The sequence below is a fragment of the Convolutriloba macropyga genome, chromosome 10 (genome assembly GCF_964194025.1).
Source record: "Convolutriloba macropyga chromosome 10, txConMacr16.3, whole genome shotgun sequence".
NCBI classification, from domain to species: domain Eukaryota; kingdom Metazoa; phylum Xenacoelomorpha; order Acoela; family Convolutidae; genus Convolutriloba; species Convolutriloba macropyga.
In genome coordinates this window covers 19,283,084-19,355,172 of record NC_134477.1, presented here as the reverse complement: position 1 = coordinate 19,355,172, position 72,089 = coordinate 19,283,084, and the positions used below count along the sequence as shown (strand labels likewise).

At 35.7% G+C, this 72,089-nt stretch overlaps 3 protein-coding genes across 3 annotated transcripts in view; all 3 read right to left on the bottom strand.

Moving 5' to 3' along the window:
• Nucleotides 1–1,115, bottom strand: part of LOC142347951 (von Willebrand factor A domain-containing protein 3A-like) — a 708,547-nt gene extending 707,432 nt beyond the window's left edge. The window contains exon 1 of the mRNA XM_075399116.1: nt 1,100–1,115. The gene's annotated coding sequence lies outside the window, so the exon portion shown is untranslated. The remainder of the gene's footprint in view (nt 1–1,099) is intronic.
• Nucleotides 1–2,429, bottom strand: part of LOC142348810 (ribonucleoside-diphosphate reductase subunit M2 B-like) — a 42,544-nt gene extending 40,115 nt beyond the window's left edge. Inside the window, exons 1-2 of the mRNA XM_075400331.1 lie at nt 1,862–2,429; nt 1,344–1,402 (exon numbers count right to left, since the gene is read on the bottom strand). Of these exons, the coding sequence (XP_075256446.1) occupies nt 1,344–1,402; nt 1,862–2,042 (240 nt within the window). The 5' untranslated portion in view covers nt 2,043–2,429. The remainder of the gene's footprint in view (nt 1–1,343; nt 1,403–1,861) is intronic.
• Nucleotides 2,430–20,581: 18,152 nt separating this feature from the next.
• On the bottom strand, nt 20,582–61,596 carry LOC142348805 (RNA-binding protein 26-like). Its single transcript, XM_075400317.1, has 7 exons — nt 61,356–61,596; nt 53,952–55,135; nt 53,441–53,591; nt 45,828–46,343; nt 45,220–45,404; nt 36,595–36,829; nt 20,582–21,630 (listed from the first exon to the last, which is right to left on the bottom strand). Exons 1-7 carry the CDS (start codon nt 61,594–61,596, stop codon nt 21,371–21,373), a joined length of 2,772 nt encoding a protein of 923 aa, XP_075256432.1. The 3' UTR covers nt 20,582–21,370.
• Between the last annotated feature and the right edge of the window lie 10,493 nt (nt 61,597–72,089).

The window sequence follows — 72,089 nt, the reverse complement described above, 5'->3', positions numbered from 1 at the left end:
ATGTTTTTTAATGGATCTAATATTTAAGTGCAAAAATTTTGTAGTGATACCGATCTAATTCTATCACTTTATTTAATCTATTGGGTGAACTCTTATGTTCCAGACTCCTCGCAGCACTTTTCGCTCCGGAAAAACTGTTCCTCAATATCAGCAAGAACCGTCTATTTGGCAGTCGGTGAATCACTAATGAGACCCACAACAAAATTTAGCAATTCGTCTTTGTCATCTCTCATGCTTTTTAGTTCCTCCAGTAGATTGCTATAGTCGCTGTTTTCAAAGTATTCACACTTTGGTTGATAAAGGCATTTTAGTTGATAAAGGTGTACGCGGAGCAAAATTTGGTTGCTTTGAGAGCATCGGAACAGGCGTGTTCTAAATAATTTTACTGATTTCCTTCGAACACTGTTATGGTGTGTCGTTGGCTTTGCTTTCGCTGTGCATTCTTTGGATAACTGATCTTGGGATCAATTTTAATAGCTATGGGTTGCAATTCAATGATATCTTGATTAACGTTCAGTTCTAAGTATCGCGTCATCCAATCTGGCTCGATCTGCACATGTGGTGTTCCATTCTTAGTGAATTTTAATTGTTTTGCTTGAACCTCCTATTTCAATCATTTATCGTACTTGCTCATTCGCTCTAGAATAAAAACCGCTTTCCCGTTATTTGGATTCCTATAATTCTGTAGCTAACCCTTCCTGGTCCAGATTTTCCTTTTGGTCAAAATAGACGAACTTTGCGATTACTGGTGGTGGATTGAATGGCGATCCTCTGCCCAACGGATGGCACGCTTAAAATAGCGCGGTCCAATGTTGACATTCAACACCTTTTGGATAAGGTCAGTAACATCTGAAAGAAAGGTTCAATTTGAACTAAACGGTAGATTACGGAAAAAAAACTATTGATTGACATCTTTCCAGTTGATTAAACTTAATCTTCATCTGTGACACCTCAGATTCCAATTCGGCCATTCGTGTTTTTTTTGCAAAATTCTCTTTGATTAGGTTTTTCAAAATCTCCTTAGATGGTTCATCCAGACTTTCACTCTCATGCAATTTTTTCATCAAATCTCTCGTGCCTCGGTGGCTCATCTCAAACTATTTAATAAGTTTATCACAACAATGAGGCTAAATTAGGCTGAGATCAATCAAACGCAATTTAACTTTTCGACAAACTAGAGTGCCCATAACGGTATTCCGTTCTTCTTTATTTTAGTTAGCAGGCACTAACGTTCGTAGATAATTTTTCAGGACCCATAACTTTATTGACAGGTTGTGGGCCATGCACAAAATTGCACGAACAGTTTTGTTATTCAGAGCAGCAAACCATGAACACGCAAGTACCTTGAGCAGTTCGAAGAAATCTTTTCCCAGATCAACCTCCTCTGCCGTCCAGAAACAGGCTAAAACCAATACAAATGCCATTTATCATGAAAAGTGTAGAAATTGGAGTTGGATAAAATTCTTTAAGGATCATTAACTTAGATTAATAACGACAGTTCTCAGTTTGGCGCAGTTCACATTTTTGGTGCACTGAATACTGTTTGGTTATGAAAAACGTGCATAGTAAATAAGCCACACTTCAGCACAATCTGTAGAAGATGGACCGGCCATTTCATCGATCTACTTAACTGCTGGTTTTGGTTTTTAGACACAAACAGACAGATGAAAAACGATCTGATAATAACTCTGCTTACTCCCCTTTTAAGATTAGCTCAAAATAAAATCTTGCTATCGTAAAGCGTATGAATTACAGAACACTTGAACTTAATTTTTTGTATTTCAAGCAGATAAGCACATAAAACATACTATTTACATTTTTTCGATAAAATGTGAACTAACTGCAACCTCTCAAATCTTACCTTGTGCCTTCTTGTACAGTAGCCAAAGATCAGGATACTCAATTGGGTAAACAACCAATCTTTTAGTTGAGGGTGCCAAAATAGGTTCATAACTTCCATTAACACTTTCACTCCCATTTGGAAGATGTTCATCGGAATCACAATTACTATCAGAAGATACGCCGGTGAGGATAGAATCCATAACAAGACCACTAACTAATAATTACCCAAATTAGATTTATAATATACGAAATTCATAATTGCACTGGTTTGTGTGAGTTCGGGCTTAAGATCATCATACCAGATCTGAATGAAAATACCAATTTTTCAGCGGGGTTGTAACTAAATGATTTGAAATTAAAAGGTTTTAACTTATATGGTTTTACAAATGGGCTAACAAAAGAATTGAGCAGTAAAACTATCTTTTATGTTTAAAAAAGTAATATAGGAACCTATATAAGCCAACACCGGCGTCAGATTGCCAGAAAGTAGATACCGATAGAAAAAAAAACAACTAAAAGCGAGAAAAAAATTTTTCCCTACAAACTGCTGCGATGTTAGCGTGATTTAGTACAAATTGTAGAGATTATGTATTGCTTCTAAATACTGCCCTCAAATATGCCTAAACTAGAATGAGATATCATAAGCCGACATTATCTCAAGCAATAAGACAAAAAAGTCATTGCAAGAGTTAAGCATCTAAAAATTATTCATGTGAATGAGTGAGCAAAAACGAGAGTAAAAAGAAGTCACGCAGAAAACTAAAAAAATTCATGAAGAATTGATCAAAATGCTGATTTGAAGTAAAAGACTTTTCGCATCCAAAGAAATATCCTAACGGTTAAAACGAAAAAAGCCAATAGCCCCTTCTACGAGTCAAACCCGGAATCTTGAATACACAGGAGCCCTCGTAGAATCTCCACTTTCTCTATTTTCCAACAGCATCCACCCCAACAATTTAATAAAGCGATAGTTATACGTATTTGCCCCGTCCCTTTTATTATGCCAAATTATTATAATAAAATACTTTTATTATAATAAAATACTTTTATTATGCCAACTCTGAAATAAACTAACGACTATCTGAAGAACAATAAATAAAACCCACAAACGTCGGAAAAAGTGCTCTCAAACGACTAGTGAGAGGGGAAATCTATTGTCGCCTGTTTCAGTCGGGTGGAAGGGTTACTAAAATTGCTAATGGGGTTTCAAATTATATACCATTATAACCACTAATAAAATTTAGAGTGAAAAAATGACAGTCATTTTGGCGCAATTTTCATTTGACTTTTAGTAGTGACCTGCCGCCATTTGAGTTCAACTACTGACACTTGTGAACCAGAAAAACAAGATCACGCAAAATGAAAAAGTCAAGGGCGCAAAAGTCACTCGAAAAGCCAAATCGGTCAAGCAAAAATCTGCATTAAAATCCGCACGTTTACAATGATTGCTTCAAAAATCGATAGGGAGCAATTAAACATAGCCAACAACTTGAAAGAAAATAGCCGCAGTTGCTGCGTTCGACGAACATCAGGAATGAAACAGAAAAAGCAAAAAGAAAAAATTGCGACAGTTAAAATGACAGAATGACAGCACTATGATTTAATTATCGGTCTTTAACGGTTCAGTTCGTTTCTGTTATTTTTTTTGACAATGACCGTATTCACTATAATGCGTAATTCAGTGCGTGAAAGATTGAATAATCCATTCACATGAAAACGTGGTTGAGGTAAGTCACGAACCAAACGTGAAAACCGCGACTTATGTAAAAAGAAAAAACGTTAACAAAATGTAAAGCCAAATAAAAAAGGAGAGCGCCCACATAAAAGATATTGAGAGGCTATTAAAAACTTAAGACGTAGTCGACTAAAAAGTGAAGTGGCGTGGGGGTGATGTGGTGGAGGCTATGAAGTGTGTGGGGGGATAACTAACAACCGCCTCCTCACTCATGTCTCCGAAACAGTTTCAGTCAATCGCATAATTAGAGTATAGTAAGCTGAAAGGCTGTAAGGGAACTCAATGCTCTCCAGGAGTTACCTGTTATCCAATTTTTGAGGACAAAAAGTCAGAAAAAGAATTGCTCAAGCAAAAACAAATAAAAGAGCAAAGGATTAATATAATTGGTACAAACTTTGGTTGAGAGCAATTAATAACAGTCGACCTGGATTTCAAGACCAAAACTCAACCTCAAACGCACTGATTTTACGTGACTCTGAATTTTTTTGCTTACCAGATGAAAAAATAGGACAATTACTATGCCAATACCGGAAATAACGTCAGTACAGCCCTAGTAGACTTGATTTTGATACTATCAGCCATCAAAATATTCGTGAATTTTGAAGACATTGGTTTTAGCCAAAGCGCTTTTTTTTCAATCGATATGTATATCCAAAAAAACTTGTTGATCAAACCGAGTCGGAGTTGATTAAACTAACTGATTGATTCTCATCATTGCTAACACGGAAAACATCTTTTAACTTAAAAAAACAAATCCACTCATGTAAGTGAAATACTGAAATATTTAGGGGTCTATATTAGGGGAAATATTAAAAGAGAAGCCTTTTCAACAACTTTGAAATCAAATTGTACTCGGAAAAATGAATTGTGGAATCAAAACAAAAAAAAACTAAACTACTTCCAGCAAAAATAAACTTGTTAATAAATGTTCTAGTCTAATGCTATTTGCACTATCCTGCTGAAATACTAAATGCCATTTCTATCCGTATGATATCAACCGAAGAACATTTAAAATCGCCATGAAACTTATCAGTGTCACATTTAAAAATCAGTCAAATCCACGCCACAAAAAGACTTGAGATAAAATTAAGCGACGATCAAAGGTACACATGCAAATTCGGCGTTCAGAAGAGGTATTAACTTTCTACTGCTATATCTGTAGCAATCGCTCCAATGAACTTTGTTAAACTAATGCAATATGAATTAAAACGTAGTCGACTAAAAAGTGAAGTGCGTGGGGTGATGTGGTGGAGGCTATGAAGTGTGTGGGGGGATAACTAACAACCGCCTCCTCACTCATGTCTCCGAAACAGTTTCAGTCAATCGCTTAATTAGATTCTAGTAAGCTGAAAGGCTGTAAGAGAGCTCAATGCTCTCCAGGAGTTACCTGTTATCCAATTTTTGAGGACAAAAAGTCAGAAAAAGAATTGCTCAAGCAAAAACAAATAAAAGAGCAAAGGATTAATATAATTGGTACAAACTTTGGTTGAGAGCAATTAATAACAGTCGACCTGGATTTCAAGACCAAAACTCAACCTCAAACGCACTGATTTTACGTGACTCTGAATTTTTTGCTTACCAGATGAAAAAATAGGACAATTACTATGCCAATACCGGAAATAACGTCAGTACAGCCCTAGTAGACTTGATTTTGATACTATCAGCCATCAAAATATTCGTGAATTTTGAAGACATTGGTTTTAGCCAAAGCGCTTTTTTCAATCGATATGTATATCCAAAAAAACTTATTGATCAAACCGAGTCGGAGTTGATTAAACTAACTGATTGATTCTCATCATTGCTAACACGAAAAACATCTTTTAACTTAAAAAAACAAATCCACTCATGTAAGTGAATTACTGAAATATTTAGGGGTCTATATTAGGGGAAATATTAAAACAGAAGCCTTTTCAACCACTTTGAAATCAAATTGTACTCGGAAAAATGAATTGTGGAATCAAAACAAAAAAAACTAAACTACTTCCAGCAAAAATAAACTTGTTAATAAATGTTCTAGTCTAATGCTATTTGCACTATCCTGCTGAAATACTAAATGCCATTTCTATCCGTATGATATCAACCGAAGAACATTTAAACTCGCCATGAAACTTATCAGTGTCACATTTAAAAATCAGTCAAATCCACGCCACAAAAAGACTTGAGATAAAATTAAGCGACGAGCAAAGGTACACATGCAAATTCGGCGTTCAGAAGAGCTATTAACTTTCTACTGCTATATCTGTAGCAATCGCTCCAATGAACTTTGTTAAAATAATGCAATATGAATTAATAGACGTAGTCGACTAAAAAGTGAAGTGCGTGGGGTGATGTGGTGGAGGCTATGTGGTGGAGGCTATGAAGTGTGTGGGGGGATAACTAACAACCGCCTCCTCACTCATGTCTCCGAAACAGTTTCAGTCAATCGCTTAATTAGATTCTAGTGAGCTGAAAGGCTGTAAGAGAACTCAATGCTCTCCAGAGTTACCTGTTATCCAATTTTTGAGGACAAAAAGTCAGAAAAAGAATTGCTCAAGCAAAAACAAATAAAAGAGCAAAGGATTAATATAATTGGTACAAACTTTGGTTGAGAGCAATTAATTACAGTCGACCTGGATTTCAACACCAAAACTCAACCTCAAACGCACTGATTTTACGTGACTCTGAATTTTTTGCTTACCAGATGAAAAAATAGGACAATTACTATGCCAATACCGGAAATAACGTCAGTACAGCCCTAGTAGACTTGATTTTGATACTATCAGCCATCAAAATATTCGTGAATTTTGAAGACATTGGTTTTAGCCAAAGCGCTTTTTTTTGAATCGATATGTATATCCAAAAAAACTTGTTGATCAAACCGAGTCGGAGTTGATTAAACTAACTGATTGATTCTCATCATTGCTAACACGGAAAACATCTTTTAACTTAAAAAAACAAATCCGCTCATGTAAGTGAACTACTGAAATATTTAGGGGTCTATATTAGGGGAAATATTAAAACAGAAGCCTTTTCAACCACTTTGAAATCAAATTGTACTCGGAAAAATGAATTGTGGAATCAAAACAAAAAAAACTAAACTACTTCCAGCAAAAATAAACTTGTTAATAAATGTTCTAGTCTAATGCTATTTGCACTATCCTGCTGAAATACTAAATGCCATTTCTATCCGTATGATATCAACCGAAGAACATTTAAACTCGCCATGAAACTTATCAGTGTCACATTTAAAAATCAGTCAAATCCACGCCACAAAAAGACTTGAGATAAAATTAAGCGACGAGCAAAGGTACACATGCAAATTCGGCGTTCAGAAGAGCTATTAACTTTCTACTGCTATATCTGTAGCAATCGCTCCAATGAACTTTGTTAAAATAATGCAATATGAATTAATAGACGTAGTCGACTAAAAAGTGAAGTGCGTGGGGTGATGTGGTGGAGGCTATGTGGTGGAGGCTATGAAGTGTGTGGGGGGATAACTAACAACCGCCTCCTCACTCATGTCTCCGAAACAGTTTCAGTCAATCGCTTAATTAGATTCTAGTGAGCTGAAAGGCTGTAAGAGAACTCAATGCTCTCCAGAGTTACCTGTTATCCAATTTTTGAGGACAAAAAGTCAGAAAAAGAATTGCTCAAGCAAAAACAAATAAAAGAGCAAAGGATTAATATAATTGGTACAAACTTTGGTTGAGAGCAATTAATTACAGTCGACCTGGATTTCAACACCAAAACTCAACCTCAAACGCACTGATTTTACGTGACTCTGAATTTTTTGCTTACCAGATGAAAAAATAGGACAATTACTATGCCAATACCGGAAATAACGTCAGTACAGCCCTAGTAGACTTGATTTTGATACTATCAGCCATCAAAATATTCGTGAATTTTGAAGACATTGGTTTTAGCCAAAGCGCTTTTTTTTTCAATCGATATGTATATCCAAAAAAACTTGTTGATCAAACCGAGTCGGAGTTGATTAAACTAACTGATTGATTCTCATCATTGCTAACACGGAAAACATCTTTTAACTTTAAAAAACAAATCCACTCATGTAAGTGAACTACTGAAATATTTAGGGGTCTATATTAGGGGAAATATTAAAACAGAAGCCTTTTCAACCACTTTGAAATCAAATTGTACTCGGAAAAATGAATTGTGGAATCAAAACAAAAAAAACTAAACTACTTCCAGCAAAAATAAACTTGTTAATAAATGTTCTAGTCTAATGCTATTTGCACTATCCTGCTGAAATACTAAATGCCATTTCTATCCGTATGATATCAACCGAAGAACATTTAAACTCGCCATGAAACTTATCAGTGTCACATTTAAAAATCAGTCAAATCCACGCCACAAAAAGACTTGAGATAAAATTAAGCGACGAGCAAAGGTACACATGCAAATTCGGCGTTCAGAAGAGCTATTAACTTTCTACTGCTATATCTGTAGCAATCGCTCCAATGAACTTTGTTAAAATATTGCAATATGAATTAATAGACGTAGTCGACTAAAAAGTGAAGTGCGTGGGGTGATGTGGTGGAGGCTATGTGGTGGAGGCTATGAAGTGTGTGGGGGGATAACTAACAACCGCCTCCTCACTCATGTCTCCGAAACAGTTTCAGTCAATCGCATAATTAGAGTATAGTAAGCTGAAAGGCTGTAAGGGAACTCAATGCTCTCCAGGAGTTACCTGTTATCCAATTTTTGAGGACAAAAAGTCAGAAAAAGAATTGCTCAAGCAAAAACAAATAAAAGAGCAAATGATTAATATAATTGGTACAAACTTTGGTTGAGAGCAATTAATAACAGTCGACCTGGATTTCAAGACCAAAACTCAACCTCAAACGCACTGATTTTACGTGACTCTGAATTTTTTTGCTTACCAGATGAAAAAATAGGACAATTACTATGCCAATACCGGAAATAACGTCAGTACAGCCCTAGTAGACTTGATTTTGATACTATCAGCCATCAAAATATTCGTGAATTTTGAAGACATTGGTTTTAGCCAAAGCGCTTTTTTTTCAATCGATATGTATATCCAAAAAAACTTGTTGATCAAACCGAGTCGGAGTTGATTAAACTAACTGATTGATTCTCATCATTGCTAACACGGAAAACATCTTTTAACTTAAAAAAACAAATCCACTCATGTAAGTGAAATACTGAAATATTTAGGGGTCTATATTAGGGGAAATATTAAAAGAGAAGCCTTTTCAACAACTTTGAAATCAAATTGTACTCGGAAAAATGAATTGTGGAATCAAAACAAAAAAAACTAAACTACTTCCAGCAAAAATAAACTTGTTAATAAATGTTCTAGTCTAATGCTATTTGCACTATCCTGCTGAAATACTAAATGCCATTTCTATCCGTATGATATCAACCGAAGAACATTTAAAATCGCCATGAAACTTATCAGTGTCACATTTAAAAATCAGTCAAATCCACGCCACAAAAAGACTTGAGATAAAATTAAGCGACGATCAAAGGTACACATGCAAATTCGGCGTTCAGAAGAGGTATTAACTTTCTACTGCTATATCTGTAGCAATCGCTCCAATGAACTTTGTTAAACTAATGCAATATGAATTAAGACGTAGTCGACTAAAAAGTGAAGTGCGTGGGGTGATGTGGTGGAGGCTATGAAGTGTGTGGGGGGATAACTAACAACCGCCTCCTCACTCATGTCACCGAAACAGTTTCAGTCAATCGCTTAATTAGATTCTAGTAAGCTGAAAGGCTGTAAGAGAACTCAATGCTCTCCAGGAGTTACCTGTTATCCAATTTTTGAGGACAAAAAGTCAGAAAAAGAATTGCTCAAGCAAAAACAAATAAAAGAGCAAAGGATTAATATAATTGGTACAAACTTTGGTTGAGAGCAATTAATTACAGTCGACCTGGATTTCAACACCAAAACTCAACCTCAAACGCACTGATTTTACGTGACTCTGAATTTTTTGCTTACCAGATGAAAAAATAGGACAATTACTATGCCAATACCGGAAATAACGTCAGTACAGCCCTAGTAGACTTGATTTTGATACTATCAGCCATCAAAATATTCGTGAATTTTGAAGACATTGGTTTTAGCCAAAGCGCTTTTTTCAATCGATATGTATATCCAAAAAAACTTGTTGATCAAACCGAGTCGGAGTTGATTAAACTAACTGATTGATTCTCATCATTGCTAACACGAAAAACATCTTTTAACTTAAAAAAACAAATCTACTCATGTAAGTGAACTACTGAAATATTTAGGGGTCTATATTAGGGGAAATATTAAAACAGAAGCCTTTTCAACCACTTTGAAATCAAATTGTACTCGGAAAAATGAATTGTGGAATCAAAACAAAAAAAACTAAACTACTTCCAGCAAAAATAAACTTGTTAATAAATGTTCTAGTCTAATGCTATTTGCACTATCCTGCTGAAATACTAAATGCCATTTCTATCCGTATGATATCAACCGAAGAACATTTAAACTCGCCATGAAACTTATCAGTGTCACATTTAAAAATCAGTCAAATCCACGCCACAAAAAGACTTGAGATAAAATTAAGCGACGAGCAAAGGTACACATGCAAATTCGGCGTTCAGAAGAGCTATTAACTTTCTACTGCTATATCTGTAGCAATCGCTCCAATGAACTTTGTTAAAATAATGCAATATGAATTAATAGACGTAGTCGACTAAAAAGTGAAGTGCGTGGGGTGATGTGGTGGAGGCTATGTGGTGGAGGCTATGAAGTGTGTGGGGGGATAACTAACAACCGCCTCCTCACTCATGTCTCCGAAACAGTTTCAGTCAATCGCTTAATTAGATTCTAGTGAGCTGAAAGGCTGTAAGAGAACTCAAGGCTCTCCAGGAGTTACCTGTTATCCAATTTTTGAGGACAAAAAGTCAGAAAAAGAATTGCTCAAGCAAAAACAAATAAAAGAGCAAAGGATTAATATAATTGGTAAAACTTTGGTTGAGAGCAATTAATTACAGTCGACCTGGATTTCAAGACCAAAACTCAACCTCAAACGCACTGATTTTACGTGACTCTGAATTTTTTGCTTACCAGATGAAAAAATAGGACAATTACTATGCCAATACCGGAAATAACATCAGTACAGCCCTAGTAGACTTGATTTTGATACTATCAGCCATCAAAATATTCGTGAATTTTGAAGACATTGGTCTTAGCCAAAGCGCTTTTTTTCAATCGATTTGTTTATCCAAAAAAACTTGTTGATCAAACCGAGTCGGAGTTGATTAAACTAACTGATTGATTCTCATCATTGCTAACACGGGAAACATCTTTTAACTTAAAAAAACAAATCCACTCATGTTGGTGAAATACTGAAAAATTTAGGGGTCTATATTAGGGGAAATATTAAAGCAAAAGCCTTCTCAACCACTTTGAAATCATATTGTACTCGGAAAAATGAATTGTGGAATCAAAATAAAAAACTAAACTATTTCCAGCAAAAACAAACTTGTTAGTAAATGTTCTAGTCTAATGCTATTTGCACTATCCTGCTGAAATACTAAATGCCATTTCTATCCGTATGATATCAACCGAAGAACATTTAAACTCGCCATGAAACTTATCAGTGTCACATTTAAAAGTCAGTCAAATCCACGCCACAAAAAGACTTGAGATAAAATTAAGCGACGAGCAAAGGTACACATGCAAATTCGGCGTTCAGAAGAGCTATTAACTTTCTACTGCTATATCTGTAGCAATCGCTCCAATGAACTTTGTTAACCTAATGCAATATCAATTAATAGATGTAGTCGACTAAAAAGTGAAGTGGCGTGATGTGGTGGAGGCTATGAAGTGTGTGGGGGGATAACTAACAACCGCCTCCTCACTCATGTCTCCGAAACAGTTTCAGTCAATCGCTTCATTAGATTCTAGTAAGCTGAAAGGCTGTAAGAGAACTCAATGCTCTCCAGAGTTACCTGTTATCCAATTTTTGACGACAAAAAGTCAGAAAAAGAATTGCTCAAGCAAAAACAAATAAAAGAGCAAAGGATTAATATAATTGGTACAAACTTTGGTTGAGAGCAATTAATTACAGTCGACCTGGATTTCAACACCAAAACTCAACCTCAAACGCACTGATTTTACGTGACTCTGAATTTTTTGCTTACCAGATGAAAAAATAGGACAATTACTATGCCAATACCGGAAATAACGTCAGTACAGCCCTAGTAGACTTGATTTTGATACTATCAGCCATCAAAATATTCGTGAATTTTGAAGACATTGGTTTTAGCCAAAGCGCTTTTTTTCAATCGATATGTACATTCAAAAAAAACTTGTTGATCAAACCGAGTCGGAGTTGATTAACCTAACTAATTGATTCTCATCATTGCTAACACGGAAAACATCTTTTAACTTAAAAACACAAATCCAGAATGTTGGTGAAATACTGAAATATTTAGGGGTCTATATTAGGGAAAATATTAAAACAAAAGCCTTTTCAACCACTTTGAAATCAAATTATACTATAAAAATGAATTGTGGAATCAAAATAAAAAAAACTAAACTACTTCCAGCAAAAATAAACTTGTTAATAAATGTTCTAGTCTAATGCTATTTGCACTATCCTGCTGAAATACTAAATGCCATTTCTATCCGTATGATATCAACCGAAGAACATTTAAACTCGCCATGAAACTTATCAGTGTCACATTTAAAAATCAGTCAAATCCACGCCACAAAAAGACTTGAGATAAAATTAAGCAAAGGTACACATGCAAATTCGGCGTTCAGAAGAGCTCCTAACTTTCAACTGCTCTATCTGTAAACATTTTTGGCTGTTTGCTGATTTATTTAATACGTTTCCAAGAGCAGCAAACATACGAACGATAAGAACTCATAAAGTGATTTCTAAACCATATTATAAAAAGCTTCGAAACGACTTGAGCATTACTTGTGCTCTATCTTTTCTCATGTTGAAACACAAAGAAGCAATTTTTAGCGCAAAGTCAAAACGTCGTCAAAAAGGCTTGAAAATTTTAGCAGGACAAGTATTGACACACAGTTCAGTGGAATGAAATTAATATTGACTGAACTATCAATTTTAACAGGGGCAATCAATTTCATCAATTTTAACTATCAATTTTAACAGGAGGTCTTTGATAGTTAGCAGCAGGACATGTGACCCATACAACTTTTTTTCCTGAAAACTACTGGTGTCACAATCATGAAAACCAACAGCAATAATTAAAAAAAAAACGTTCACGTTACGCATCTTTACAAAACATGCACCAACTTTTAATTTAAACATTTGCAATAACTGGCGACAAAGCAATTATTATTATACTGACTATCTATTAAACTCATTAATCATATCAAACATTTATCCAATACAAAGCCTACAAAATCTTTCATTGAAACCACTAAAGGAGAGACAAAGATATTTTTTTAAAAGAAAAAGGTGTCCCAGTCAAAGGAGAATAATCAGATACAAGTTGAGAACATTAAAAGAGATATTTCTTATTAAACAGCCAATGAAACCTGTCAGGACAGACGAAATGACAAAACAATACAGGACAACATAACCGACTAATTGATCGAGCAATTTCCGAAGGCTCAATTCAATTAATTTAGTCTACTTCAGTCATCGGAAAACAATTGAATTTCGGCGGAGTAAACTGTCTCCAGTCGCCTTAGCTGATCCAAATTCTGAATTCGTATAACCCAAAAATCCAGAATTCCAGCGGGTTATACTGAATAAAAGAGCAAAAACAACAAGATACACGACTAACATATTACCGTAAAACTCATATACACTTATATATAGGAAATCACTTCTATATTCTAGTAGCAAGGTGCCAAGGTTATCAACACCCAGCTGAGAACTTAAAGCATCAGATGGATTCTCTTATGCCAGTTCAGAAAGCTAATACTTATAGTTGAGAATAAGTGACAAGACATCAAGAGCAAGAGACGCGGGAAGAATGTATCCACTGAACGTTTTCGAAAAAAAAACTTAGTAAGAACCGTTAGTCAAAAACCGAAACCATGAATTAATCAACTTACGCTTCATTAAAAACCGAAGAGCTATTTCTTTAATGAGATTAAGTGATAAAAAAACCAAAGGTAGCAGGCAGAATGCCAGAAATTAACTGCGATAGCTTCGCAGACCTTTGTCCTTAAAAACCAGAAAAGAATCTCGAACGACTGGCGAGGCAAACAATGTAACTCTACCCAGGCTGAGATGCCAGACGGAAGCAAGTATGTCCAGACCGTCCCAGACGGAAAGTACCTATCTCCGGACCGTCCTAGACGGAAGTTTTCTATGTCCAGACTTTCGTGTGTTCGCCAGACTTTCGTGCGTTCATGTCGACTTTCGTGCGTTTTTTGATGTTTCCAGACTATGTAATTTTGAACGCACGACGCCCCCCTCGTGCCTTCATTTTCGGCCTGGACATACTTGCTCCCGTCTGGGACCTCAACCTGGGTACGCTTCAAGGGCGATGTAAGGTCCATCGCTCAGAATCAATTTTATTTTAGCACCGACCTAATTTCTTAATAAGCGCAATTCAAATTCCTAAAAAAATCAAGAAGTTTCTCAAAAAGTGATAGAATGTTCTAGAAGGAAACAGTCTAGCAAAAACTTTTCAAAAAAAGACACACGTTTACAATAATTGCTACAAACATCGTTCGAGAGCAAGGAACTTGTTCTGACGTCTTGAATTGATCTAGACGTATGTTCTGTTATGTACTCAGCTCCTCCAATGAAAGCAAACTTAAATGAATTTGCCGTAATATTGAGAGTCAAGTAAGTCTTCTTGGAAGTGATATAAGTCACGTGTGATGAAAAAATAATTCACGCAAGAAAATTTAAAAATGGCTTTACAAGAGGGAGCAATTCATAAGTCATTTCAATCGAAAACTGGCAAATGGGTATATTTCATTAACGAGTTCCAATCCAAAAAAATTGCCAACACTGGAAACGATGAAACTTGTATCTCAGGTTTGTATCCTCTCATGTCAATCAATGATGAATTTGAATAAAGACATGTCTAAGCTTAATGAAGATTGGCCAGAACATTTTAGATATTGGAAATTACGTTAGATATGAAAGAGTTTTTAATAACAGGAAATGTGAGGAAAGAAAGAATTCACCTATTAGTACATTTGCATTTAACGCATCTGCTAAACATAGCCGGCAGATTGCCGGAATAGCTGCGAAAGAATAGACCTGCGTGCCATATAATAGATCTAAATTGAAAAATCTAAATTGAAAAAGATACAGATCTAAATTGAAAAAAATCGACGCCGCTCCAAAAACTTTGTAAAAAACATTCAGCGATAAATTAATAAAGCTTGTTAAAATTCATTCCGCAGAAGCCTCTTATTAGGGACCTTTACTGCACATATGAGTTCATTTGACCTTAAACAAATTCAAACTAAGCTTAAGTTTTTAAAGTGCAAAAGTCATTTTTATTGAGGGAGGTAAGTCACGTATGATCAAAATCTAATCACGCAAATAACCTAAAAACTTTTGCTAGAGCGAGTGAGAAATGACGTCAAAGCGCGCAAATGCCGTTAGTGAGAGGAAGAAGTCATTCAGAAAATTTGACTTTTTCAGCTTTGTTTTGTGAACAAATGTAAAACGAAAAAAGAGCGTCAGACGACGAAACAAAAAAACATAGCAGGACAACTCCTGACACACAGTTCAAAGAATTTTCATTGACTAAACAGAAAACTAGACCGAGAACGGACTATGAATGGATTGGGAAAACCATTTCGAAAAAAAATCGATCCAAAAAATCGAAAAAACTGTAAAAATCAAAGTGAAATTGCCGCATGTGAACAAAAAACCACTAGAGAGAAAGCCAATTTTTGTTCAAACACCTATTTCTCACTCTACTTTAAATTTAGAGCGAAAAAAATTCACGCCGCAAAACCACTCCCTTTTTCGCTCCACTTCCTGTTTCGGCGTGACTAAAATCACTACTCCAATTTGACTTCAAAAATCATGAAAATGTGTGAACAGATCTTGACAAAAAGACAGCGCCCCAATACAATTCAAATTTTTTGAATTTAAAAAAAACATAGCCGGAAGAATTCCGGAAGCGACTCGAAGCGTCAGAACTTCACTAACAAAACCGTAAATGCAACGGAAGCCACTACCTTTTGTATTACACCATTAACTCACTACGTCCCCAGGTCTGCTCTAAAAATTGGTGAAACTTAAACCACTGTCAACAAGAGAAACAAAATGCAGCAAAATTTTATATTATTAAAACGTTTGGTAAAGTTAAAAAAATCCAAAACAATTAAGGCGGTAAAAAACAGATAGTTTGAAAAAGCTGACAAGGTTATCAACAGCCCTCAATTAATTCATGATTCTAATCTGTAAAAGATCGCGAAAGCAGACGGCAGATAATAATCTTAGAAACTAAGTTAAATCTTTTCAAAAAAGAAAGCTCAAATTTAAGAATCAGAAAACACCTTTAACTACACTTCTAATCACTGCGATTAAGACAAAAAACAACACACACCTGTTCCTTCTTGTACATAAGCTAGAAAACATGATTTCATACTAAATCAAAAATAAAATTGATCATAGAAAAGACATAAGCCGCAGAACTTTCAAAGGCAAAAAATCGTTTTAATTAATACCAAGGCCGGAAGAAAGCTGTAGAAATTATTCATAAGTGGAAATTTTGGAAAAAGCATGCTATCAAACTCTCAGTACTGCCTTATGTTGAACGAAATCAATTGCAAACCAAAGAAATGACGAAAGTCTAAGAAAAAGCTGAAATCATTTATTTTTTACAACTGAAAAAATCAATATACCGAAAATAAATGTAGGTGCCAGGAAAAAACTAGAATGATACTAACTAGAGTGTAAATATGGGCACAATATAAGGAGCACCGTAACAAAAAGACTTTCTTGATTTTTGAAAGTTGAAAATCAATTTTAAAAATTCAAGAAAAACGAATACATTTCATTAATCAGCATTCAAGACATAGAAAAGATAACTAGTCATCCAATACAAAGATCTATCCTCCTGAAGAGAACAAAAAATAGGAGAAAGCAGAATTCATAAATACGAAACATTGAAACATTATGCAAAAAAATGGTCAAAGAACTTTTAAGTTAAGACTGCATTTATGAAAAAGTTTTAACTGTTTTTTTCAAAACTTAACGCCAACAAATGATTGAATTTTTATTGAAACGAAATTGAAGTCCCTCATGTTGCACAAAAAAACTTTCTAGCAATTACAACCAAAATACAAACGAAAAATTGACGAAAATCGGAAAAAAAACTACCAAAATCGTATTAGCATATGTACAATTTTATGAAACAAAATTACATCGAGGTAGAAAGAGGCGTTGAGCATAGGAATTATCAAAGAGAAGTTGCCATATTAACTGATTTTTGACAAAAAGACGGTTAAAATATCCAAAAGACAAAAGTACATAATGTAACTATTTTTTTACCTTCTCGGTGCTCTGCATTTATTTAGAACTGTATTTTGTTTACATTTTCTTCGATAAAGAAAAGTTATAAAAGCAGTAACTGATATCTTCGGCAGTTAATATCGATTTTTTAAATGATCAATTTGGATGTGTTTACTGTTAAACTATAGAGCTATGCCGATACACCTTCCACTTGAAACTGACGAATGATTGAGATTTGTAATTCTTACAAACTGATTTTTGCAAACTGACAGATAAAAAAAATCCAAAAATTTCTCTAAAATCGTACGAATTAAAACATAACCCACTAGCGTCGGGTGAATTTCTCTCGAATGATTGGCTTTGGCAGTAGCCAGTTGCGGCTCACGGATTCTAGCACTAGGGCGCGCATAGAGGCAGCGGGGGCATGAGTGAATCGAATACTTAGCATCTACTTAAGGCGTAAGACTCTAAGAGATCTGCTCAGTCACTTAATTCCCTCCGAGCGTTTTGCCTGTTTATCACGTTCTTGAGGACGAAAAGTCAAAAGAGTAAGATATGCGGTTCCAGATACCAAATTATCTGCATGATAAGGTCCTTCTTTCTCACGAAGCCAAGTCAACGGTTAGTCGATTAGATATTTAAGAAGGATGTAGCAAATTTTGAGCGCTATGGTAGAAATTCAAGACCAATTGAGAACACAAAATTTAAAATATAAGGCATTTAACTTCATATCCAGTAATCTATCCCTTGTCAACTAACAAGGAGGCTCGGTAATGTGCGATCGCACATATGGTTCCAACCCCGCTCATCCACAATTTTGGCATAATTGTCTACCAAATGAGGAACAGATAGAAAACCCCCAAAACTCAACCCCCCCCCCAAAAAAAAAACATGGTGTATGAACAAAAAGATAGCCCCCCAAAGCAAATAACTCAGTGGAGCACAAAATGATGCATTAGATTCATGAAATATGCCAATATTAAGAAAGCGAGTCAAGACGAACAGCAAAATCAAACAACATCAAACATTAATTATATCAAAAAATTAAAGTCAGTTTTAAAAACAAAACTTAATAGCGAAGTCAAAATAGCGTTAGATAAAACTGAAACTGACCAAAATAACTTGTAATTCAGCAGATAAGATATGGCAGCAGTCCATAATAAGACTTGGTGACAAATAGACAATGAAGATTAAAAACAGTTAAATTGAAAAATTCGCTTATTTCTTTTTGAAACAATTTTTTAAAAGTAAGGAAAACCCATTAAAAATCAACTAATGTATCCCATAGGTTTAAAATCACCAGTGCTTCTACCGATGAGAATTAGGAGCTGTCGTTGTTCAATTTTTATGCGGTTACAAAAAGAACAAATAGACAAACAAAAAATCAATTAAATTTTGCCAGAAAACGCTTTCGAAGCCGTAAACCCACACTTTGGCCCTCAAAATATGTTTGATTGCACCTTCCTCGAACACCGATAATGTATTGTGACCTCTCAGTAAAGAAATCAGGTAACAAGTCGACAAAAAAGAAAGAGCAAAATTTAAAAAAAATTTTTTTTCGAAAAAAGAATTATTTCCATAGAAATGGAAGCCATTAATTACACAACAAAGTTATTAAATAGGTTCTCTTATTTAAGGAAGCCCATGAGACCTTTAATTATCCAGAATATATCCTACGTGTACAAAGAGAACGTAAAATATGACAAAAAACAAAAAAATTTTTTACTTTTATTTGTGAAAAACCCGTGTCGAAGCAAGTAGAGTCATAACGAATTCTTTAAAAACATTAGATTTTGTGACACCAATCCCTTTGACAACTTGTTTTGACAACAATATTGTCATATTTGGCCTGTAATTAACAAGACTAGGTAACAAACAGAAAACAAAAGGAACAAAATGGCGAAATTAAAAAGTGTTTTTTTTATTTTGGAAAACAATTGTTTTCAAAGTCATGAAAGCCATCTATTCTTCCTTAAAAGCCTTCTATTCTTCCTTGAAAGCCAATGAAACCTTTAAATTGTACAGGAAATTTCATGCGACTAAAAGACAAAGTAAAAACGACAGTTAAAGACAAAATTAAAAAATTCAATTCAATTCTTCGACAAAGTATTGTCGAAGCCGCTAAAAATAGAGTCTATGTCCTCTAGGATTTTGATATTATCTGTTGTGCTTTCTTTTGATTGCAAATAATCTGATATATGAACTGTCAAAAGCATGATAATGTGACAGAACTAGAAATCGTCAAAAATAGGCAAATGACTGAAAGTATAAAAAAAAATGTGAAATCTAGTGGTATCAAAGCCAGAAAACCTTAACTTAAGTTGTAAAACCGCAAAAAAGATTAAATTTAATTCTAGTAGGAAGAAGAAGCATTCTTTCATTGCTGATACTAAGCTACAAGTTGACCAAGATAAGAGAAAAATTGAGGCAAAGTTCAATAAGACATTATTTATTTAAAAATCAGTTTTTCTAGAAAAATCAAAACGACCATAAGCTTTCAAGTAATAAACTACATATATTAAGTTGGAGCCAAATAGGAAGCGATTTGGACCTATCACTAACGAGCTTTGATTTGAAATGTTCTGTTATTTAATTAATATATAAAAAAAGGTCGAATTTTTTGTTTATAAAAAAGACCGACTGATGACAATCCGAATTATTTTTGAACTGTAACAGTCCAAGATTGGTCCATAATTAACTCTGCTAATACTGTTCTCCCATTAAGAGCACCCAATTTTTCAAATTTTATAGATATAGATATTTTGTTAGTAAAAAACAAAAATGAAAGCTGCGTTTTTGATAATCAACGAGTAAAGTTAGCAAAAACGGCAAATTTTTATTTATGGAGCACTTGCAACGGAAGTAGAAATAGCTCCCAACTGAGTCTACGAAGGTAGCGTTAGTGGTGTTTGGGTGTGTTCTTCCTACAAACTTAATCGAAGTTGACCAAAAAAATTAATTCGTGCTGTTTTTGATAAAAAAGAATTTTGAAATATTTAGCCAGAATTTTTGACAAAAAAGTAAAAAAAAAGAGCCAACAATATTATTTGTCTCCAAAAATCTAATCAACAACACTTTCTTAATAAAAAATTTTACAAAATTCAGCAAAATTAGCGAAATTTTAGAAAAAAAATTCTCGAAAATGTGAAAATCAACGGAAATCACTCTGTTTTCTCAAAAGTTTAAACCTTGATAACTCCTCGTAAAAAACGAAATTCAAAGAAATCTTTTTAATTCCATATTCTACTCTCAACAAGCTTTCTAATGATACCAGTCTCAACTCTGTACGATGAATATATCGATCGGTCAAAATTGACTGAACAAAAAAAAACACATTTGAGTATATAGTTCCTCCCCCCCCCCCTCAAGAGGGGTCGGAACAATAACAAAATAAATTTTAAGAAAAAAAACTGATAATGCTTAAAGGCTTTCATTTCTCCCCGAACTCGGGACTTGTTACACAATTCCGTGTTTCCAAATTCAATACGTTGAAAATTGGGGTAAATAACTCTCGAGAAGTATTCCGCAAAATTGAAATTAATTATTCCGCTAAATATTAGAGCTGATTACCTTTTCGGTAAAAAGGTGAGCATAAATATGAATTTATTCAATTATTACATTTTTTAATCGCATTTTTTAATTTTTTTCTTGCATCAGTTCTTTTTATTTTTTGCAGCTCAGCGAACTGAGTTGAGTGCAAGTTCATAATAATAAGCATTAATAAACAACAAACATTTCCAGTCAACAGATGTACATAAAAATAAACAACTAGATCAAATTCACGTTTATTAGAGTGAGACTACATCAAGTTTAGAAACTAAACTGCATCAATGAATACATCAAACCAGAAAATAACTGCCAAAATAAACGAATAAAAACTTCCCAAATGAAGTTTTTGAAGCTGAGCTAGTACAATACTTGAAATGAAAAACTTCAAAAAGCCTATTGAAAAATAAAAACCGACCGTAGTTGTCAAGCATCGCATAATTAATCGCAGGCTCAGGTCATTCAAGAAAAATACCCAGAAAACACATTCTTCGAATAAATTTTTTCGCCATCTCACCAAAAAAACTGTCACCACAACAGCTGATTTTGAATTACTTTAAGGATATGCAAAACAACTCCAACCCTCATCACACGCTCCAAAAACATTGCAGAAAATCTTTGAAGTTAGAGCAGCTATGACTCGAGAAACCTAATATTTTCCAATTCAGCTGGCGCCAGTTTTGAAAATAAATCTTGAATAATGATTGCGTTAAAACTTTATCCAGAGTGAGGTTGTCTTTCTTTTCTTTGCCAAGTCTCGTGCGGAAATCTAGCAATTGTTTATCTTCAAAACTCTGTGTATATCAACTTAGATCACTGGAGGTTTTTGCTAATAAGTTGCATTGGCAGTCATTCGCCACAACCTCTCCGCCTCCTCTTCATCATCTTCTGTCATTAAGGCCGAAAAACTACTATCCCGGCTCTCCATTCTGACACGGGCCAGCTCGTGTGTATTCGTAATTCCACCTGCGCCTGGATTACTGCTTCCGGGAGACTGACCAGATGATAGCTGGTGGTGGAAGGATGGTGGATTGGAGAGGGAACCCAAACTAGATGTATTGGGTGTGCTGGTATTCAGCGATGAAGCACCTGATCAAAATTAAACTTTCTGGAAAAGGTAGAAATTAAAAGAATGGCAAGAACTGTTTTCGTTTCCAATCCGGTTGAAAACGGTGTTTAATTTCAGTGTAATTATTCGCAGTTGACGTAATCACATTCATATAAAGGGGGCAACAGTCACTTTGTGACTGAGGAAAATCACGGGTGACCAAAAATTATTCGCAAAACTGAAAACATAGCTGACAGATAGCCAGAAACTAGCCGCAATAGCTTCATAGATCTGCAGTCTAAAAAAGATAGTAAAAAGATCAAAAAGAAACTTCTTTTTATTTAAAGCTTAGATGTTATATTTTGACTAAGAATCTGTTTAACTTATTGCTACTTTTAATAGCTGCTCTCAAATAACCTTTAATTAGAGTGACACACACATGACCTTATTTCTTTGAATTAAAGTGAAGCAAAGTCAATTTCCGAGTGATGTACGTCACGTTAGACTAAAAACAATCACGAGAATGAACAAAAAACTAGCTCCCACTAAGAGTTAGGTGACGTTACGCTCGCAATTCATTTGAAATTGCATGAACAAATGAACAAAAAGCAGATTTGAAGTGATTGTGACGCCATCTGGCCGCAACTCAGAAAAATAAAAAAGCAGGACAAGTCCTGACAAAACTCAAAAAATTCTATATTCATTGACTAATTTAAAAAAACTTTGACTCAGAATTGAATATGAATGGATTGGAAAAACCCTTTAGAAAAAAATCAATTAAAAAATATTAAAACAAAAAAATCAATGTCAAAATGCCGCATGTGAATAAAAAACCACCAACGAGAAAGCGAATCTTTGTTCAAATACCATTCGCCCACTCCAAATTAAAATAAGAGCAACAAAATGCATGCCGCAAAACAACTCGTTCTTTCGCTCCACTTAATATTTCGGCGTGACCAAAATCATCACTTCAATTTGACTTAAAAATCATGAAAATGTGTGAACAGATCTTTAAACAAGACAGCGCCCCAATACAATTCACGTTCTTTGAGATGTTAAAAAGCAAAAGAAGGCCAATAATAGCCCCAGCTATTGCTTTGCAGCTATTAAAAACCTTATATGATTGAAATGGACCTATAACTAAGTCAAGAAGTATGTATTAGTTGAAGGACAAAAAGCAACGCTAAAACCAGTCTTTCAACATGTAATCAACTTAACTGAAACTTGAAGCACTGAGTTATGGTGCAATGTTTTCTCATTTCTTCTGATTTCGTTTATTTGAATTTGATGGATTCTCTAAAAAGCGTAAAATTCTGCAAATCTATTCACTCGAAATACTGAGAAGTCGAATTAAAATGACAAAAAATGCCTTAAGTAAAATGCAACCTTATTCAATGCATAAATGCAATCGAGAAAGAAAACACCTAAAAAATACCTGACTGAGCAGTTGAGGGTAGCTATCAAAATGAATGTTGACAAAAAAGCAGAGCAGGACATCTTTTGAAATTCAATCAACAAATTTTCAAAACTGAAATCTGAGAGTGCGAAAAACTAATTGCTTTTGCAACAATCAACCTTTGGATAAAATGATGCAGATGATTAAGACGCAAATGTACAAGAGCAAAATACAGGAAACATTGTCATAAACATAAACCGACAAAAATCGTAAGAAATGCTCTCGAACGCCAGGCAAGGCAATTTAATTCGGGGGCTGTAGCCTAGATAAATTTTTCTTTATGCGAGCAAAAATAATTGACCACACTGGGGTTCGACCAATGGAGCTCCCTATTCATCACCAGCAGCACTGCCCACTCGGCTATCAGGCCTTTCTTTTTGCTATGCTGCAATCGATTTCTTATTAGCAACAAGCTTTACTTCAGAGTGAGAATGGAGATCATCAATCAAAAATGAAGAACGAAAGCGTGAAGAAGTCACTTGAGAAGTCAAAGATTGTTCTAATAGGAAAGCTCACAAACGGCCGAGCGAAAAATTTGCAATAAAAAGACCAACACATTTACAATAATCGCTACTTCGTTTGAGAGAAATTAAAAATGAATCGTTCTGAAATACGTAAAGTCTTATGCTAAAATTAAAATTTTTAGCCATGAATCCAAATATTAATGTTCGACGTCAATAGCTATGATATTGAGCACTGTTCATTGAACCATGGAGGAAAACAGAAGAAATCTAAGAAACCTTGCTGGCTCTTTGAACAGCCAAGTACAAAGCAAATGACAGTGTTGAAAAACAGTGATAAAAAAGTTCTGGTGTCATTTTTTTCATAGTTAGGGGTTGGTAAAAAAAACTACAAATCAAGACAACTAAAATGAACTAAAAATCATAATACGCCATAAGGACAGAACTGCGAGTTGACAAGCATTTTTTCCCGAGAACCCTAGAGGCCAAATGTATAAAATGGGACGAAACAACTAGCATTTTCTCTATCTTTACTAATTTCTGCTTGACAAATATAACCATTCACTGTGGAATTTTCAAAAATGTGTGCACATCTCTTCATCAAACCGATTGGTTTTAAGAGCTTTTGAAAGATACCACTTTCAATTCTCTACGCAAATTAAAAATCGGTCACCGGTGTCTCGACAAAAAATCCGCTGGCATTATGTCCCAAATTTGGGGCTGAAATAACAAAAAATCACGGGCTGGAATAACAAAAAATAACAAAAGAGACCCCCGGAAAATAGCCGCCGTTGGTTCCCCAAAACCAAGATCGGGATTGAAAGAGAAAAAACATGAAAAAAATGATATTTGTACACAAACAATTTTAAAGTGCGAACTATTTTGATGCCATCTTGGAGCTGAACATATTCCTGCTTCGTAGTGAGACAACACGGGGGCTAGTATCAAAACCAACATAAGCATTAGAGAAGGTAACTAAGAACAAATTTAGGGTCGCGGGCCTCTAAAATTGTGCTTTATCCTGTTTCTATTTCTGATTTCGTTTTCTGTTAGTGACTCTGTTCATTTTGAACTGCTTAGCTGAGCAACAGCTGTCTAAAAACACTTCTAGCATAATGAGAGAAGAGTAAAATTAGCCTAGATAAGTCTAATAGATTTCACGCAAACATGTTGAACAAACTGAACTAACATAAAACGTAAAATTTTTATTGACGAAATTTTTATTTAACTTTAGAAGTCTTAAAACAACCTTAAGCATTTTCGCTAGATGAAAAAGGAACAAAGAGAACAACAACAAAAAAGAAAGATTATAAACATAGCCGGCAGATTGCCGGAATAGCTGCGAAATAGACTCTCGTGCCGTATAATAGAGATAAAAACTGATGCAGATCAAAGATGAAAAAAACTGAAGCCGCTCAAAAAGCTATGTAAAAAACGATAAATAAACACAGCTTGTTGAAATCCAATTAGCAGAAGCCTTTTATAAGTGCAAACCTCATTTTATTGAGTGAGGTAAGTCACTCAAGATCAAAATCTAATCACGCAGAGGATTTGAAAACCTTTGCTACACAGAGTGAAAAATGACGTCGCGCGCGCTAAATCCGTTGTTGAAAATAAGAAAATTGTTGAAAATTTGACTTTTCAGCTTTGCAGTGTGATCGAATAAAAAACGAAACAAGGGCATCAGACGAGGAAACAAAAACATACCCGGCAGATTGCCGGAAAATAGCCGCCGTTGATTCCAATAAGCATGATTGGGATTGAACAAAGAATATATTGAAAAAAAAAAGATTTTCGTACAAAAATATTTTTTAAGTCCGATTTATTTTGATGGCATTTCGTAGTTGAACATACTTCTGTTTCTTAGAGAGAGGCTACAGGGGCTACTATCAACACCAATAAGCATTAGAGGTGGTAACTAAGACTTATAGGAACGACGTTCAAATAGCGGGCATCTAAAATTGGGCTTTATGGGTTTATCCCGTTTCTATTTCTGACTTCAATTTTTTATACCGACTCTGTTCATTTTGAATTGCTTTGCTTAGCAACTGATGTTCAAATTCACTTTTAGCAGAATGAGAGAAGAGAGAACCTAGCCTAGAGAAGTCAAAAAGATTTCACGCAAAATGTCGAAAAAGCGGCAAAATGGTAAAGCGAAAAAAAGTTTGACGAAGTAAAAAAAAATACGAGCGCAATAATAGCCGGCTGAGAAGATGAGGGCGGCTATTAAACATGAAAGAAAGAATTTATTTCTCCAAAAAATATGATACATACAAAATTTAACAGATTATCTCGGAGAGGACTGGGCAAAGTTGCCCACTAGGTTTCTAACCTAGCTAAAATAAAAGCAATTTGTGACTAAAAGAGATCGATTTTTTTTCAAATTATTCTAAAATTTTCAAAGTTTCCTAACTCTTTCAGTTTTGAGAAAAAAATGCATTTAAATGATTCTTTGAGGGTTTGAGGCTGAGAAATTTTCAATCTGTTCATTATACCAAAAAATAACATGATACCTCAATGCGTTTTATATCCTGGCCACGTCCACGCTTGAATAACAAAAACTAAACAATTTCATTTAAAAATCGATTTAACCAAGCACGCTTCATCCGAGAGACAAGAAAAATAAATAAAAGACAAAATTGAGAAATTGAAAAACTGCAAATTTCATCAAAAAATTTTGAAGAACTCTTGATATCAAGACGTTGAAAACAATCTCAATGCAATTAAAAACTATGCAATAACTTATTCTTAGACCGTAATGAAGGTTTTCTGGCCACTGAGACTGAAAACAATAAAAAAACGACAACAATTTCCAAACATGAAAAAAACTTTCGAAAATGTGCAATAATTCGTGACAATAAAATGTTGACATCCGTTCCATTGCCATTAAAGACTATGCAGACATTTATTATCAAACCCTCGAAGAAGTTTTATGACCCCTTAGGCTGAAAAACTCAAAAACTTTTCACTATTTTAGAAATTGACTATTAGACACTTTTACTGGGAACAATCACCTTTTTAAAATTGACTATTAGAAAATGACAAAAACTTTTAAAGAATTTGAGAACAATTGCAAATTAAAATGAAATTTTGCTAATATTTTCTGATATGAATTTTCTTGAAACCATTTCATTCCTGCAGTGACTATCCAAAAATCTGATTTCAAGCCTTGAAATTTTTATCGGCTCATGAAGATCGACAAACTAGGAGCAAGCCAAGAAAAATTTCAGAATAATTTCAAAATGTCAGAAATTGTCAAAAATTGCAAAAGTTTGTTATAATAAAATATTGAAAAACATACTGTAGCCTCTAGCAACTATACAGTAACATACAAAAGTTGAGAAACTAAAATCGAACAAACTGAGCAAAAACATAATTGTTGATAAAACTCAAGATTTTACCCTGAACGCCACACTGCATCCAATTAAGCATACCCATTCAACTAAGCATACCCATTTAATTAACCACTGACACAAGAAAAAATGAAAGACAAAATTGAGAAGCTGAAAATATGCAAATTTCATCAAAAATTTTTCAAGAACTCTTGATATCAAGACGTTGAAAACAATCTCAATGCAATTAAAAACTATGCAAAAACTTATTTTTAGACCATAATGAAGGTTTTCTGGCCACTGAGACTGGAAACAATAAAAAAATGACAACAATTTCCAAACTTGAAAAAAAAAACTTTCGAAAATGTGCAATAATTCATGACAATAAAATGTTGACAACCATTCCATTGCCATTAAAGACTATGCAGACATTTATTATCAAACCCTCGAAGAAGTTTTATGACCTTTGAGGCTGAAAAACTAAAAAACTTTTCACACTTTTAGAAATTGACTATTAGACACTTTTACTGGGAACAATCACCTTTTTAAAATTGACTATTAGAAAATGACAAAAACTTTTAAAGAATTTGAGAACAATTGCAAATTAAAATGAAATTTTGCTAATATTTTCTGATATGAATTTTCTTGAAACCATTTCATTCCTGCAGTGACTATCCAAAAATCTGATTTCAAGCCTTGAAATTTTTATCGGCTCATGAAGATCGACAAACTAGGAGCAAGCCAAGAAAAATTTCAGAATAATTTCAAAATGTCAGAAATTGTCAAAAATTGCAAAAGTTTGTTATAATAAAATATTGAGAAACATACTGTAGCCTCTAGCAACTATACAGTAACATACAAAAGTTGAGAAACTAAAATCGAACAAACTGAGCAAAAACATAATTGTTGATAAAACTCAAGATTTTACCCTGAACGCCACACTGCATCCAATTAAGCATACCCATTCAACTAAGCATACCCATTTAATTAACCACTGACACAAGAAAAAATGAAAGACAAAATTGAGAAGCTGAAAATATGCAAATTTCATCAAAAAATTTTCAAGAACTCTTGATATCAAGACGTTGAAAACAATCTCAATGCAAAAACTTATTTTTAGACCATAATGAAGGTTTTCTGGCCACTGAGACTGGAAACAATAAAAAAATGACAACAATTTCCAAACTTGAAAAAAACTTTCGAAAATGTGCAATAAGTCGTGACAATAAAATGTTGACAACCGTTCCATTGCCATCAAAGACTATGCAGACAATTATTATCAAACCCTCGAAGAAGTTTTATGACCCCTTAGGCTGAGAAACTCAAAAACTTTTCACACTTTTAGAAATTGACTATTAGACACTTTTACTGGGAACAATCACCTTTTTAGAAATTGACTATTAGAAAATGACAAAAACTTTTAAAGAATTTCAGAACAATTGCAAATTAAAATGAAATTTTGCTAATATTTTCTGATATGAATTTCCTTGAAACCTGTTCATTCCTGCAGTGACTATCCAAAAATCTGATTTCAAGCCTTGAAAATTTTATCGGCCCATAAAGATCGACAAACTAGGAGCAAGCCAAAAAAATTTCAGAATAATTTCAAAATGTCAGAAAATCAAAAACTGCAGAAAATTTTGACAAAAAACTTGAAAATCTTCAAAATCTTACTGTTACCCCTAGCAATTATGCAGTAACACACTATCAAACCTGCCTGGCAGCTGAGGCAAGAGAAACAGAAAAGAAACATTTAAAAAAACAACTTAAAAAAGCAAAATTTAACAAATTGCAGAAATTCGTGATACTAAAATATTGAAATCAGTTCAATTGCCACCAAAAACTATACCGTGACCAATTATTAGACCATAGATGAGATTTTCTGGCCCTTGAAAAACTCAGAAAATGGAAAAAACAAATTAAAAATACTGCAAAAATTGCTACAATTTGTGATAAAATGTCGAAAACCATTGTATTAGCACTCGAAGCTAGGCAGTACCCTGTTGCTAAAACAAGTAAGAGGTTTTATTGGCCCTGAGGCTACCAAAATTTAAAGCAACAAAAAATTTTCAAAAACTTAAATCTGCAAAAATTATCATTTTTGTCTTTATGTTTGCGGTAGGAAAAGCTAGCTCATATAATAATAATTATATAAAAAGTAATTATATCATACAGATGACCTTCATCAACTTTGAGAAACGTCAGTTTATGACTTATCGAACAAATAACGCTTACAAATACGAAAAAAACGTGAAAAATTGCACCATTTTTGGCTTAAAGACTCCCAAAATGACTTAGACATTGCGTTAAGGCCTTCCCAGCAGCTCCAACACATTAACAACTCGAAAGGCTACTAAAGCCCATTTCGTGGCTCAAACTAAACTAAATGGCCATTGGGCCTAACCTAAGACCAAAATCATTGAATAATGTGTAAAAACATCTTAACAAATAAGACAGAGACCCAAAACAATCAAATTCGTGGACTTTAGAAAAAACACAGAGCACAAAAACTATCCAATTATTTAATCGTAAAAACAAGATCACCGCAATGTAGCTCCACTCAGCTTAGTGCCTCGCCACTATAATAAACAAAACTCTTTCAAAAACCAAAGCCAAAAAAAGGTCAGGAATTTAGGATCAACAAACCTGAAGAGAAAAAGTGTAAAGTAAAAAAACCAACACACTGGGGGTGGAGGTTATGGGAATCGAAATCTAAGAACCGTTCTTCACACCATAAGTATGAGTATCCCGAACAGTTTCTGTGAATAACATACTTGGAGACTAGTGAGCTGAAAAGCTCTAAGAGCACTTAATGCCCGCTGGGCGCTACCTCTCTTCCGTTTTTGATGACGAAAAGTCAAATGAGTCAGACAAGAAATCGGTCGCGCAAAAAATTGCATTAAAAAGACCGACAGGACTAATATAAATGCTACAAACTTTGTTTGAGAGCAATTAAAAGGAACTACAAAACTGGGCAAGAATGACAAAACAGGCTATATTCTGAAAGTTTGAAGTGAAGTTTTGACAAAGTGGTTAACTCCTTCAGATATCAATCAAAACTATTACATAGCGTCTGCTACGTCTTAAATGAGAGCAGTCAATATTGAGAATAACAAACAGGAAAAGAACCAAAAAACGTGCGGAACTCAAAATATTTCTTCAAAACAAAATTCGAGTCAGAAACCGTTAAGTTCCCATTGATGATTTTAGAACCATTTTCAAAACCTAAAACCCTTTAAAACCATAAAGGCATGCACATTAGAACAAAAATAAGGCCTTTTAAAACCAGTAGTTAAAAACATACGGGAAAACGGTAACAATAGACGTCAAATTACCGTAAAAAGCAAAAATTTTCATTTACAACGATTTCTCACTTCACTTCAAAAGCAGCTTTAAAAACGCTTCAAACTCAATCTATTGGTCGCTCCCACTATAACTACAGCGTAAATAAAATCAACACTAATTTGACTTCTCATTGAAAACAAAGGCAGAAAAAGCCCAAAGATCATAAATAGACAGCAGGAAACGACTGAAAAAAAAACAGAAAAACCTGGTATTCAAAAAACTGGTATTAAACCAATCAAGAAAAAAATTTGATTCAATTCATGAAAACTAAAAACAAAATGATCTAAAAATCATAAACCGAAAAACGTAGGACAAACAGCTCTCGAACGACAAGCGGGGCAATTAATTCAGGGGGCGCAGCCTAGATAAACTTTTCTTTATGGGTGCAAAAAACGAAACCACCAAATCTGAACAATTAATTTTACTTTAGCAGCAAAGTTTACTTCAAAGTGCGAGCAATTGAGGTCATTCAAAAATGTAGAAAAGCGTGAAAAACTACTTGCGAAGTTGAAGAACATTTGCACTATAATTGCAAAATTTGATCGAGACCAATTTTCTAGCATATAATGAATTTACAAGGACACAAAATACCAATTAAAAGTTCCTTTCGAGAAATCATAGGCAAGTCATAATAGATTAGGTAACTTGTGTAAGATTAAGTGAAAAACAGCAAATTCAGAAAAGTAAAAAATGCTTCTATTTTTGTCATTATTCTGAAGAAAAAATGTTTCATACCAACAAAAACGTACACACACTTTTCTTTCTCGTCTCTCGAGAACAGCGGTACGAACAAAAACCACTCGTTTTCCGCTCAGCTTCAAATTTTTTCAGGACCTAAACTCGTTTCGTTTCCTGTTTCAAAAATCACTCCGATAAAAATGAATAAATAGCAGGAACAACTCGACAGAATCGACTCGGAAACACAACTACAAAGAACCAATTTTTGAAAGACCAAAGTCATTGATCAATGTGTAAAAACATCTTACCAAAAAACAAGGCAGAGCCCAAATACAATCAAAATCGTGGGTAGTAGAAAAAACACAGAGCACCAATACTATTTAATTCTTTGACCTTAAAAACAAGATCACCGCAATATTGCTCCGCTCAGCTTAGCGCTTAACATCTATAATAAACAAAACTCTTTCAAAAACCAAAGCCACAAAAAAGGTCAAGACTTTAGGATAAACAAAACTGAAGCAAAAAAGTGATAAGTGAAAAAAAACAACACACTGGGAGTGGGGGTTATGGGAATCAACCTCTAAGGACCGCCCTTCACACCATAAGTAAGAGTATCCAAAGCAGTTTCTGTGAATACCATACTTGGAGACTAGTGACCTGAAAGGCTCTAAGAGCACTTAATGCCCGCTGGGCGCTACCTGTCTACTCCGTTTTTGATGTCGAAAAGTCAAATGAGACGGGCAAAAAAACTGTCAGGCAAAAAATTGCATCAAAAAGACCGACAGGACTAATATAATTGCTACAAACATCGGTTGAGAGCAATTAAGAAGAACTACAAAATTGGGCAACACTGACGAAATCGGCTATATTCTGAAAGTTTGAAGTTTTGACAAAGTGGTTAACTCCTTCAGATATCAATCAAAACTATTACATAGCGTCTGCTACGTCTTAAATGAGAGCAGTCAATATTGAGAATAACAAACAGGAAAAGAACCAAAAAACGTGCGGAACTCAAGATATTTCTTCAAACAAAATTTGAGTCAGAAACCGTTAAGTGCCCATTGATGATTTTAGAACCATTTTCAAAACCAGAAAACCCTTTGAAACCATAAAGGCATCATTAGAACAAAAATAAGGCCTTTTAAAATCAGTAGTAAAAAACATGAGGGAAAACGGTAACAACAGACGTCAAATTACCGTAAAAAGCAAAAATTTCCTTATGCAACAATTTCTCAATTCACTTCCAAAGCAGCTTTAAAAACGCTTCAAACTCAATCTATTGGTCGCTCCCTTTATAACTAGAGCGTAAATAAAATCAACACTAAATTGACTTCTCATTGAAAAAAAGGCAGAACAAGCCAACAGATCATAAACAGACAGCAAAAACGACTGAAAAAAAAACAAAAAACCCTTTCAAAAAACTGGTACCGCATTAAACCAATCATGAAAAAAATTGATTTACATTCATGAAAACTAAAAACAAGTTGAGCTAAAAATCAAAAACCGAATAACGTAAGACAAATTGCTCTCGAACGACAAGCGGGACAATTAACTCAGGGGGAGCAGCCTAGATAAACTTTTCTTTATGGGCGCAAAGAATCGAAACTGAAAAAAATCCGGAATCTTACGATTGATTTTACTTTAGCAACAAAGTTTACTTCGAAGTGCGAGCAATTGAGATCATTCAAAAATGTAGAAGAAAGGCGTGCAAAACTACTTGCGAAGTTGAAGAACAGTTGCACTATAATTGACCAATTTTCTAGCACAAAATGAACTTACAAGGACACATAAAGCCAAATGAAAGTTCCTTTCAGGAAATCATAGACAAGTCATAATAGATAAAGTAACTTGTGCAAGATTAAATAAGTGAAAATAAAAACAGAAAAGAATTCAAAGTAGTAAACAAAATGCTGCACTTTTTGTCATATTTCTAAAAAAAAGGTATCATAACAAAAATGTACTCACACATTTATTTCGGCTCTCGAAAACAACGGTTTGAACAAAAACCACTCGTTTTTCGCTCAATTTCAATTTTTTCAGGACCTTAGCTCGTTTCGTTTCCTGGTTCAAAAATCACTCCAATAAAAATGATTAAATAGCAGGTAGAACTCCAGAATCGACTCGGAAAAACAACTACAAAAAACCACCTTTTGAAAAACCGAAGTCATTGATCAAGGTGTGAAAACATCTTACAAATAAATAAGACAGAGCACCAATACAATCAAATTCATGGACTGTAGAAAAAACACAGAGCACGAAAACTATCCAATTATTTAATCGTAAAAACAAGATCACCGCAATGTAGCTCCACTCAGCTTAGTGCCTCGCCACTATAATAAACAAAACTCTTTCAAAAACCAAAGCCACAAAAAGGTCAGAACTTTAAGATCAACAAACCTGAAGAGAAAAAGTGTAAACTAAAAACCAACACATTGCGGGTGGGGTTTATGGGAATAAACCTCTAAGAACCGCCCTTCAAACCATAAGTATGAGTACACAAAACAGTTTCCGTGAATACCATACATGGAGACTAGTGAGCTGAAAGGCTCCAAGAGCACTTAATGCCCGCTGGGCGCTAACTGTCTATTCCGTTTTTGACAACGCGAAGTCAAGAGGGTCAGGCAAAAAATCGGCCAAGCAAAAAATTGCATTAAAAAGACCATCAGGACTAATATAATTGCTACAAACTTCGTTTGAGAACAATTAAAAAGAAATACAAAACTGAACCAGACGGACGAAATCGGCTATATTCCAAAAGTTTGAAGTTCTGACAAAGTAGTTAAACCCTTCGGAGAACTTTTGCAGACAAAGAACATTATCACAATAATTGCGCAAAATTTTATCGAGACCAATTTTCTAGCACATAAAGAATGAAATACCAGGACACAAAAAACCAAATAAAAATTCCTTTCAGGAAATCATAGGCAAGCCATAATAGATTAGGCAACTTGTGTTAGAATAAATAAGTGAAAAAAACAGCAAATAATTCAACAAAAACAAAAAAAATGCTCCACTTTTTGTCACATTTCTGAAGAAAAAAGGTTTCATACCTACAAAAATGTTCACATTTTTATTTCCCGCTTTTCGAAAACAGCGGTATGAACAAAAACTACTCGTTTTTCGCTCAACTTCAATTTTGTTCAGGACCTAAACTCGTTTCGTTCTAGCTTTAAAAATCATTCCGATAAAAATGATTAATTTGCAGGAAGAACTCCAGAAATGAATCGGAAAAACAACAACAAAGAACCACCTCAGAAAAACATCAACCATATCAACCACTCATGAGAATTGAAAAAAAGTATTTGCAGTCCAATCATGAGAAAATAAGCTCTTTAAAAAATCTTGTACTAAAAATTAGAAAATAATAATGAAGTTTCTTCTGTATTACAAGAGCACTTCAAAACAAAGAAAAACACCTTTTAGCAAATAAGAGTAGGAAATCGTACGCAAAGCAACAGGCAAGTTATTATAGTTGAAAACTTCTTGATATTTTGTCATTCTTCTGAGCAAAATTCTTTATACAAAACAAATGTACGCACTCGTTATCTAAAAATTCCATATGCTTAAGGCGCCTTTTCAAATCCGAATTAGGGTAATAAAAGAACAGAATTAAGGCAGTATTAAGGCAAATCCGAATTGAGGCAGTAAAATCCGAATTAGGGCAGTAAAATGGCTAAAATTTGCCTTAAAAAGTCAGCAAAACAGTTGACATCGAAATTAACAGAATACTCATATTAGCAATACAAAAACCTAATGCAACCGTTTAACGAAAAAACATAACCAACTAAAGTTGGGCGAATTGCTCTCAAACGACCGTCGAGCGATGTAGTGCCAGTAGCTAGCCAGGGTTTAGTGAGGCTAGCTTTAATTTAATTGAAGGGAACAATAGATGACATAACGCCAAATAACAGCAGCTGCAGTGCAGCATCAACAAAAGAGTTAAGGGGTGAGAGAGAGAGCGAGTGAGAGAGATCAAACTTGAACGAGAAAAAGGAAAAACCCCAACCAAGAGCAAAATTCAAAAAGTTTCCATTTCGCAGTGAAAAAGTTCCAAACCATTTATTGTCTCTGGAGTTCTGTCATGCAACCCATCTGCAAAACATCTACAAAAGTTTCATTGGCCAGTAATCATTGTTGCTAAAATTCGTTATATTAATATTTTCAGGACCCTTTCATTGTCTGGAGAGACTATCCAGTTTCCCGATTTCAAGCCTGAAATAGTTTCACCGGCTCATAAGATCCAAAAACTTGGAACTTGAGTTCATCAAAAAATTGCTTAAATCGAATCATTGAGATTTTGATTACAAGTCCATTAGCTTTCGAAAAATTGCAGTAGCTTAACATCAAACCATGTAAGAGGTCCCTGATGCCGAAAAAAATTTAAAATGAAACTTGAAAAAATTTTCTAAAAGAATTGCTCACATTCGTGACATTATATTGCAAAACAATCAAGTACATCTAAAAACTATTTAGTAAGCTATTATCAAACTCTAAAGTAGGTTCCCTGGCTCTTGAGGCTGCAGAAACCCAAAAAATGACAAACAATTTCAAAAAATTTGAAAAAATTGCAAGTTTTATAAAAAAAAATTGTGATATTAAAAAAAGGAACAATATTCGATGGCCAATAAAAAGTTTTCAGAAATTTAATATCAAATCCTTAAGGACAATTTCTGACCCCTCGGTCTGGATAAACTTTAATGACAAATTTCAAAAAAAAATTGAGAAAAAATTAAGTTTTCTAAAAAAAAAGCTAAAACTCTTGATGTTAAAATGTTTAAAAATATTCCATTACCACTAGAAACTGTGCAGTAATCTATTAGAGGAGGTTCCATGACACCTTGGGCTGAAAAATCTCACCAAAAATAAAATTAGTATAAAGTTGCGTAATTTTGTTTGTATTATCAAAACATAGCTCTTAAAATGGTCACAGAAAGTACTCATGTCTAGCAAACGCCCTTTATCAACTTTATTTTAGACTCGTCCAATAAACATTCGAAAAATGATGAAAAAGCACGAAAAATAGAAACAATTTGATCTCCAAAACTCCTAAAAATGATCTTTTAACCTTAAACTACGGCCTTCCCGGTAGCTTCATCACACTAAGCACTTGAAGGACTACTAAACGCCGATAAGGGCCTCTAATGAAAATTAATGCTTTCTGGGCGCTGCATGCTCATCCTGTTTTCAAAGGCGAAAAGTCAAATGGGTCAGACAAAAAATCGGTCGAGCGAAAAAATGCATAAAAAAGACCAACAGGATTGATATAATTGCAAAACTTCGTTTGAGAGCAATTAAAAGCTCGCTTTAACCGCGCGTGAACATTTTCACACTTTTTCACACTTTTATGTCTCGCTCTTTCGAAAACAGCGGTATGAATAAAAACCCTCTCTTTTTGCTCCGCTCCACTCTTCAATTTTTTTCTTTTTTTCAGCACCCAAACGATAAATTCACGCGTTTCCTTTCCTGTTTCAGAATTCACTCCAAGAAAATTGATTTAAAAAGACACTTCTCCAATTCTCTTTAAGTCGTGAAAAAGACAGCTCACCAATACAATCCAGATCCCTTGGCTTGTTAAAAAAGAAAGCGCCAAATAATAGCCGTTGAGAGGCTGACGGCGGCAATTTAACAAAGCGTAAGCCAAAAAATGACTTTTTTTTATCATTTACTTCTCTTGCGTTTCATCTTTTTGAAAAGCTCACTGCTTCATAACCAAAACTGAACTTTTTTATTAACCTGAATCATCTAAGCTAGCTGAAGAGTTTCTGTGTGCCCCTCGATGCCAATGAACAGTCAATGTCTTATTCTTGAACTTGAATCCCTTCTGTGCAGCATTTAGGCTGTCTATCCTGTTCCTGTACTCGAAGTAGAGCACCCCAGTGTCGATGTCTTCCCACTTGGACTCAACTTTGCCCAGTTTGGAAAAGTGCGTGATCACTTCGTCTTTCTCGTCCAGGTCAAAACCAGAAACCTATTAACAAAATTAATTAATGAATTGAGCGCGGATAAATATCACAGCAAACACAGGCAGTTGGTCATGTCAGATTAATTTTTGGATCGAACTTCATTTGGAAATTAGGGATTTACTAACATCGAAAAAATTGCTCTCGAACGACAGGCGGGGCAATTGAATTCAGAGGGAACTGTAGCCAAGGATACATTTTTCTTTATGGGTGCAAAAATTTCGTTAAAAGGCATTCGAACCCCGCCCTCCGTAAGTTACAATCTCTCGCATTAGCCACTCGACTATCAGGCCCTTCTGCTAGATTATCCTACAATCTCTTGTTTTAGCAAAAATCTTTATTTCCCAATAAGAGCAATTCAGGTCACGCGAAAATCAAGAAGTCAAGCGAGAAAGAGTCACTAGAGAAATGAAATCGAAACAACCTTCTCGAACAAAACAGTCAAGCAAAAATTTCGCATATACGGTAACATACATGACCACAAATGTAAGAATTCATGACCTGCACCACGAATTACAACTATTGAGTCACCCGATCTAGGAAATAAACCCCCACCGAACCCCCCCCCCCCCCCCCCCCCGTGTTTTTATGATGAATAAAATGAACAAACCGAACTTTTAAGCCTGTTTGGCTGGTTTTCAATCAACCTTTCAGCACGTATTGTACCAAATGCGTCTACTTACAATGAATAACAATCATTTTGTTATCTTAACCAATTAGCTTGACTTGATTGCACAAAAAAATTATACAAAATCAATTTTTTTAATTTTGCAAACTTGGAAATCAAAGTTCGAACTAAATGGAAACCACGGAATTTGACAAATTGTGTTATATTAAAACCAACAAAGAAGGAGCAAAGTTTATATATCAAGGATTCGCTTACATTAAAAAGAACTCAAAACCAATACTAATTGGAAGTGTGAACTAAGAAGAAACAAAGAACAATGTAAGCACAACAAATTTCGTACACTTAATGACCAAATTATTGGGAAATCATTCTCTCAACATACACACGCACCTAACTCCACGCTAAATGAGGTTTACAAAAGTAACAACCGAATTAAAGAGGACGCAATGGTCTAAGAATGTGCATCAACTCAACGCATTTTGACGAAAATTTTTCTAGCCAGGCCAGAATGTGCAATTAAAAAAAGATATGGGAAATTTCTCCGTGGTTTTTTTTTCTGAAACCGGAATCACCGCGTATTGAACACATCCGCATGGCACACACGAAAAAAGGATATTACTCCCCCGCCACACTCAATTTAATTCAAATTTGTAAAAACGTTGAAGACTGCTGTCCAAAATGGGAAGAAACCAAACAATTTTCTAATTGGATAAAAATTCGAAGCACCTGAAGATAACTGCCTAGTAGCTAACTTAGTGAACTTGAGACCAACAATCTCACGCGATTGCACCGCAGAGAAAAATAATGAACATTCATTTATAATAATAATAATAATAATAATAATAATAATAATAATAATAATAATAATAATAATAATAATAATAATTATTATTGAGGTCGTATCATACAATGTAAAATGTATGATACGCCCGGGCCGGTTTTAAAATATCATTGTATGATACGCCCTCCGCCAACCCCGAGCCGACTACTTTTTTGAATGAAATTTTGAACATATATTAGGATATTAGGCGCAATTTCATCGACAGAAAAAAAATTTGAGCCCCAAAGGTGCTCAAAATTTTTCAGTAATAATATTACCAAAAAAAATTATTAAGGGCGCATCATACAAAAAAATTGTCTGAGGTGATTTTTTTGTGAAAAACTTGTTATTTATTCCCACAAAAGTCGAAACAGGGCTTTCTACTGGGCTTTAGGGTTTCAATCCGTGAAACAGCCTGTTCGTAGGGTAGTAGCGATGTTATTATGTGAGTTTTTATTGTTGAAAACACATCATTCATTTAGTTTTTATTGTGATTTCTGATCGAAGCACGCCCTTATGAGTCAGGAAACCTGTTGTTGGCAATATTTTTGGGTCATATATTCCAATGCAAATCCTCGGATGTTAAACTGAACTGGTTTTGACAAAAATTTTTGATTTTAGTTCAAAATCAAATATTTTGATTCAGAAATTTTTTACAATAGTTGATATTTCACTCGAAGAATTGTGTTTACTTGATGAACTGGATAACTCAATTACCGTTGCTACGCTCAGTTCACTCATTGAACCTAAGCAGAGAAACGAGAAGCAAAATTTGCCGAGTTTTGATAAAGTGGACAAAGATGACGTAGAGATATATCTCTATGCAGATCAAGATAAATTTTTTGTAAAATTTGTTATGATAAAAAAATTGGGGATTGTTTGCCACAGATTCATTTCAGAAGGATGGCTCTGTTTGGTTCTACCGGGGAACGAGGTTCAGTAGAGGCGAATACTTCAAAAAACTCATTGAGTCCGAATTCGCAGATGAAAAAATTATTACTGATGAAAAATGAATTGTATATCCATATAACAGGGATGTTGCTTTGGCAACGGCGTTTATCGCTCGGTATACCAACTATGAGCAAAAAAGACCGAATTTTAGAGTAAAAAGCTACGTTTCGCGAGACAGATTGCCGAATGTCCAGTTTATTGCATTGAGAAAAGTGGGAATAACTTTTTTTTACAAAATCGGGCTGTATAGTGCGACCTAATAGTTAAAAATAATTTTTTCCAAAAGTGTTCAAAAACAGCCCTTTTTTAGAAAGGAGCTCTAAAATAGGCCACTTTTTTCATTCGTGAAGCAGTTCTTGGCAGTTCAGGCCTGTAGTGGTCAATTCACAAAAATTTGTATGATAAACCCTTAATAATTAAAAATTTGCTAAGCAAATTTTGAAGTCAATTATTAGTGGTTTTTAGTTTTTGTGTAGGGCTGAAATTCAGCATGCAGGTTTGTTTTGGGCTTGGATAAAATACGCACACAAGACATCTGAACGTTTTCAGTTCAAAAAGTGACTTTGAGGATTTCGGTGTATGATACGACCTCAATAATTCACTATGTATGATACACCCCAATAATTATTTTTGATGTGTATGATAGGCCTTTATAATTATAATAATAATAATAATAATAATAATAATAATAACAATAATAATAATAATAATAATAATAATAATATTAATAATAATAATAATAATAATAATAATAATAATAATAATAATAATAATAATAATAATAATAATAATAACAATAATAAAAATAATAATGAACTTCACTAAACTTGGTTTTGCCAAGCTTAGTAAGTCCCTAACAGGGCTTGAATTTGATTTCCCTCAAACACTGTCCATCCATATGGGTATGATTTGTAATTAAAATTCTTCTTAGCTAAATCAAATAGATATTCTTTGACTTCTCTTTTGAATTTGGGAGGACTTGAATATGGGTTATAGTTGGGAAAATCACGCGCCAGTGACATCAAATTGTTGAAGTTTGCAACTCGGTAGAAAAAATTAGATCGGCAACGCTGGCGATTACATTCGTTTGAGTATAAAAATATTTTATCGTTTGATCGTGTTTTCGGATGTCCATTCCTTATTGGCCAAAATTGCTCTGCCTCAAGTGGAAGTTTTCTGGTCAAAATTTTGTTTAAAACTACGAGATCCAAAAAGACAAATTGATATGTGATCGGAAGTAAATTTACTGATTGAGAGACAATCATTGTATTCTTCATCAGAAAAATGACTGTTTGATTGTATCCATTTTAAACTTTTTCTCTGAAGCCTTTCCATTTGCCTGACGATAGTTTTACTGGCATACCAAACAATTGATCCATAAAACAAGATCGATATTAGGTAAGTTTTAACTAAGTTGCATTTGACTGACAATTTTGTTTCACTTGGAATTGTTCTCTTTAGATAAGCAAGCTTCTGATTTGCTTTTTGTAGAACAAAACTTAAGTGATGATCCCATGATAAATTTTCTGAAAAATATATGCCCAAGTCTTTGAAGTGTGTTTCCTGTGAGATGGCTTCATTGCTGCGAAGACGCTAAATTTGCTTGTTTTGGTTTTTACTTAATAAAAATTGCACGTTTTTAAACTTTTCGAAATTGAAATTTAACTGATTCTCCTTGCTCCAAACAATAGCATTTTCAATATCTTTTTCCAGCTGTATTCTATTGTCTACAGTGCTGACGATTTTTGTGTCATCCGCGTATAAATAGCACTCATTGACAATTATTTGGGGTAGGTCATTTATATAAACAGAAAGAAGAAACACTGTAAAAATTGACCCTTGCGGCCCACCGCTGGTGATTGGTCGAAAGTCCGATTTTCCGCAAGATATTACAACTCTCTGCTGTCGATCAGTTAAATATGACGCGAAAAATCAAGAAAGCGCTGTCAAATCCCATTCGACATAATTTTAAAAGTATGATATTATAATTGATGGTATCAAAGGCCTTTGCTATGTCTAGATACACTGTCATTGGCATTTTGTTTGCTTCAAGTAACTCATACAACCTATTGCAGTAGAGAAGTAATTGAGTGATGGTTGTATGATTTTTCTAAAACCATGTTGCTCTACGCAAAGCTTTTGTTGCAGAAAGATCGAGAACTGTTTATACACCATACGCTCAAATAGCAGTGACAAGGAGCTAAGCATGGCAATCGGTCGGTAATTCTTGATATCTAATTTGCTACCGCTTTTGAAATGGGGTCGTACATGCACTTTTTTCCACAAACTCGGAAACTCATATTTGCTAACACAGCAACTGAAGATAAACAAAAGTTGATTCGAAGTGTACGGTAAAGCAGACTTCAAAAACTTAGGGCTGATTCCATCAAAAGAGTTAGCACCACTACGTATGTATTTGATTTCCTCACTCAGAGCCGCTTTGCTAAACTGAAAGTCATCAAGAAATATTTCTGGACTTTGATTAAATGGAATAACAACTTCAGAACCGTCTTGAACAAAAACAGAAGCAAAATAATTGTTATAACATTCTGCAATGCTCTTGTACCCAAAAACTTCTTTTTCCATGTAGACCATTTTCTCAGGCAGAGCTGACTGTTTTGTTATTTGTCTCATTAATTTATATGCATCGTTCGTTGACCAGACTTTGCTTTTTTCAACGAAATGTTTCTTGTCATTATTTAGAGAAATGGATAACTCTTCTCTAAGTCGTGAAATTTTCTCTGCGCTTTGTGTATTTTTCAAAGCTGTTTTGAGTTTATTTTCTAAATGGATACTGTTACAGGACATGTAAAAAGGCGCATTGGTTCTTCTAGAGGTTTTGAGTGGAATTGCAATGGAAGACGCTAGTTCTAATTTATGGTAAAACGAGTCGACAATATTATCAATTGAGTCAAAAGAAGACATAGGAAAAGTAAAATTGATCGTAAATTCGTCCCAATTAGCTTTGCCAATATTTAAACGTTTCATTTTAGGCAAGGCTTCTTGCTCAGCATATTCAATCGGAATTTCAGCTAACAAATACTTGTGATCTGAGAACGATTTCTCCTCTAATATTTCGCTACATAAGTTAATATTGTTACCAAGAAAAATATCCAGCGAGCTTGCATGGGATTGCAGTGATGACATATTTAATTTTTTGAATTCGTTCAAAACTACTTCTTCGTATGAACAATTACTACTTAAAGTAAGCCAATCTGTGTGAGTAAAGTTAATGTCACCATTCAAAAAGAAAGTAAAGGATTCAATGGGTCTTTGATATTCTTGGACTTCTCTGACAATCTCCTGAATGGTTTTGCAGAACAAATCTGCACTGAGTCTATATTTGCTGTCAGCTGGGGGATTATAAATGGTGATAATAACGATTGTAACCTCCTTGAAGAAGTATAAGCAACAACAAATGAAATCTGAATTTGTTCGCAAAACCTCCATTTTGCATGATAATGTGTTTCGGTGTGCAATTAGGACACCCCCATGCGGTCCAAGTTTTCTATCTGATCGCGACTGGATTGATTAAGATTGACCTCTTGGTTTCCAATAATTGGGTTTAACCAGGTTTCTGTGAGGCAAACAATATCGGGAATAATAGTTTTCAGAAGTATATCCAACATCACTCGTCTATCCATACTTAATAGTGAACGACAATTCAAAAATAGTACACGCAAAATTTTACTTGATTTTAGTCAACTGAATTCAGGAGAGTTCGTTAGTAGGCAACTATTTTCTTCTATAGATAAGTTAGTATCAATCATTTTGTTCCTGAAAAACAGCCTAGCTGATCTAATTTGAATGTCTGAACGGTTGATATTCAAGGTTTGAGCAAGTTTAAACCGATACTCTAGAGCTTGTTTTTCTTTTTCCCACTCATTTTTCGATAAAAACTGTTTTATAAAAATATTGTCGGCCTTCAATTTTGCATTTGACATCATCATGATTCTGCAATTCCAAGTATTTGAGAGCTTCACCACCAGCGGTCGCGGACGAGTTTGGGTTCAGTTAAATTTACCCAGACGAAAAATGTCTTCGATATTCAATGTCTGGATTCCAAATTTTCGAGCAAGTTCTTCAACTGATTTTTTGTCATGACTGATTCTGTCCAATACGGTTATCATTGTATCGCTCGGTTTCTCTGAAACTCCAAAAACTATTACTTTGTTTTCTCACTCTGATTGACTAGTTAGATCAGCATTCGCTCTCAAGTTCTCAGTTAACTTTTGAGGTTCATTCTCGTATCGTGAACTTTTAAGCGTCAATTTAATTTCTTCTATGTTGTTAAGCATTTCACTTTTAAATTCAGTAATCTCTTTTTGCAAGTCGTCTCTTATTCCAGCAACGCTCTGTTGAACATTATTTTGCAAATTTTCTATTTCGTTGTTTTGGTGGCCTATGACGTGTGCTCTACAGGCTACGCAGGCCCAAAAAGCACCATTTATCTTGTCCAATGCCACAAAGTTCTCATGCGACAAATCTGTACATGCAACGTGAAACCATGAATTGCATTTAAAGCAGTTAATGCAGTAATTTTTGCAATTTAATTTGCAGGAGCCGCAAGGAAAATTTTCAGAGGCGTTGTTATTTGTTTTTGTGCCTTTCTGTTTTCCCATTTCTGACTTGTGCATAAAAATAGGCGTTGGGGAATGGTTTTCGATTGTTTTCACAGGCAAACCGCCCCAGAAAACTTGGGGGGAAGATTGAACCTTCACAGTTAGACCACCCCGGAAAATTGAACGATCTCACCGGAGAACTGATATTGAGCTTTTCGGCTAGCCCCCGTAGACCCAAATAAATAAACTGCACTCCACTTGCACTCCACAAAAAAAATAGATTGTAGCAAAGGTGTGTGAATATTTCCCGAATATGACGATGTCCCTAACCCGGGGGCTACATGCCACCACGGAATGGATGCAGCAAGACAGTTGCATATAAATATTCTTCAATTACCTAAGATATCTGATTACCGTAGAAAGAGTTCTAACAACAAGCGAGGGATTGGCTTTGGTTGTATCAAGCTTACGTTCAGAGGCAATCCTCAGTAAGCAATGATAAAGCTGATGAGGGTGTCTAAACCTCCCAAAGTCGCCCTTCACACGATGAAAGAATTTTTGCTTCCTTAACCATTTCTCAACAGCTTTGGTTAACCATGCACTTAGAGTTTACTAAGGCTGTATGGGAGCTTCTCAACAACTCCGTGTCCCCGCTACTCAACTCAACTCAATCAAATTTTTGAATAAAAAGACAGAATACAAAATTTGCTTAAAGTTAAGCGACTAACCATTTAGAAATCACACTGATTTTCTAGTAGCAGATCAGTGCAGAAGCTATAGAAACAAGCATAAAAACAGATTATGGATTTTTGGACACAGTTAACTGCTTTTAAAAATCACGTGAACTTGGGGGCGTAATTATTATATGCTTTTGGGGAGACAAATGTTTGTAAAAACCACTAAGACGCAGAGATGAGATCCATTTTGGCTATTGTAGCTCCCATTAGTAGTTTTCTGTTAAATATTGTTACTAAAATAACAACATCACGAAAATTGACCACATCAAGAGGCCGCTATAATACTTATGGACCTCTACAATAACTGGACGTTGAGAATGGTAATCTTAATGCACTTTACATCCGAATATTGACGGTTAACTGTCGCCAATTGATTTCAGCAGCGTAAAATGGTAACAGAACAATTTAGATCACGCAAATCTCAACAAGTCAAAGGCGCGAAAAATTCAATCGGAAAGTCAAATACGTCAATCAAAACTTCAGGATCTTTTCCGTTTGTGTCCACCAGTACGTTATTCACCTCCAGTTACAGAGCACGTTTCATTACATAGTAAATCATTATGTAGAAATACGACACGTGTGTCTGGGGGATGAAAATAATATGCACCCACTAAGCTGGGGGGGGGGGGGCACAAACGGGAAAGATCCAAACTCATTTAAGAGCAATTAATTAGTTTCTCATAGCTCTCGTCTCACTGACCTTTATAGTTTTCGGTCTGTTATCCGCAGTGGGTGACGACTGAGACACTTGTTGCTGCAAAACGGGATGGGAAGGGGGCGCAAGGGCTCCGAATCCAGGATTCTGCGCTCTGTTCTGGTACTGGCTATTGAGAAAGGAGGAAAATGGTGAATATCCGGAAGTCGACGAACCCCCTCCGCTTGCTCCTGTTAAATTATCAAAGTAGTGAAAAAGGAACAAAAATTCAAATTAGTTTAATTTTTGACATCTGAGCGTATCATTTTACCCCAAGGCAGGGTCAAAAAAACCTTTTTTAAACAATTATTTAACACCTTAAGTTTTGGGGTTCAAATAGCAACAACCAAAAACGTGGGAGGAAAAATTTCAACTTCAGCTGTCATGGTCACAAACTGCCTTGTAATCAAATATTAAACGCTTTCATGATAAACAACTGCATTATATTCGCTTAACTATTTGAATTTGAAATCAACTAGAAATGCCAAGTAGATCCGTTACAGAATTTTGTCGCTCAAAGAACCTAATTGAAGCTTTTCTGGGAGTCAATAAGCTTTGTTCCGTATTATTGTCGAAGTATACAACACGTGTAAGAAGAGAAAGTGCCAACTGACCGGGAGCAACTGCAGATGTTCCCACATTTGCAGGGAATCCGGGCTTTCCTCTTCCCAAAACTCCCAGCTGTACTGCTTCACGTTTCAATTCTATTAGCCTCTTCTGTAACTGCAACTTTTCTTCAGCATTTTTATCCGTCAGCAGCTCTAACTCAGCATCTAGCAGCTCTTTCTGCGTTTCTCTTTTGTGCTTCATTAAAGGTGACGATGATAAAAGCTTCTGAGCCGGTGGTGGTTTTGGAGGTACGGCAGGTTTTGGTTTTGCAGCGTTTAGTAACTGATCAATTTCTCCTCGTAACTTTGCACACGATTCTTCTAAGGATTTAAGGGTTGAAAGGATAAGTTTTTTATCGTTAGCACTAAGGGTGGATTTTCCTTTCTCAAGCTTTTCCAATAACTTTTTCTGTTCTTCCACAAATTTAGATAGAAGTTCTCGTTTCTGTTCTATTAGACTGGTTTTTAATTTGATGGCGGATTTTCGTTCCTCTTCTTTCTTCTTTCGAGCTTCTTCTTGAGCTGAAAAACAAAGTCTGTATCAAAAATAATTTTTTATCTCTGAGTCAAAATGGTTTCTACAAACAGTAAAACTTTTTGTCAAAAAATTAGGTAAAAAAATACGCCTCTAATCTTTCTTTTCGCACAGCAGTTAGATTTTCCAGTACAATTGCAAGAAATTGGCTGGTTGTAGCATACAGATAACGATAAAATTAAGATAATGAAAAACCCAGCAGTTAAAACTTATAAAAAAAACGTAGCATATAAATGTTAATTGCTTAATTTCAATTGCGAGTAATTCTTTAGTCCATTGAAAAAGTCGACCGCACAACCACAAAGATGAAATTATTTTAACTGAGATTTTAAAGTCATATGGAGAAGGAGGTTCGTCATTTATATGAAAAAAAAATAGTCAAAGCAATGCATTGAAACGCATAAAACAAAATATTTAAAAATTACACCTAACGAGATACAAGCATTTTCATTTCATCCGCATTTCAATTGCTGTATTACCAATGACCGAGAAAATAGTGAAACAATTGAAAATAATGAGTTTCTACTCCGTCTTTCAATCCTTTAGCAGCTTCAGCGTGACTAACATGACATCACGACTCAATAAATCAAAAAAGTGTGCGCAGATCCTGAACGAAAAGGCCAAACAATTCGGGAAGCACTTGCTGTAGATAACAGGCCACACTAACTGTCGTAGTCAATTTCAAAATGATAAAACTCAGCATATAAAACAATTTTATCTCAGTCGTCAATCAAACCGAATAAAACATTTAAAATATTTTAAAACTTTTAAGAAATGTTAGTCGAGATTGGTGCGCAAAGAGATTTTCAACCTGGCGACAATCAAATCCAATAAAAACAAATAAAAAACCACTAAAAATTTTCTGATAGCCAAAAAAGTTCCGAAAAAATCTACGCACACATAAATCAGACACTTCTTTCTTGAGAAACTCCTTTCTTCCCGGTCAAAAGAAAGGTCTGAAGTAGAAACCGAATAGAGCAAAACATAAAAAAAATCGCTAGAAAACATTGTTTCGGAATCTCTCAAATAACGAATGTTTGTAAAACTCGATACCTAAACAGCCGTCCGTCTCATCTCAACACTATTAAGCTATACTTGGTAACTAATTCTTTTTCATTGTCAAGGAAAAAAATCTGACAACTCATTAAGAAGCTTGAAAACAAAAAGAAAAATCCCTAGCAAATTCAAATCACAAAATATTGTTTGCAATTAGAAAATTTTTATTAAGAGTACAAACGAAGATCGGTTTAAACTTAATTACCAAACTGAATTCGACGCCTGAAATCTTGCATCTTAGAAAAAGAAAAACAGCAGTACAAACACAGTTCCACAAATTTAGAGAGCAAAAATTATAAGCATTCAAAGTGTATATACTTTTACCATCAGCGTGTTGAATATCAGGGTGCTCGACCGAAATCACAAGGAAGGAAGAACATGTCAAACAATATTGCTTGATATGTAAGAATGCAGCACAGGCAGCGAAAAAAACAAATGGTATATAAAAACTGGGAATTAAAAAAACACTGAAGATTCTCTAGAGCTTCTGGAGTCAATCTCTTTAAAATTAAAAGTGCAATAAAACAACGCAAGCAACTCAGTACAGGGCTCATAAAACCATTAATTTACAACTTGAGCTCAGGAATTTTAAACATAACCGACTAACGTCGGGCGAATTGCTCTCAAACGACCGGCGAGCGGTTGGCTTCGTCAGTAGCTAGGCACAGTTTAGTGAGGCTAGCTTTAGCTTAATGAAGGGGCGTAAGTGAGCACAGCGGGGGGGGGGGGGGTTACATCGGGGGCTGATCGGGTGGCAACAGTGGGGGGAGTCAATCTCTAAGAACCGCCCTTCGCACCATAAGTCTAAGTCTCCAAAACAGATTCTTTGAATCGCATATTTGAAGACTAGTTAGCTAAAAGTCCCTAAGAGCACTTAATGCCCACTTGACGCTACCTGTTTATCCCGTTTTTGAGGACTAAAAGTTAAATGCGTCAGACGAAAAATTGGTCAAGCGAAAAATCGCATAAAGAAAGACCGGCAGGACTAATATAATTGCTAAACTTCGTTTGAGAGCAATTAAAAATATATCTCGTGTAATGCTCGCTTATAATTGCTGATTCAAAGGGTATCAAAAGAATTGCTCTCGAAAGACAGGTGAGGCTTTAATTAATAATTTTGAGCTGGTTGAAACATAGCGAATCTAGACTCAGAGGGCGAGGACGATAAAAGGGACGCTGTGTGGGTTAAAAATGGGGGAAGAGGGACACTGTGCAAGATCGCCCCTTATACCACCAGAATCTGCCTCATCACGCGTTCTTCAGCAGCTTCGCTGAACCGTTAACTCAATACGCAGTTCATCCAGTTTTTGAAGACTGGAAAAAAAATTAAATCGCTCCAGCGAGGTCATGAAAAATTTTGCGTACATAAAAAGAAGACGCTAACAATAATTGCTTCAACTTCTTGGGAGCTCATTTTTTGATCTCTACAGCCACTGTTTAGTGAGAGGCAAACTTCATATCTAAGTAGTTCCAAAACGCCAATATTTTTAATAGACAGCGCTTTGAAATAAGGCAATATATTTAAGGCCGATTTTTTAAATCTGACTTCCTGAGCAAAAAAAATATGAGCCATCGTCTCTCTTATTTTTTATTTCAACTATGAGAACAATTGGCTAGATAAACTCGAGAACCCAATAATAATTTGACTCGATTGGAAACCAATCGCAATCAAATTTCTTCAATAAGTTTTACTCTCTCAAATTTTGCTCAGACCATAGCAATTGGTTGTCAATGTCTCTTAAGGATGTGACCTGGTTAAACTCTTGGAGACAAACTGGCAACAATATTTAACATAACCGACTAACGTCTGGCGAATTGCTCTCAAACGACCGGCGAGCGGTTGGTTTCGTCAGTAGCTAGCCATGGGGGGGGGGGGGGGGGGTGTCTCAACCTCTAAGAACCGCCCTTCACACCATAAGTATAAGTCTCCAAAACAGTTTGCGCTGAAACAGAGCTGAAAGGCTCTAAGAGCACTTAATGCCCGCTGGGCGCTACCTGTTTATCCCGTTTTTGAGGACGAAAAGTCAAAAGCGGAAATCGGTCAAGCGAAAAATCGCATTAAAAAAGACCGACAAGACTAATAATATAATTGCTACAAACTTCGTTTGAGAGCAATTAAAAATAACGAAACATTATTAAAACTTAAAATACGAAAATCGCTGAGAACGTTTTTTTCTTAAATCGTCCCTAAGTGAAAACAACTTTTTGTATCATCTGAAAAACACTAAAAAAGCCTAGCAGAAAGCTGGCTGAACATAACAGAGACAAACAGGAAAGAACAATTTGAATTTGGAAAACATAGCCGGCAGATTGCCGGAATAGCTGCGAAATAGACTTGCGTGCCGTAAAATACAGATGGAAAAAGATACAGAAGTGAGTTGATAATAGTTATCGCCGCCGCCTATAAAACTTACAAGTTTATTTCAAAGGAGGTTGTTTTTGGGTGCAAAAAAATTTTCCCTGTCGCGTCTCGAACCGGCGATCTCCGGATTAACAGCCAGTCGCCTTAACCACTCGGCTGTCGGACCATACAATCTGTTTTCTTACAATCAACTTTGTTTTAGGAACAGATTCTGTTTCTGAATAGCCGCAATTTAGGTCACGCAGAAAGCGTGAAATCAAGCGCGAAAAAGCCATTTAAGCAGTGACGAGACAGAATGTTCTAGAACAAATGTAAAACGAAAATGAAGCGTCAGACGACGAAACAAAAAAAAAACCAAGAGCACCGCAATATAGCTACGCTCAGCTTACAGCTTCGCAGCAATAAAAAATAATAGCCAAAACAACAGAAGTTTACACTCCAGTTCTTCTATCTTATGTCCTCAAAACCAGAAATTGACAACAAAATATACGCATTAATCACTCACAAGATGTTTAAAAACTTCATTTGTTCTTAGAGATCAAAAAACGGAGAGACTGTTTCAAAAACAAGTGGAATCAAAATCAAGTAAAGCGACAGCTAAAAGATGAAGTCACTAAATTGCCGACAATGACATTAAACCGGAAGGCCAAAGAGAACTGCTTCTTTGAGACTAGGCGACAAGGTCACAAGAAAAGCGACAAAAAGAAGCAACACGCAAAAAACCAATTATTTTTTAGAAAATAGTACAAAAGTCGAAAAACTACCGCTATAACCTATAGTCATTTTTCGGAATCCTTTAAGCCTCATTAGCAACCGCTGATATTTGTCATTAATAAGACTAGGCTAATAGACTAGATGAAAAAATAAACTGGGGCCAAAACTCAAAACTTGGTCGTTTTTTCAAAAATCGATTCAAATCAAAGTCAAAGAAAGCATTAGCAAAAAAACAATTGATCCCACTAATACAATCCACATTATCAACCAAACAGACTTGTCGTTGAAGATATATAGTGATAAGACAACATTAATTAATTTAAAAAAATTAATTCACTCAATTAAAAAAAATGCTAATAGTTTTTGAACACAATTATTCTCGAAGAATTGAAAAACACAAACTATGAACACATACAATTAATTTCATTCAATTCTGCGCTGTAATCAAACGATCGGAACTTTTATTAATTAGACTAGGTGATAAAGCAACAAAAAACTAAAAAACTTTGCTAGACCAAAAAATCACTGATGCTTTTTGATAACATGCTGTGACGCAATAGTTAGAACATTGAGCTATCAACCGAATCCATTATACAGCATCCACTACACCTGATATAGGTTCCATTGAGACAGGTTATCATTGAGACTACGAAAAAAGACAACAAAAAGATAAAACTCAAAAATCAGATAATTTTTGAAACATTTAGTAATGTATACAATCAACTGCCCTTTGATGAATTACAACTATGCATAAACAAATACAACTATGCATTAATAGAGCACACGTATGACCTTTCAAAAACATAAGTAAAGAAAATCAGGCAAAAATCAAATTGTCGCACGTTAAAAAAAATCCTTCAAGAACTGAAAATTCTAAATCTATTTTAAAAGTAATTTGAAAAATTGCACACTTTCTCGCCTTTTGCTCCGTTTACTACTTCAGCATAATTATAACTACCACCCTATTTGACTTCTCATTGAGATCAAAACAATCCAAATAAGGAGAGCGCCTTCGAGAGGTTGACGGCTGCTATTAAACAAAAAGGTTTTGGCTGGATTGAATTGAAAGTAGGAAGATAAAATGTCACCACGCTGTAGAAGAAAACAATGAAATGAGATAGGACGAAAACAAACAAAATCTGTTATTCATTTTAAAACCCAAAAACGGGAGTTCATTATTACCTAAAAATATAACCAAGTAACGTCGGACGGTCACACGATGGGGGAGGTTTGGATGAGAAGGGGGTCCAAATAGTCAGGCGGACCGGTGGAGTGTTGGGGGTGCCTGAGCGAGAGCGGGTGACTGAGGGGAGATGGATCAAAATTTTGAGAATAAGAAGCGCACTTCACATCATGAAATTTTCTCCTCAAAAATTTCATGGTGTGAGGCTCGAAGGGAGCTGCTCAGCTACTAAATGCCCTCCGGGCTTGACCTGTTTATCCTGTCTTTGAGGACAAAAAGTTTAAAGGTTCCGTAGAGAAATCATTAGCAAAAAATCACCTTGAAAATTACAGACAAATGATTGCTAAAACTTTTGTTTGAGAGCACTTAAAAAATATTCTTGGTAATCAAACCATTTGAACATAAGAACTGAAATAGAAAAAAAAATAAAACATAACCGCATCAAAACGGTCAAACGTTAAACGTAGCCGATTGACATCGTAAGAATTGCTCTGAAATAACTAGTGGAAGCACTAGAACGCATAGAGTCAAGGGCGTAATAGTCCCTCAAATTCAAAAAACGGTCAAGCAAAACTTTTACACAATAAACGCACGTTTACAAAAATTGATTCAGATTTCGTTAGAGAGCAATTAATAACAACCCATTTATCAGAAAACACCTAGATTTGTAATGCACAAATTCCACACAAAATTTCTTGCTTAATAAAATTTTTCACCTCTAGTTCCCACAATCTCCTCGAATATTTTATTTCAAAATTAGCTGTATATTAACTGTACTTTGCCAAAATGGTGTTTGAAAAAATAGTAACAGACAAACCGTGATCAGATGCCCAGATTAAACAGCCATTTGCATTCCATTTGATACTTTCGTAATATGATGATCTCCCCTCATGGGTGACCATTATATTCACGTTACAGGTCAAGTTGTTTTCGTACTTACTATAGAGCGCCGAAATTTTGCAATCATAATGCTACCAAATTTTCAAATAGTTCCTTAGGTACTTTCCATGACAAATTTATTTTTGCATGTCATACAAGTTTTGACGACAGCTAAAAAAACATAACCCACTAACGTCGGGAGAATTGCTCTCAAACAACTGGCGAGCGGTTGGCTTTGATAGTAGCCAGCTGGTGCTTCGGGATGCTAGCATCCCGAAGAAGCTAGCATCCCGGGGGGGGCATAAGCGATGGGGGGGGGGGTGGTCAAGCAATGGGGGGAAGGGTTGCCAAGACTAGCTGAGAGCGGGGGTTCAAATCGACAGGTGGAGGAGGGTGGACAATGGAAGTGTTAATGGGGGGCTTACTGACGGGCCCTTACGGCCTGAACGACGTGTTTGCTGACGCGCCCTTACGGCCTGAACGATGTGCAGGGGCGGGGATGGGGGGGTGGTGAAGTGAGGGGGGCTGATGTGGGGGAGGGGGTCTAAGAACCGTCCTTCACGCCATAAGTATAAGTCTTCAAATCAGTTTCTGTGAATCGCATACTTGGAGACTAGTGAGCTGAAAGGCCCTAAGAGCACTTAATGTCCGCCGGGCGCTACCTGTTTATCCCGTTTTTGAGGACGAAAGGTAAAATGGGTCAGACGAAAAATCGGTGAAGCGAAAAATCGCATAAAAAGACCATCAGGACTAATATAATTGCTACAAACTTTGAGAGCAATTAATAATCGCTACAAACTTCGTTTGAGAGCAATTAAACATCGATTAGTACACCACTAGACAACAATAATCCGATTCAATCGTTGATTGCTGAGCACTGATTGACTGACCTTGAATCTGTTTGAGAGATGAGTCAATTTTCTGTTGTTTCCGCGCCTCCTCTGCTTCTATTTGCGCTTGGGTATTGTGCCCACCCAGCATATGAGACCTGGCTAATGCCAGTCTCTGCGCGCGTGTTGCAGCAGGCTTCTTCGGGAAAGCCTAAAAGCGAAATACATGTTCGCAATTTCGTAACACAGTAAACAAAAACTGTAATTGAGCAAACAAAAATTGGGAAAACATGCAGGCAAAAAATCTGCTACAAATTTTTGAGATTTAAATTGTTCTCTCTAATTATCTCTCATCTTCCAACGCAATTTCGTAATAGAGTAAACAAAAAATGTAAATTTAGCAAACAAAATTTAGGGGAAAATAACAAGCAGTCATATCTACTACAATTTTTGGAGAATTAAATTGTTCGCTCAATTAAACTTAAGATTCAATGATTCGCTTTAAAAATTCTCTTCAAGCACCACTTCACATTCAACCAAGTTCACAAGTCCAAAGATACTAATAAAATACCGGTGGTGGATTTTGCGACTGTTCCGCAGTTCCATTTGTAGCTGCAGTGGCTTCAGCAGTACCAGTTGAGTTAACAGGCGTCTGGTTTTCACTTTGTACCGGAGTACTCCCCGCATACCAAAACAATGCAATAAATCTGTTATTGAACACCGGTTCCGGCGCCGAACATGCACTTCTAGCAGCTGCGTGGGTTGTAAACTTGATAATCGATGCTTGCTGGTCGCCTGCGATTCCGACGGTCACGTTCTCGACTTCACCGAATTTTGCGAAATGCTCTCGAAGTTTTTCTTCTGTGTTCATTTCCAGAGGTATTCTGCGAATTTCTAAGGTGGTATTATCTGGGGTACCTTTGCCTTTGTTCCACGGAACGTACTTGGGTCTTTTAAAACTATTGTGATTATTGTTTCCAGTATTTCTGGGTTGACTTTGGGTAAGAGAGATTATGTTTTCGTTCGCTTGGCGTTTCGGAGGTCTGATTGCTTCCGGCTGCTGTAGAGCCGTTCCGTTTTGAGGTGCGGATAAAAATGGTAGGGCTTTGGCAAACATCTCTAGTCCCGGAGGAGGCGGAGGAACGTTGAGTAACCCTGGTGGCGGGAATGGAAAAGGCATTGCTGGGGGAGGGGGGAAAGCACCAAAAGGTGGAGGAAACATAGGAGAAATGAACGAATCAGTGGGCAGTTTGTCGACCTTGAACGGGTCAGATCCGTGATCAAATGGACAAGAATCACCTTTCTTGCAGAATCCTTTCTCTTCATAATCAGGACACTTTTTAAGTTTATCTTTCCGCTTCCGCTTTATGAGTTTTCCCTTTTCATCGCGTGGTTTCTTTCTTTTAGGTCGATCATCCACAACTTGTCTTCTACCAGCCGGGCGTTTCTTGATTTTCGGAGCTTTGGACGATGTACGATCTTTTGAATTCGATTTTGAGCGGCTCTTCGAGCGCTTTTCATGTTCACTTGCGCTGCTAATGGTTGATAAACTCCGCTCTCGTTTTTTGGATTCCGGTTTCTTGTCACCCTCGGGCGACTCTTTGTGATCTTCCCTACCGTCTGGAACATCCAGATTCTCAGGATCGGCTGACGTTTCTGGTTTCTCGTCATTTTCCTCGTGAGTTCCGGGAGGCGATGGTTCTTTTTCTGGCTCTTTGTTTATCGAACCCGACCATTCAGTAGGATCATACTCTTCTAAATACAAAAGATTAATGAATAGCTGCATGAAAGCAGAACTTGGATCTTTACGTGTTGAATGCACTGCTTAATAATGAAAATTATATTCTCTAGAGAATGAAAAGGGTAAGCACAAAGTTCACATTTGGTTCCAATGGAAAATCGAAGCAACTATCAACTACTGACTAATTGGAAATATGAAAGAGACGGAAACAACCACGTACAAAACCAACTAGCGAAAATCTTCCTACACTTTTTAAATCTGCAGAATTCAAGATAAAAACACTTTACATGTTACAATTAAAACACTGCAACACCGAGAAATCCAGAATAAACAAAGCTGCTCACCGTGTGTTCTCAAGTTATCGCTTTTTCAATTCAGTTTTTTTTTTTGTTTTCTTATGAATATATGTCTAGTAATATTACAGAGCCTTGTATATCAAAACATACCCCGCAGATTGCCCGAAAACAGTCGCAACTGATTTCCAAGATCCCGATCAGCATTGAAAGTAAACAACTTTTGCTCAACAACAGTTTCTGAAGAACAGTAGCAAGTAAAACAAATCACCTGTTTTCCATTGAAAATTGACAACAACGGTTCTACTCTGTAACAGCCTTAAGGTAGGCAGACGAGAAAAGAAGTGAAAAAGGGTTCAGAAAACATTCATGGAACAACAAAAAAAGGAAACAGTAGAAAACTGACGATAGATCTTGAATGTACTCAAATGTACATTAAGAACTGCAAGTTGTTCTCAAATGTACATTAAGAACTTTTATCACACAACGACTAAAGACCTTGATCTATTTTTTAAAAAAAACCGAAAACCTTATCAAACTTGTAATGCATAGCTCAGATCTCTGAAAAAGACATCAATTTTATTAAAGGAAAAAATACATTAAAAAAGAACTAACACTGAAAAATCAGGAAAAAATGGATACAGAAACTAATTCGCCAAGTAAGCAAAAGCCAAAATCGAAACAAATTTTAAACGAAAAATATCGAAACAAACTGATTGTGAGTCCATTGGAGACAGCAAACAACAGGAAAAACTATACAGGCCACAGATTACACAATACAAAAACCAAACAATCAAAGTTCTTTAGTGGCTTTAGAAAAGTAATACAGCAATCCAAATAACATGAGAGCCGTTTTTTAAAAGCATTAATAACAAAGTTGTCGGGAATCTATGCCACACAATTCGAATTGCTTTGATACCAAAAGACATTCTTCGCTGTTTTTTCACTTACGTTAGAAAACATTCAAACTCAAATATTTGCGAAGTCTGCTTTCTTAGGTGGAATTCGCAATTGCTGACTCAGACCAGTAAAGCCCTTCACGTTTTACGTTAGAAATGCGATAAAGTCGATTTCCTGTCATTAAAATTAGCCCATTAAAAAATCCTTGCAAAAATTTAAGCTAAATAGGGGCGTCTGTGACTACAAAACATCATGAAATCATCTACAATCCGCATACCACAAAGTCTTTGCAGTCTTGCCCATAAGCCGTCTAAAGTCATTAAATTATTTTTTGAAAAAAATGACCAAATAACTGTTTCCTTAGGAACACCGTTCTTTAACTTGTTCCAGTTTGACACAACTCCATTAACAGATACTTTGTCCATAGTCTTTTCTTTTTCAGTCCCGAACAATCAGAGGAAAATGAATGATAGACATAGTTATGAAGGGACACCCGACAAATTGCTTAATCAGAAACTAAACTTTCAATGACGTGCTAATTCTGTTTCTGACTTTTTCTGACCAATTCAAGAGAAAATTTATTTCTATAATTGAGGCTACACTGATGAGTGAAAAACATTAAAAAACCATTAAAATCTCGTATCAAAGGGGACCCTCCTTAGGTGAAAACAGCTTTCATCGCCCAAGTAAAAGTGTTTCAGAATCTTGACTTCGGTAAATTAGAAAACAGTTGAAAAAAACAATGCAATTGAATTGGAAATTTTAACTAAATTCATAATTTGCTTCGGGGCTAGTCACATTTGGCGTCGACTATTTAGGCTCATGTCTATTAGGTTCATGCCTAGAAGGCAATTTAATAGTTATGACCAACAGAAACCGCACTCCGTGTTTTACTTTTGTAGATTTTACATGAGGTACCTCAAAGACCCAAACTCACCTTTCTTGTACCCATAGATTCCGGTTCTTTAGCAATAAAAAGAATCCAGACTGAGAGTTGGGCAACGGTTCGCGATTGCTTGTGTAAAAAACTTGAAAAGTTCACCTATGAGCCATAAGTCACCAGTATGAGCTACTTTTGATTTGAGAAAAAATCAACAACTTTTAATTTGTACATCGAAAATAGGTAATAATTTAGTTTTTCATGTGCAGCTAAAACAAGAATATATCGAACAATAAATTTTATATAAGCCCTGTAATACCGAAAAAGGAACTTTCTTGATACCATTTGACGCAACTTTGATGAAACAGAGATATGTTTTGATACTGTCACTACATTCTGTACATGATGTACAAAAGTTAGCTCTTGATCAATGGTTTTACTCAGATAATTAACACTGTCTTGCCTTTTTGTCCAATACTATATCATGGTACGGTAATCCAATCTCTAGTCCCCAACTCGAGCCCGATTGTTTTCATCCAATTTACAATATTAGCGAAATCATTATACAAAACTTTCATCTTTCCCGGTTAAAAACAAGCACTTCGTTTCACCTGCAAAATAAAAAGATGCAAAGTGTGACGAAAACCGTGCAAAATCATTTATGAATATTATGAACAACAGTGGTCCTAGAATTGAGCACTGATGAACTCACATAGTACTAACCCAACACCGGAACAACTATTTATTTGAACCCACTAGTATCTAGTATTTATATAAGATTTAAGCTATTCGTGTGCAATCCCCCGAACGCCATAAAGATCTAGTATCATTAACAGTCGTTCGTGATTTTCAGTAACAGAACCTTTTTGAAAGTCCAACAAAACCGATGAGTGTTGATATTCACTATTGTGACGCATCTCTGTTATTTGAGGCAGGGTGACATGTTGAATGGCTCGAACAAAACCCGAACTGCATGGGATACAAAAGTTCATATTAATCAGCAAAAGAACATACACGATTAAGTACAGCTCGTTTAGAGAAAAACTCCTAAATTTGAGATTCATTATGAAGCTCTAAAATGTGACAGATAGCAGGGAAGCAACAGTTTAAAAACTCCAAAGATATTCCATCTACGCCAGTGAGCTTGTGCTTTTATAATTTCCAAACGAAACGTTCTAATTCGGACAAGGTCACTAGATACGAAAATATTGTGTGATCACATTCAGATACTTTTGTAATGCAATCATCTTGGAATAGAAGATTAACAGGGAGTCCAATTGCATGTGAATTTGTCATTAAAAGCATTAGCTATTTCTAGTTCATCTGTAATTGATTGATTTGAACAATCAAGAGTATTTGTGTTTACTGTTTTTGTAGACCGCAAAGGTTATTTAGAACTCTTGTAAACAAAGGACTTATTTAAAGTACTGTCAAAATAGTCTTTTTTCACATGCCTGAATTCTGTCACTGTTTCAAAGCGCTGTTGTAAAGCATCTTTCGTCATGAAGACTCGTAGTTTTGCCAAAGCCCTTGTATAAGTGCCTGATTTTTATTCATATTGTTCTTCATTTAGTGCGTTATCCACTTTGTGGAAGCTTCCCCTCAAGTTTTTTTGCGAGTATGTGCCGTAACAGCGTCACTAATAATTTGCATGAAGTTACCACACTTATCGTCAAGATTCTCTTCATTATTAAATTAATTGTGCAATAACAGTTTAAATTGAAAAGCAAACCATTTAACTTGTAACTAGTTGAAAACAATAATAGAACAGAACCGACTAACGTCGAGCGAGATGCTCTCAAACGACCAGCCAGCGGTTGGCTTTGTCAGTGGGTTGCCACCGTTTAGAGAGGCTAGCTTTAACTTGATTCGACTCTGCAACTTACAGTTTTCTAGCCTTGTTAGTAACTGATATTTAAAAATTTTCAAAATATTGCAAAATTTAAAAGAAATGCTTCCAGATTTTGCAGTGAAACAGTTCAAAACTACTTTTTATCTCTGGAGTTATGTCAAGTAACCCATCTGCAAGATTTGAAAAGCTTCATTGGCCAGTAATGATCGCTAAACTCGAAAAGGACAAAAATATTCAAAAAAACTTGAAAACAATTGTAACTTTTAACAAAATCTTGCTAAAAATCAAGATATTAAAAACTTCAAAACTATTTCTTTGTCACAAGAGACTATCCAGTAACCCTATTTCAAGCTTTAAATAGTTCCACTGGCTCATAAAGATCCATAGATTTGTAACAAAAATTTTCCCAAAATTTGAAAAAAAATTATTAAATTTTATCCAAAAATTACTAACACTGGAGTCAATAAAATTATTGATAACCCTAGAAACTATTCACCATATAACCCTATAGATAACCCTATTGATAACTCTAGAAACTATGCACCAGCATATTATCAAACCTTGGAGGAGATCCCAGGGCACCTGCTGCCGGAAAAAAATCAAAAACATGAAAAAATTGCAATTATTTTAAAAAATTGCTGAAATTCGTGATAACAAAATCTTGAAAAATCCATTACATCTATAAACTATGCAGTAACATGTTATCAAACTCTATAGGAATTTATGTGGCTCTTGAATCTAGAGAAACCTGAAAAATGACAAAAAATTCGAAAAAACTCAAAAAATACAAGTTATATAAAAAAAATTGCTAAAACTTGTGATATTAAACAGTTGAAAATTAGTCCATGACCAAAAAAAATGTCCAGTAATTCATCAAAAAACCCTACAGAGGTCTTATGACCCTTGAGGCTAAAAGAACCTGAATGACGACTATAAATGTCAAAGAATTGAATAAATGGCAAAAATTGTCAAAAAATGCTAAATTCGTGATGTTAAATTCTTACAAGACATTCCATTACACCATGAAATAAAACAGTAACCTAATTTCAAACCCTAGAGAAGGTTCATTGGGACTTGGGGCTGAACTAACATAGAAAAGGACATAAAATTTCAAAAAACACTGGTGCCGGAAAAAATGATAAAAAATTCAAAAGGATTCAGAAAACTTAAAAAATTACAAGTTGAAAAACTGTTAGAGTTTGTGATAATAAAAGTTGAAAACTAATCCATGGCCGAGAAACATTTTCCAGTAATTTAATAACAAACCCTAATGGAGATTTTCTGTTAGGCTGAAAAACCTGAATAATGAAAATAAATGTCAAAAAATTTGAAACAAATTGCAAGTTTTGTAAAAAAAAATTGCTAAAATTTGTGGTGTTGAAATCTTGAAAAAGATTCCATGATATTTAAAAACTATACAGTAAAATATTGTCAAACCCTAGAGGAGGTTCCACGGCTCTTGAGGCTGGAGAAACCTAAAAACGGACGAACATTTTCAAAAAAATTGCAAGTTTTATCAAAAAAAATTGCTAGAATTTGACGTTTTAAAAAATTGAAAGCTACTCCAAGGCATACAAAATTTTTTCAGTAACTTATTATCAAACCCCTAAGCACGTCTTCTGGTCCCTCCGTCTGGAAAGACGTGAATAATGAAAAATAAATGTCGAAAAAATTGAAAAAAAATTGCACTTTTTGTCAAAAAAGCTAAATTTCGTGATGTTAAAATGTTAAACCATTCCACTACCACTAAAAACAATGCAGTTCCCTATTATAAAACCGTAGAGGAGGTTTGTTGACACCTAGGGCTGAAAAAATTCAACACACAAATTTTCAAAAAGTTTGAAAAAAATTGTGAAAAGTAGTATAAAATTGCGTGTTTATAGCGATTTGTTCGTCAGTAGCCACGGGGGGCTTCACACTATAAGTATAAGATGAAACAGCGCTGAGGGGCTCTAGGAGCACTTAATTCCCGCTGGGCGCTACCTGTTTATCCCGTTTTTGAGGACGAAAAGTCAAGCGTCAGACGAAAAATCGGTCCAGCAAAAAATCGCATTAAAAAATAAGACCGACAGGACTAATATAATTGCTACAAACATTGTTTGAGAGCAATTAAACATCATAAAATATCAACAATACTAAAATTAACAAAAAGAACATAAGAGAAAACAAACCAAGAATATAGGTAAGGGATGCACAGCAAAAACCCTCTATTGGCAGGCGGCTATTAATTACAAGACAGTTGATTGTTTAAAAATCCACACTTTGTTACAATTGCGCACTTAATGGAGAATACAGCATTCGAAACTAACCTTGAACGTACGACTGTGTAATTAGGGTATGAATGAGCTTGTCAACAAAAGCAGGCGTCTCCTTTGCTAAAAATACATCTAAGGAAGTTAAGCATTTTGTTCGTAAAGCATCCTCTTCTTTGTCGCGTTTCACCAAAGCAAGGATATACTTTGCCAAGACAACTGGATCAGCATCACAAACTGGCTCTAACTCATCGACCAGCCAGTCGCGAAGCGCCTCCGTGTTGTCGACAACAATCATCTGAAACAATTCCACCTTTTGAAAGACCTGACACCTCCTACTGAAGGGATATGACCTTTCCTATCCGTTTTTTTTAAATAAACGTTTTTAAATACTCGTTTTTAAAATTTTATCTGCTTATTTGTGCTCAAATTTCAATCGCAGTACAATCAACAAGCGCACGCGTGTTTCCAAAAAACTTTCGCGCTGACCTATTTAGGGGTTTTCCCATTACAGCCTCCTTGTGCTATAAATATGGTGGCCGATAAATGGACGATACTCAATTTTGTTTCAACTGGGCGACAATTGCATTCATTCTCAATCCTAATCCTCGCTAAACGTTGAAATTTTGACTATTTAATCCATGATGTAGTCACAAGCATCCATGCTGACTAAATCAAACGAGATATAAGGAAGAAAAAAATATGCGAAACGCCGTCCATGGCCATGCCTCTTACGCCCTGTGGGATGTAGTCCACCAGATACAACGGGCCGGCTATCGCGGCGAAATCCCAACGCATCCCCACAGGCCCGTTATATAGGACTAAACTATCATCGCATGAGATTTTTCACATAATAATTGTTTTATCGTCCATTTAACACAAAACGTTGGTGTTCTCCATTTGAAATACCCCCATAAATACAGTAATTGCCGGGGCTATTTTTTATATGGCTGAAGTTTATATGCGTCTGAAATAACAAATGAGATCGAGAACGTGCTTCTAGTTTAGGTCTGTTCATCATCGTAATAGGTTTTCAGTTCAATTAGCCTAATTTTTTTGAAACCTTATGAAAAGTGTCTTTTTAGATTAAATGAGATGAGGGCATCCGTGGTGGACCCGAATGATCATTTTTGGAGCAAGCCTTTGTCTGCAGCTCTCGACTCCCAAACGGACAGCAAAAAAATTGCCTCAGGAATCGACGATTTTTTCGGAACTCCATCCTACCTGGTCTCAAAAGACCCCAATAGACGAGAAGTCAATCTTCAAGAAAATCAGCAAAGTGGTACCGATCGAGCAATTTTTATCTGACACGACGCCATCAACAATTCTCTGAGCCCCACCCACTTTAACAAATATTACACACTCCATAGCGCCGAACAGTTGGCTGAAACTCAGAAGGTTGTCTCCCATCGTATACGATCAATTCTTCATTGTCAAACGAACAATACCCCCAATATCTAACAGCACTTGAAACGAGCTGGGTTACCAGCTGTGGACGTGGTTAGAGACATAGCATATAAGAAAGAAATTTCGGAGGCGCTTAAACCCAAGTATTATCAACTCATAAAACCAACTATTCTCGATCCAGCTGCAATCATTTTTCGTTGTTTTACAACATGAAGGATTTCCTTCCAGAATCTGCCAGAAGAAAAGTCTCTCAAATCGGCGGCACAGAAATTTCCGGAAGAATGCAGAAGCCGAATCAGCAACTTCCAACCTTCTCTCCTCAGGAATCGACGATTTTTTCGGAACTCCATCCTACCTGTGTCCTATTAGTCCAATTTTTAATGCGACCAGTGATTGGTAATCTTTTGATGTAGCTCTCAAGAAAAATCAAAAGATCTGGATTGAAGATCAATATCCAACTGAGTGGTCCTCCAGTATTGTTAACGAGACGTTGGATAAAATAGTCACGAGGAAAAAGGTGACAGCAAAACCCCCCAAAATGAACAACATCTCAAAAAAGTTAACAGTCTTAACAATAAGGAACCTAAACCGAGGTTTTTTTGTACAATACAGAGGAAATATTTCTGAAAATTTTGCAGGTAGACTAAAAAAATTGTGTGATAATCAGATCATTTTCACAACAAGAAAGCTAAGAACTTGCTTGCCGACCCTGAAACCATCTTTTGATAAGAATCTGAAATCCCATGTGGTATATAAAGTTACATGTAATGGATGCAGTTCCATCTATGTTGGCCAAACCAGCCGACATGTTACCACTAGAATTTCGGAGAATCAAAAGAAGGATTCCCCAGTGGAACAACACCTCGTTGAATGTTGTGGTACAGCGCATAATATTGAATGGGAGATTCTTGATACATGTTGCGTGGTTGAAAAACTAACTACAATAGAAGCGACCTACGTCAAATAGCTGAAACCGCAATTAAATACGCGCGATGAGTACCGGGGGCGGGAATTGACATTGATGTATTAGTTCAAATGCAAAGAATTTGACTTTCGAAATTCAAAAATTATTCTGGTACATGTTAATTCGAAATTTTGTCAACCACAAAAAGTAAAAAATAAAAAAATAAAAACAGATAGATAGGAATGAAAGTAAAAATCCCTTTTCAGGAATAGAGAGCAATATACCCGGGATTTTCAAAAACTCCGGAATAAAAATTCAATTGATTTTAGTGTAATAAGTGTAAATAAAATGTTGCAAATGTGATTTTAACTGTAAATAGTTTCAAAAATTCGATGTTATTTTGACTCATTTCTCAGAATTAGAGTCAAAGACAAGTTTATATACTTTGTAAATGATTTCATTTAATTTTGAAACCTGACGATGAACGCAATGTTCGAAAACGTTCCTTTTTTAATCAATTTAAGTTTAAATTGACAATTACTTCTTCTCTACTTCGAAAAGCAGTTATTGAAGGACACAGGAGCTGCAAGACCTGCTCTTCAGAGATTCTTGCAGATGAAGAAGACTTTCAATGTTTCAGTTGCGGTGTCAGCTTTCATCTCACGAAAGCTTGCACTGAGCTCAGTAGGGGTACTCATGTAGATATAGAAGGGCTGGGAAACTATGCACCGCTTCTGTGCAACCAATATGCTTTTTACGAAACCAAAGAGATAGACTGATTGAACCTGCGCAGCCTGATTGGAAAAGTTGAGCAGCCCAAAGAATTAAAAAAAAACTTAAAATCTTAGTTAAGTGACACTTTTGCAAAGAGAGCAGCTGCACAATCCACAACTCCAGCATCACCCTGCACATCACATCAAACTAATCCTCAGCCGAATTCTCCTGAGGGAATACGGGTAAGAGGGTTTCAGGAAAGCACCTCCAAAAGTACCCCGAGAAAGAAAAGAGCATGACATGAATGAGATCAAGAAAATATTGTCGTTCATAGCCGTCGAATGCAACAAATTTGAAATGCAGATAAAACCGTATCAAGAGAAAGCCAAAACTCATTAAAGCCTGATACTGTCTCTTAGCAAATTGAAAAATTATGAAAGACTGCTCTTTGTAAGCATGGAGAACATACTTACGAGGAAGCAACGCAGGAGAGACTGGCTCTCAAAAGAAGGCATTAAAAAATAGAACGCAAAAGTACCACACGAAAAGAGCTGCTGTTTTGAGATCTCAAGCTACATCTGGAAATCGGCAATGATTGGAAGGAGGTAGACGGGCTGACTAATGATGGCCAAAACTAATGCTTGAATTTAAAGTAACCATTTCCATACAAGGAGATTTTAGTATATTCTCGTAACGAAGAACCGGTTGAAACTATACAGAGGTGGAGTTTCAACTTAAAGGTTTTTCAGCATACTGCTTCAGCAATGTAGATTTCCTCGTTGAACGGTGGTACAACTGGTGGTTCGAAATCTTTGAAAGCAAAAGCACGAAGAAGACGAGGCACCGAATGAATCTCCCACAATAGGTCACCAATGAGATGACCAACCTAATAAAGCGAAGAAAAACATTGATGAATCGAGCGAAAAATAAAACTGCAGTATACATTTGAAAGAAAACACTTTGTATGAGTAGACAATGTTAGCTCAGAAACCCTAGATGTAACTAGTGGAGTTACATCTAGGGTTACCGCAAAGCTTCTTGCTGGTCCCTCTGATGTTCTGTATTTTTATTAATGACCTCCCTGACGTGCTACGATTCAGTTATCCCCACATTTTCACTGGTGATTTGAAACTACTAAGCATTAACAGAGTGCTGGATCAAAAACAAGGTAACAGAAAAAATGGGCTCAGCTATGGACAAGTGCACCACCATTTATTATAGAGGAGCTAAACAAATTTTTTATCTACAGAATGAAGTGTTTAACAGCAGTGATGTAATGATAGGCTTGAGGAATCATATACCTAAAAGCCTGTTCTCTGAAAAGCAGCTTGAGCACCGAGTTAAAAAAGCAAATGATGCTCATTATCCCCTTCAGCGCAATATTTCCCTGAAAATAATTAAAAATGAAACTCGGTCTCTACAAATCCGGAATTCGTCCAGTACCAGTCCACTGCTTTTAATGCGTTGCGCTCACAAAACACAGATTTAACTGTACTCGAGAGATTTCAAAAAAGATGCGTAAAGTGGTAAACTGGAGTCCTAAGCAGCTACGAAATTCAATCAAAATTGTTAATTCCTCTGCCTTTACCTATGTATCTGCAACTGAATGACATTTTACTGCTAAGAAAATTGATATCTGAGGAAGTTGGGGAACCTAAGCTTCCTGAGAGGGAATTAAAAACTAGAGGAGCTCAAGAACTGTTTAAGACATTGAAAACTAGAACATTGAAGAAGCAAGAAACGAATTTATGTTGAGCCCGTACAGCATGAAACGAACGGCCCGTACAGTTAAGAGACTCGAAAAACAAATAGACTCACAAAAAATAATTGGTCTGAAAAAACGAATAACGAGGATCATGTGCAAATTTGTCGATTAAAAGTTTTTGGAAACAAATAGCTGCAGCTGGTAAATCGTCTATGATTATAACAGGTGCAAGAACACAAGGACGATATTTAGCGAACACGGAAAGGGAGAGATGTGCGTCATTCACCAGACAGAATCCACACCACCAACAACAACGTTGCTCAAAAACTAGAAGCTGTCCATGAAACTCTCAGGATAACTGAATGAAGATCAATTGAACTTCGACAACTCGGTATAAATGAACGGTCACTTCTTGGAGATAAAGAAATACTTCGAACGCATCCCAAAGTCATGACAGTTATCGTCGGAAATGTACTTGAGGTTGCAAAAGTCCGTTACTGACATCGGGAAAGCACAACTGTTCAATAAGTTTTTCAAATCCGTGTTAACTAATCCGTGTTAACCAGAAGCTTCAAATTCTCACCTTCACAAAACTAAAAAACACCAGGAACAATGATCTGCCTCAAACAGCAAGGTACCACACAAAAGTCTACAATGTCCCAAATTATACTATATATCTCTGAGGTATGTGATCAGCTCGACTCGCAAACTCATGCCTATTTTGCCTCTGAAACAGACTTAACCAAAGTTCACCACAAAAAGCTGCCCGAGAAACTTCGGAATTGCAGAGTGACAAAATTTTTCACAGACCTACTTCAAAGTTACCTGATTAGTTGATCACACAGGGTGAAGGTGGAAAACTTTATCTTATCCGATTTGGATGTTAGAGTGGAGCAACAAAAGCGTCACTGCTCGCAGCTTTTTTTCTTCAAAATCTTCATAATTGATCTACCCGGTCATGTAATATCAAAATGCTTTGGATACGCAGATGACTAAACGGTCATTGAAACCAATCCCGTTGCCCTTCAAGGGGATGCAACGAAGTTCTTGAAATGGTGCAATTCGAACATGATGAAAATAAAATTCTCGGCCAGAAGGCATTAGCAACATCACATTGAATAATCAACCAAATGGTCATCCGGATAAAAAAGTACTGGGAGGTAATGTGAGCTCCGATCTCACATAGTACGCTAAAAGGGACAGGAGATGTGACAAAGCCATTGGATACTCTTTCGCAATCAAAAGAAATCTAGCAGCTGGAACCAGCTGGAAATCGAAAAAATAACAACCTAGTTCCTGACATTTCGAACAATTCAGTTTTTTTGAAAAACGGGCCAGATAGATCTAAAAAAAATGGAAAGCAAAAAAAATTAAGGAACAGTTGATTTTATCAACGATTTGGTCAAATTTGAGAGACCGTCTGATCAAACTTTTTCTAATTAGGTTATCTCTGCACCACAAGCTCTACGTCCTACTTAAACTCATAGACATTATCAAAGGCAGCCGGTAAGGATCCTGGTAGACCTAGTGAAAAGGTTGAACCTCTCAAACATGTCAACAAACTGCGATTAGAACAAAAGCGTCTGTCCGACGGAGAAACGCCTAGGTACAGAAACATCTGATAACGCTCGTTTTCTGAACCGACTTGATAGGGAGTATCAGCTCCGAACTGACAACGAATGTAACAATAATTGTTGATGATATCATTTTTGAGCGTATGGACAGGCAACAAATGCAGAGGACTCTAAGTTGAGGCCAGACAGCACATGATGAAGCAATTATCGCAAAAGAGCGCTCAATAAGACACATGCGTAGAAATCAACAATTATTCAGACGCTTTTGTAATGCAAGTGGACATGATGGCCTATATCTGACTTCTCTACTGCATATACAACACCCATAAGAAATTTTTCTATCACCTTAGCTACTCTGTCGTTTCTGATCTTCTACACGAACTGAAACGTATCAGCTCAGAACTGACAACCAAAGTAACAATGATCTTTGATGATATAAACCTTAAGCATACAAACAGGCGGCAGTTAGAGTCAAAGAACCAGGAGGAAGTCATACTTTTAGAAGAAATACCAACACGAGATAAACTTTCAACAAACAATCAAAGGCACCACGAAACAACTAGATGTTGTTCTCGTCAACAGCAACTAGCCTATAATAAGCGTTTGAGTGGACAAGCAAAGCAAAGAATTGTTGAGTTCTGAGCGCCTGCTGTATAATATGAAACTCAATAAACGCAACGGAATGGTTCAATTTAAATAAACTGTTTACCGAAAAAGGGGACTTTAGTGTACTCTGCAAACAATCAGCTGACTGGAACGATATAGAGATAGAGTTTCAACAATTTTTTTTCAACATACTCCTACAACAGTGTAGATTTACTCGTTGGACAGTGACACGACTGACTTTTTGCATTCGTTTCCCACCATGGGTCAGCAATGAGGCATCCAACCTCATAAAACATTGATAAAAAAAAATGAAAACTGCAATAAACATTGCTCGAAAGCTAGAAGCTGTTCACAATCAACTCTCCGCACAACTGAATGCAGATGAACAGAACTTCGAAGACTCTGTATTTCCGAAACATCGGTTCTGGGAGATCCAGAAATTTCTTCGAAAATATTTTTTAAAAAATGTCAATTAAAATCGGTGATGTTCCTCAGTGACCAAAATAACGTCCCTAACATCGAGAAAGCCGGACTGATCAGTAAGTTTTCCAATCCTTGTTCACTTCAGGCGACTAAAAAAGCCAATATGACGAATCGGCAACAACACTCATAAGAAACATCTACTTCAGTAGGAAACAACTCACATTACCAATGGATAATTTAACCATTGGTAAAGGAAAAGGACCAGAAATATTGGGGAACCTAGGCTTCTAACACAATAGCTAGGGAACATCTCTTCCATACATTTTGGAGGAAAAGCAACTTCATGTCTTTTCTGTATTACAAGCACGATTAAAAGCTGAAAATCCCTATCCAATGCATGATTTCACTAATCACGTGCGTTTCTCAAGCCGCTTGAAACACTCATCTCCGCAAAATTTTACAAAGCATCAGAAACAAAACTCTATGCTGAACAACAAGTTTCACACAACAATCTACAAAGACCCAGATGAATCCGTATAACTCAGAAGTATCTGCTCGACTTGACTCAAGGACTCATGCAACACTCTCTTGATATCGAAAAACCTTCGACCAAGTTTGCCATGAAAAGATACTCGAGAAAATTAGGAAGTTGCCCTTCTGTCATTGGACTTCTAACGTATGCAACAAGTTTCTGGAAATGGTGCAATGCAAACACTATGAAACTTTAACTTGACAAGTGCAGTATCTTCACCCTAAAAGCACTAGCAACGTCAAACCGAACAATCAGCTTATTGATCATCCGGATAAGGACAAATACTTTTTAGTAATGGCATGCTCTAATCTCACATGGTACGCAAATGTAGACAGGAGATGTGAAAAATCAATTGAATCCTCTTTCGCAATCAAAAGAAATATAGCAGCTTGAAAGCGTAGAATCGAAGAAAAATTTATTTAGGAATTACGTAGCTCCATTCGTTCCCTACGGTGCAATGCTGTGGAAAGCGGGCAAGACAAATATAAAAAAGTAGAAAGCACAAAAATGAAAAAAACAAGTAGATTTTCCAACAAATCAATCAAAAAACAAAGACCGTCTTATCAAACTTTTTTCTTCTCCCGATATCTCTGGATCACGAATTCTGCGTCCTCATAGGCATTATCAAAAGCAGATATGAAAATCAATGGGAGAAATTAGCGCAAATCAACGATGGCAATCAACAGCGAACGCGATCTGGAGAAGTGAAAACACTCAAGTGGCAGAGATTCTTAACAAAAAAAATCAGAGCAAATTCTGGACGAGAGGTGTCTGCTTAATGAAAATCATAGGCAAGAAACGCGGCAAAAAAGTGGAAAAAAAACCCGGAACAAAGATCACAAAAGTGTACAGCAATTACCTCGATAGTGGATACAAAGACATGGACATCTATACATGGAGCCTCTTGCGCCTGACAAAAATTGAAACATACCTAAACTCAAACTGGAACTTTAAGTCAAGGGATTTTGGAACAGAACTCCCTTGTTTTAACACTAAAGTTTGTTTTCATTGTTATTATTGATTGCGAAACTATCATCCGGTACTTCTCTCAGCAAGCTGAATCTAATTAATTTATCAGTTCAATTTAAAGTTGGCCGTAGTGTTGTTTTTCTTCTTTGCCGAAAAATTACTTAATATTGCTCTCTTCTCCAATCCCTCTGCAGCATCTGCTGCGGCCTTCATGTTCATCCCTTCTTCATTTGTTTTTCGTATAAGGATTAACGTCAGTGCTTCCACAGTGTGCTTGGGTGTCTGACGTGCAACTTCAAATGGCCGGAAAATGTTAATGCGGGAGGTTTGTCAAAGGCAGAAGGCTCTTTAAAAGCAGTAAAACTGAAGCTTTTTTTCTCCCTCTGACACTTCCATAATGAATAAAATTTTTGCTACTAAAGACGGCAATGGCCAAATCCAAACATTCAACGACCACTTAAAATCGAGTAGTAGTAGTAGTAGTAGTAAAAGACTTAAATTCCAACAAGAGGAATACATAGTAAAAGAAAGACATGACAGTACAAATTAACAAAGCACAGTAGCAAATTAAGATCTGCAGTCCACACAGCGACATTTAAGAAAATATGTACCTGGCCGATAGTAATTAAAAGAAAGTGTTTTGGCTATGAGAAAATTATCTAAATTCTTACAAAAAATGTTGAAAGATGACCTAAAGTCAATGACGTTGATAGAAATTAAGTAGTTGGCGGAGTGGATAGTTCGACTAAGAAAACAGTTGTCAGTTTCGAATTTTTTGTTCAACGGTTGTTCAAAAAAGGTTTTGACTGATCCTCGGGAGCTGAGTGTCGTACTATTGACATGTAGCTTTAAGTCACTCTCCATCCATTGTTCCATGCCAAGTTTTCCATAGTAGGATAAAGTCAGCTCGCGCAATTTGATAGCAAATTGGATACAAATTTAGTTTTGAAAGTGTCTCGTTGTAATCCTCAGACCTAATAACCCAGCGCAACACTTAGCGCTGAAACTTTTCTAACACTTTCAAAATACCAGTTGTAACACACCAAGCTTGGGAGCAGTAAAGTAGCACCGATAAAATCATCGTTTGGTACAACGTTTTCTTGCGGAGAATAGAAACTTGAAACGGCATGCTTCTTTTCAAAAAATTAAAAATTTTATTACATTTCGCAAGTTTCGTCTTAACATGTGTTGTCCAACAGAGATCTTCAGTAACTAGCATTCCCAAATCCATGATCTCTCTAGTGAAAAGAATTTCCGCTTCTCCTAGAAATAAGGGAGACTGGCTGCATTTAAAGTTCAGCGCTTTACACTTTTAGGGATGAAATTCAAGTTGATTTTTGCGTGACCATTCATAAATACCATTGATGTCACATTGCAGACTTTCGAAACAATCAACGCATAGCAGCTTCAGGTCGTCGGCATATAAGTAAACATGGGAGTTTTGCACATGGTCAACAAGATCGTTCATGTACAAGATAAACAGAAGTGGTCCAAGGACACTTCCTTATGGGACACCAGATGTTACAACGGAGGGCCTAGAAAAACAAGATCCTATACGGACAATTTGGTGTCGATCTTCGAGATAATCCGAAAAAAGATGAAGAAAAGCGTCGTCCAACCCAAATACTGCCAGTTTTGTTAGTAATTTATGATGCGGAACGGAATCAAAAGCCTTTTGATATCAAAATAGACGCTAGCACAAGGAAAATTTTTGTCAAGATTGTTGTAAAGAACATCAAAATATGAAATAAGTTGAGTAGTTGTGCTGCGTCTCTTCATAAAACCGTGCTGAGCGTTTGTGACCAGCGGCCTAACTAGTGGATACAAAAAAATGAACAACATTTTTTCAAAAACAATAGAAAGCTTTGGAAGCAAGCTGATTGGACGATAGTTTTTAACGTCACTTGTTGAACCATTTTTGTGTAGTGGCGTGATATATGAGGTTTTCCATTCCTTA

Coding starts and splice junctions, on each gene's coding strand:
- LOC142348805 (XM_075400317.1), bottom strand. CDS start 61,596: ATGATTGTTGTCGACAACACGGAGGCGCTTCGCGACTGGCTGGTCGAT. Junction 46,344..53,440: donor ATCTCTCAAACAGATTCAAG/GTCAGTCAATCA, acceptor TTTGTTTTTCAG/CTCAAGAAGAAGCTCGAAAG. Junction 45,405..45,827: donor AACATCTGCAGTTGCTCCCG/GTCAGTTGGCAC, acceptor ATAATTTAACAG/GAGCAAGCGGAGGGGGTTCG.